This window comes from Arvicanthis niloticus, chromosome 26 (assembly GCF_011762505.2).
Source record: "Arvicanthis niloticus isolate mArvNil1 chromosome 26, mArvNil1.pat.X, whole genome shotgun sequence".
In the NCBI taxonomy this organism is placed as follows: domain Eukaryota; kingdom Metazoa; phylum Chordata; class Mammalia; order Rodentia; family Muridae; genus Arvicanthis; species Arvicanthis niloticus.
In genome coordinates, this window is record NC_133434.1 from 15,572,245 (window position 1) to 15,644,333 (window position 72,089).

Sequence of the window (72,089 nt, forward strand, 5' to 3'; positions counted from 1 at the left end):
CCTCAGCTAACATTAGTTCTAAAGCAAGCCTGGGCCTTGTTGACATGTTGTTCCTTTTCATTAATAAATAACTGCCCGAAACAATTACACTTCAGGAAACTAACCTTATTTTTCTCTTCCCTCTGAAAGGCACCAAAAATTAAAAGCAAAGATCCTTAAATCAACTGGACTCCTTCTGGGCAGATGTTCCAAAACCATCTGTCGAATGGAAAAAGAGCTTTGTGGAGAAGCAGTCGCCATACTTCAGGCTACAACCGGGAGAAAAGGCTCAACAGTGTAGTGAAGACCATGTGACATATGAAATCCTGACCCTCTACACCTCTCAGAACTCTGCCAGCCAATGGGCACTCATCCTTTGGAGCTACAGGTGCATGCCAGTCTCTCTGCGTGTATGTGCATTTGGGGGGGGGAGGGGTGTTTGCATGTGCCCGCGCGCACGCATGGGGCTGGGGGGTGTTGCACACACATGAGTGTCTTTTGATGCTGGGGATTCAAACCCAAGTACTTATACTTTAGAGTAAGCACTTTTCCCCACTGAGCCATCTCTCTAGACCCTCTGATCTTTTTTGAAGTCAAAACGTTGTTATTATAAATATCATGATACTTTAACATCAAGCAGTTCCAATTTTGAGTCTGGGTAGCAGACGACAATAAAACATGACCTTGTCAAACAGCATGCATGTTCCCTTGTATAGTTCCATTGCGTCATGGATTCAGAAGTGTCTTAGCTGGGTACTCTCAGGGTGTCACGGGTGGCAATCTAGGTGACAGCTCAAACTGCAGTCTCACTCAAGGCTCAACTGAGGTCTGTCATGGAGCCAGTGCCATCATTCAGGTCAGCCTAGGCTGCTGGCTGGATGCCTTCCTTGGTCTCTGGCCCATCTAGGCCTTTCTGCCAGGCAGCTCACGTCATGGCAGCAAGCTTCCATAAGCATGAAGCTGTAAAGAGACGCATGAAAAGGGTAGTCACTTTATCACCTAATCGTGGAAGTGACATCCCATGACTAGCCATATTCTGCACATTAGAAGCAAGTCACAGCACCCTGCCCACCCTCTAAAGAGGACACTCATACCGGGGCACAAACACTGAGAAGCAAGGATCACTGAAAATCTTTTTAGCCACTTGCCATGATTTCTAAACTTTACATTTATCATTCATATGTGAACACTACAGAAACAGCCTCAGGAATTAAGGAAAAACACTCATCAAGACCAAGCACAGAGCATGGTGTGGAGTAGGCGATGTACAGAAGCCGAGTGCTGGTCCTCCCCCTATACACAAATAAGCTGGGAGATTTGTATGCAAAGAAGGCTATGGAGCCATTCTTCACTTCCAAAAAAAAAAAAAAAAAAAGCAAGAAAGCAAGTCAGGGACCCAAAATGATGGCAGTGGAGAGCTTGGCTTTTCTGGCCATAAAGGTCACCACTGCCCTGGGACTATAGGTTAGGTGTGTCTGATTAAGAGGGATTGGGGACATGGCTCAGTAGATAAAGTGCTTGCTACACAACCATAAAGATCTCAGTTTAGATCCCTGAAACCATGTACAAAAGCTGGGTCAGCAAATGCCTGTAATCCCATTGTTTAGAAGCTAGAGCATCCCTGGAGTTCACAGTCTAGCCAGTCTAGCCAGAGCAGTGAGTCTCAGGTCCTGTGAGAAAGCCTGTCTCTAAAATCAAGGTGGAGAGCGATTGAGAAGGATGTCCGGTGTCATCTGGCCTTCACATGCACACTCACATAGAGGGACACATGCACAAACACACACGTCAAGAGTGGAGCCTCAACGCTAACCTGATGGCAAGCTAAGGCCAAGCAGCTTCATCTTGCTATAACCAGAAATCCTAGGCTCCCCTTTTCAGGCCACCTCACCATCCCCCTTCAGTAGCTTGAGATAGCCAGGAACATTTCCAGAGGGGTATTATAAGTCATAGCATCTCTTGTTCCCCCTCCCCCAAGGTCACTGGATGGTGGAGCCAGCACTGAGCACTGAGAACTTACTTTACCCCTCGAATTCTTACCAGTTCATTAAAGCTCGACCTTCTGAGATTCTATGACAACTGTGGATGTCCAGCCAGAGAAACCATTATATTTTAAAGGCTGTTAAACTGTCCAGTGATATTTTAGCTTCTTTTTTTTTAAATATTTGATAGCAAATCATCAATCACTTTTGTAAACTTCCATGTAAAAACGTGGGAGAGAAAGATGGAGAATTATACGAAATTACAGTGGAATGAAGCAGTTAAATTTTTCTCTATCAGCCCAGGCGAGGTGAGGCGAGGCGAGATGATGGTCAATTATCTTTTTCCACTCTCTGATAAATCGCCAGCACCATTGAGGCTGTCAGTGCCTGAATCGTGACAAGCAGAGAAGGGTGTCAACGTGACAGGAGAACTGGGAACCAGGGCCAACCCTGCAGATGGACCTGGGACTGTTCCAACCTAAGCTTTAACTCTTTGCCTGGGAGCATCATCATGGGTCTTGACCCTGTCCCGGGATTCCTTCTTTCTCTTCTGATCACTGCTCATGCAATGTCCTTCCACCATGTTAGGAGCTTCAGAAAACAGCTGCCTCCATCCCCAGCAAACATACCTTCTCCAGTGCATTTGAAACCGCCCATGTCTTAGCTAAGTTAACAGTACATTATTCTCCCAAGTCCTTTAACTAGAGATCTCATCATTAGAGCCCCAAATGCCTCCCCTTTCTTTACTGCCTTCAACAACCAATTTGCCTTTGAGTGTGTTCTGTTGTCTAACACAATCATTTGTTGCATCTGTTGCCACGTCTTCATTTCCTCTGCTGTTGCCTAGGTCCCAGCCTTGTCACTGTTCCTATAATTGCTTTGATAAGACCTCTTAACTATTGACCATTGTTTCAGTATACACACCAACACACACCTATACACATTTATTCACACTCACACATACACACACATGCACTTATATACACACACACACTCATTCTTTCTACCAAATACTTACTTACATAGTCACACTCACACATATACTATACACACATGCAGTTATAGATACACATTTATTCTTTCTTCACACACACCTACATACATCTACATATTCACACTCACACTCCCACCTACAGCTACACACTCATACCCACACATATACTTATATACACACTTATTAATCTCTCTGTCTCTATCTCTGTTTCTGACTCTCTGTCTCTCTCTGTCTCTCTCCCTGCCTCTCTCTCTCTCTCACACACACACACACACACACACACACACACACACACACAATTTTCTCTATACCTCTGCCAGTTTGGATATTAGGGAATATTCACAACAGCCTCTCTCTCCTCCTCAGACGACAGTACCCCCTCTTGCTTTAGGATGAAGTAGTGATACTTCATCTATGTCACCTGCTGCACAGTTCTCAGAGTCTCCCTACGCCAACCCCCTCCTCATCTCCACACAGAGGAGTTTGCTGTTCTCATTTCCATGGCTTTTCTCCCAGCGTGTTCCCATTTCTGCATTCTCCCTCCCTTCTTGTCTAAAGAGTCAGCTCCTACCCATCCTTCGAGCTTCGGATCAGAAGTTACCTCCTTCATAAAATTTCCTCTAAAGTGACCCAGTCCCATCCAGTGCTCTCCCGGAGCCAGACTAGTCCTCCACTGCACTCAGTTTTTGAAAAGTATTTTCCTCTCACTAGACTACAGGGCCCTTGAGTGAAGGTCGGGGCTTCTTCACTAGAAGTTACTTTCATCCTGGGTGCAAGAGCAGGGGACTGTTTGTTGAGTAATAATGTGGAGGACCTTGAAAAAGATACACCTAGAATGAAAGCATTGTTCTTCCATTGATTCTGTGCCCTCAGTGAGTGTTCTGTGTCTCTGTGCATCATGCCTCATCTATAAAATAATTGTTATTCTTATAAGCCTACAAGAACAGTTTGGCGATGGCCGTACTTAGGAAATGATGAGGCATTGGAAGAAGAGATATTAGAGATGAAAGTTTCTGGTAGTAACTGGAATAAATATGCTATAAACCAAGAGAGATATGTCAGCTGAAGCTCAAGGCAGAGGGAAACCCATTGTGTACGAAGGTATCAGCTTTCCCCCTCCTTATAGGAGCCTGGCAACTGGTGAATGTGGAGAATAGATGCTTAGGGATGCAGATGGGAGGTGAACATTCCTCTATTTCAGCCCAGTGTCCTGGAAGACCTAAAACAAACACACAAAGGGATCTAGCATCCCTCAGTGGCAGTTAACTAGCTCATCTGACATCACATGGAACATGCAGGCAAATACAGCTGGATATAGGTAGGAATGTGTGCCGTTGCAAGACATACACCTATAAGGCATGCGTGGACTCTGATTTGTCAGGAGGGATGGCTTTAACAGATGCCCTTCTTGGGAAGCAGGGAGACACCAGCTAATCTGGAATCCCCTGATCTCTAACTATAACACAGGTGGCCTTGTTCCCAGGTGCGAGGTGACCTCACAAGAGAGAGCAAGCAGCACAGAAATCAGAGTCTACAGGGAAGAGTTTTGTATGAGAGATGAATGGCCCAGTGAGCCATGGAAAGCAAACAGAAATGACAGAGGGGCATAACCCAGCAACCAGATCCTATGGACAAGAAGACCTGACAACCAGTGCAGACCCCAAATGCATTAAGAAGCATGTGGCAAAACAACTATACTATCCAAGTAGAGAAGTGACTTGGGTAGAAAGTCACTTGGGATGCCTCACTATTGTCCACACTGGCACCAACCTGCTAAATCTCCTACTGAGTGCCATTTCTACCTGGGAGGGCAGGTCCCATCCGTTGAAGACCTTACAATGAGTAGTTCATAGCTATTCCAACCATGAACAGGCAGCACAGCTGGCGTGTGAAGCAGTGAGGTTCGCTCATCCCTGGTTCCCCTTCCTGTCCATAGAAGATGCCATGGACTTCATCTGAACCCATTCCTCTTTTTTCAGAAAGAGCAGAATTTAAGTGTGGTTAAGTGTGATGCTCACACTAACATGATGAGTGTAACATGGCATAGACAGAACTTGGCTTTAATCTAATCTCAAGGGGAAAGTTCTCTCAACGAATGGATCCACCAGAGACTGGAATAGACTTTGTGAGGAAAACTATTGCTTTGCTTGAAAAAACAATAACCAGAGACACTTTTCTACTGCAAATCTAAGGCAAAACCCAGTAGGATTGTCGAAGACCTACCTGGAGTTTATGTACCCAAAAGTTGATCCTTCAATTGTTAAGTCTCTTTGTTTTTGTTTTTGTTTTTTTTTCTGTTTAATACTATTCATTCTGAATTGGTTTTCTTTTTTCGAAGTTTTTTCAGTTACGGGTTCCAGCTCATGGAGTTGGCCTTAAATGCGATTTTTTAAAAAGTGGTTTGTTACTCTCATACCTATTGTAACCGTGGATGTATCTAACAGGCAGGCCATTGCTGTGGATCAAAGCTCATGGAGCTGGATAAGCCGGGTGATGACTCTTCTTGTCCTCTGGCCACCACGGGTAAAGCTTTCACATGAGTGTCACTTGGATTCCTCCTATATTCTATGTCGCAGTGTGTAGTGTGATGTCTGTCCTGTATACGATGTATACTTTCACCATTAATCAACCTAGGCCAAGGACAATCAAGGAGCAAAAAGAAAACTGAGAAGAAAAGAAAATCCCTACTTTACCACTTAAGGGATCAGAATCAATTCATTTGCATTCAGAAGAGATGGGTGAAACATGAAAGCAGGTTACAGCTATGCAACAATCCAGCAGAGTAAGGAACCCTAGGGTCCTTTACCAGGCCAGCAGGGAGCCACACACTTCTCTTATGCTTAAGGCTTCAGTGAAAGCTTGTTTAAAGTCACAACCTGACCTCAGTTTGGCTGAAAGGTGATTAGGAAACACTAAGTTCATAGTTAAGGAAAGAACAATAGACCAACAGCCATCCTCCTCCCGGAAGTCAGTTTTAGGGTTATCAGAGGTAATTTTCAGGTAACATGCTTTGGCCTGATGACCTATTTCTCTGCAGGATCATTATCCATGGGGAAGGGACAGGAAGATTAGAGGAAAAAAGAGATGGGCAGTTTGATAGGGCCAACTTAGACAGAACTGGGCTGGTGGGAAAACACATCATACGTTAAAATATTTAAGTTATGGAAATGAGCAGTCAGTACTGGATAGCTTGTTATAGCCTGTCTTATAAAGTTGGACTGATGGCTACATGTCTCATGGAACCGAAGGGAGAACTGAAAAAATGAAAAGCCAGGAAAGTAAGGATTCTCGACCTTACACATGATGAAACCTCCCTCGGAGGTGCAGACACTAATGCGGCATGTCTCTGATTTCCAATCAACTCTCCCTTTCAAAAATCCAATCAGAAAAAGAAGTAATAGGAATGGCTTGAGGTCACCGTGGTAAGGAAAGAGAGGTCACCAGAGCCCTGTGCCTGTGTGTGAACAGGAGGATGACATCTCCTTTTCCTCAGTGTATTTAGATCACACAGACAGAAGCACTTCCTGTGTAGACACACCTGCCTTTCCACTGTCTACTGCTGTCCCCTTTCCCTGTCTCAGGAACACAGTTTTCATTGTCTATTCTTGAATACCAAAACATCAGAAGCTGAGCAACTGAAAAAAAATGAATTTGTTACCTGACAACTTTCTACAGGCTAAGAGTCAAGACAGGTAGGTTCTGGGTCCTCTGATTGTGTCTCATTCATAGCCGTGGCTAAGGCATTGACTGTAGTCATTCTCATCTGGGTGTTCATCAGAGATCTGTTTCCACACTCATCCAGTTGGTGGTGAAGTTCATGTCTTTAAGGCTGTATGAGGTCATGGGTCATGGTACTTGAAAGTGACTATACTGGCACATGGGCTACCTCAACTTGAGCCATCAAACTGCCAGGAGGACCTCTCTCAGGAAATGCTCCATCCCTCTTTTGGGAGGCCTTTACTAGATCAGACACTGCCAAGAATAATATCCCTCTTGATTATCTCCAAATCAACCACTTATTATCTCCGCCACATTCCTTCACCATTATCATAATCCGCTGACTAGAAGCATGTCACCGCCCTTCTCATAATTAAAGGGAATATGTTGTTTAAGAGGTTATGAGACTGAGGATGGGAGCCGTGAGGGTCCTTGGAAGGTCTGCCATAGGGACTTACAGCTGTCCATCAGGCCAAGAAGGTTTAGTATCCTCTGGATGCTCCTCTGGTCTTTCTCATCTACCACTGCCCAGGCCATGGTAGTCTTAGCACCTTCGTTTAGCAGGTTCACACAGGCAGGCCAGTCGTCAGCCCAGTACTCTGACATGAGTAAATGGGAGGTTTCAGCCCAGGAGGCAAGCAAAAAGGAGAAAGCCCACACTGGCAAGATGCTTGCTTTCCCCATCTACTGCATAGGTTCTGACTTCTATCCGACTCCTTGCTTCAGAATGATGAGGAGAGAGTTGTGATTAACCAAACTACGCCCCCTGTGGGCGTCTAAGTGTCTGAGGTACCCATAGGGTGAGGCCATTCTCAGTTGGTCACCACTGGAGGAATCGCCATGATCTAGAAATTTGCGCATTGAAGGAAATTGGAAGCTATTCCATGAGACCTAGCGTGAGTGTAGGAGGGGATTTGCATGACAGGGCAGGCCCCTTGAGGGCTAGGAGAGGCTTTCTCAGCCATGCCCTGGTCTTCAAGTGGGATCTTATCATCTGTGGCATGCCCTCTAACATAAGAAGCCTTCTTTCCACAGTCTGCCGCCAGAGACACCCCAGCTCTTCTTACAAAGGGGTAATCCTGGGGTACATGGGGTGTGTATGTGCTCTGTCACCTGTCAGCCTCCTCATTCTCTTCATTTTTGTCATCAGACTCTGTGCAGTGCCTTCTGGGCACTGAAATATCAGTTTACTACCCTTTTTCTAAAAAACTGAATCACAACAGATATTGCTCCACCATTGCACAGAGCATGACGTGACCAGAGAAGAGGCCAAATATATATATTTAAAAATATATATTTATATTTATAATAAATATATATAATATATATTTTAAATATATATAAATATATTTTAAATATATAATATATTTTATATATAAATATATATTAAATATATTATATATTCAATATATTTATATATATTTTATAAATTATATATATATATATATATATATATATATATATATATATATATATATATAAAATGAGAGACAGAGAGGTTAAGAAATCAGCTCAAGAACACACAGGAGTCAGAAGCCAGATGGACAACTAGACTCTACCCATGTCCCTGGATGTGCCGCTGCTTGTTATAGATCCAAGATGAATCTCTAAATCTCCTGGGACTTGGACTGTTATTGACACAGAGAGCCTACTGAGTCAGCTAGTGAAGCTCCCCAGATAATCTGGTTAATAACTACAGCAATATGATTTATTACATAGCATCTGAGGGGAGTAAGCTGCTACCTTGGATACCTCTGTCTCAGCCTGATTCCTTTCATTTGCAAGGGTGCTGATCAGTTACTAACAGTTCCTTGAAGTCAGACCAGGAAAGGGAAGAGACTCACCTTTCAGGAAGAATATCTAAGATTCTTACTCCAGAGCTAGGAAGGAGTTGGTATCCAGAAACCACATACACACACACCCCACACACATGAACACAGATATACCATACGCACACACACATACATACCACACACATGAACACACACCCACACCCATACATACACACAAACACAAAAACAGTCACATACAGACACAAAAACATACACACAAACACACACATACATCACACACACATCACACACACACCAGAAACCACCAGTCTTTTATAATAACACAGTACAACTATAACATACTGTCAACAAATTCCTGCAAGTGTTAGAAGTCGTGAATCTTTGATATAACGTGACCAACCAGCACATTGTTGGTGCGATCTCCCCCATTCCCACTCCGGCAAGAGTTTAATCAGGAGAAAGGCAGCCAACAAATCATCATGGAGGGTCTTACCACAGCGTATTTGACCCATGCACCTCAAAGCTGAAAAAGTCATCAAAGCAAGAACTGAAGAATCATCAGACTCTTAGGTCAGACAGATCTAAGGAGAGCTTGACTTTAACTGTGACTGTGATGTGGTTCTGCAGGGATCCTAGAACACAAGAAGGATTCTGGGAAAAATAAGGAAGCCTTCCCATTTAGCATTTTTATGGGATTCCTGAGTGAGCTAGTGGGCGGGTCTCTGGTTCTTGTGCCTTCTCTTGAGTTCTTTTCCTTCTCTTCATTTGTTTGGTCCAATTCTGCTGTGTCCATTTTATTTTACCTTATTCTATTTTGTTTGATTTCATTAGTATCCCTTAGAGGCCTGTTTGTTTTCTAATGAGAGACAGAAAAGGAGGGGATCCAAGTGGGAGGGAAAAGAAGGAGAAACTTGGAGAGGTAGAGGGAAGGGAAACCATGATGAGGATCCATTATGTGAGGGGGAAAAAAATCTATTTTTAATAAAAGAGAAAAAAATGGAAAAGGAAACCTAAATAAAGAAAGAATGGTCGTTGTAGTAACAATTAATCAATATTGGCTCATTAATTGTAACAAATGTAGCGTGCTAATATAAGATGTTAATAATAGAGGAAGCTTGGTGGCTTCCATATGGGGACTCTCGGAGTCGTCTTCTCAATTTTCCTGTAAATTCAACCCTGTTCCAAAAGAGTTTAACATTTCTTCAAAAATGAACGTCTCTTCTGTGACTGTGGCATGTTCCCATTGATACCATGCTATTCCACAAGCTGTCCGTGTGGGTGTTTGATGGGGTGAGAACATATCCCCTCATTATACCTGCTTCATACATGAAGTAACGAAGGTTCTAAAATGGTGATCAATCTAAGTCACTCCTGCCAAGAGTAGGAGTCAGAGGCTGCTTGTGTGTCACTAACAGTGTTAGACACACAAACAAGCCTGTGAGGAACCTGTCTAATAGCCAGGGCACTTGTAGGGATGAACTCTGAACGGGAATGGCTAAGATCTTGGTCAAGGTCAGTCATGTGACCTGAAGCCTTAGCATAAGATAATAAATGTTCCCCTTTCTCTTGGGGTGGGGGGTGCAAAACCTCCCCCACTTCCTAAACATGGGAAGCAGACACAGAATTCATTTGAAATATATTTGCCTGCCCAGAAAAACACAATGGGAGAAAGTCTTACTTTCTCTCTGTATCTGACCTTAAAATATGACCCCATGGAAAGTCAAACCTTCTCAAGCTGGAAGAAGGAGCTCCAGACCCACACACAGTGAGTCAGGGGGTGAAAATGGGAATATTTCTGAATCTACTTCTGCCTCTTGAGCATCCGTCAATCTCCTGGTCCTTTTAGATCCATCCAGTGTCGATGTGCACTTAGCAAAGTGCACTGGGCTAGCTGTTCCTTATTTTGACCCAGCTGCTGCTCCTGGGGCGAGTCATTTTAATCTTCCTGGAATGTCATTAAGTCCCCTTTTCTAGAAGAGGAGAGATTCAGACAACTTAATCCCTAAGCTTCCCTTCCCTCTGCACTTGGGTATGCCCGGATCTCCTTCATGACTGATGATAATGAAAAACTCAGTCTAGGGGTTCTTACTGAGTGGAAGAGAAACAAATGGAACAGAAGCTACAGGGCAATTCAGACACTACTGAATACTGGATACTGAAGCCATGCCTTGAGAAGTCCCTGACCACTTCCTCACAAGGACAGAGAGGATCCAACCAGCATGGAAATCACCAAGGGCAACCCAGCAGCTGCCCCCTGGATTTATCATGCTGTGTTACAGAGTAGCTTGGTGACGAAGGGGTATTGAGGGAAATCAAAAATGTGTAATCAGTTATTTTTGAACTTACAAGCTACCACCCCATTCTACACAATCTAGTCCAACAACTTAAAACATCTTGGCATAGGGGTGGGGGATTCTGTGTATCTTCACCTGATCCACTTAATGTCTCTATTTGTCTTATCCAAAAGATCTCCTAGATGATATGAGGCCTGGGGGAGGGGGCACCCCTGGGATGCTAAAAGGCCTACCCAGCATGGCAGTGAAATTTGAATCTCTGATGAGTCCTCTTCTAACCAGAGGAGGAGGAAGAAGAGAAGGAGGAGGAGGAGAAAGAGAAGGAAAAGAAGGAGAAGGAGGAGGAAGAGGAAGAAGAGGAGGAGGGGGAAGAGGAAGAAAAGGAGGAGGAGGAGGAAGAAGAGGAGGAAGAAGAGGAAGAAAAGGAGGAGGAGGAAGAAGAGGAGGAGGAGGAAGAAGAGGAGGAGGAAGAGAAGGAGGAGGAGGAAGAGGAAGAAAAGGAGGAAGAGGAAAAGGATGAGGAAGAGGAGGAGTCTGTGCTTCTGGGTCAGCCAGGGGATTCCTGCCCAAGCCTCTGCTTTTCTCAGTGCCTTCTCATAATTTATACCTTCCTCTCCTCTCTCCCTTCTGCCCACTACATGCACACACACTCAAACATGCATACACATGAGCATATGCATGTGTATGTGTGCCCACACGTGGACATGCGCATGCACGCACGCACGCGCACGCGCTCGCGCGCACACACAAACACACACACACACACACACACACACTGTACTGCCTTGCCCCAGCCCCAGCCTCTCCTAAAGGCAGCAAATGACTCCTATCATATTTTTAAAATGTAATCAACTGTACTTGATCTAGCAGGTCCTTTTGTCAGGACAGGTTTTTAAAAAAAAAAAAAACAGCTTGAAAAAGTGGATAAAATATAAATTAAAAAAGAAGAATGGGTCTGGTTACAATCAATAACCCCAGAATTATTGACTCCTCTGCCCATTACACCCTGATGCTGCTGTAATCTTGCTGGCAGATTCTATAAAGAACGCATCTGGGCAAGATGAGATGTCCATTGTCAAAAGTTATAATTCTCCTCGGCAGAGCTCCCAGAACAACAGCCAGACAGTTTCTGCAAGAGCAATCTGGTGTCTGAGAACCATATGACATCACTCTCAAAAACCCATTTTGTGCCTCTGCCCCAGGGCCATCTCTGTCCTTAGCTAGTTGGCAGAAAGGAAGCTGAACCAGAAGCCAGCGTTCAGGCATCACTGACTTTCCTTCACCCTCCCAAAGCCTCTGCTGCACCCAGAGCAAAGGGCCTAGTACCAACAAGTGGGTTGTTTCCTGGAGTTGTCCATTCTGTGTGCAAACTGTCCATCTGGGATGGCTATTCCCAGGATGTTTGGCTTGGCAGCAGAGTTTGAGTTGCTTTCTAGAGTTTCTTCCCCACGAAAGGTTAGGGCAGGTTATTTGTTTGCTTCGGCTTGGGAGAACGACTTGTCTAGACAGACTTTAGGAAGCAAGACCTGGTGCCCAAGAGAACCCAGACCTATGAAAAGTTCAGGAGCAGTGTCAGCTGGGAGCACCCAAACTTGAAGCCCAAAGCCAGTTCAGAGGCCTTCTGAACTCCTGGCTTGATTCCAAGGAGGCGTGAAGGGCATCAGCTTGGAGGCTCTGTAACCTTGACAAAGCTCTCTGGGCCTTGGGGCCGTCCTTTGCATTATGAGGTGGCAGGGATGGGTAAAGTGGAAGCCACTCTCAAATATACACGTGACTAGTTCTCTGTGGGACCGCAAAAGGATAGCTTGGTTCTCGGTTGGGCACAGGTCTTGAACCCCAGACCCTGATGGGACAACAGTAGGTGTTCAGCCCCGCCCCCAAAACCCAGGGTCCTGACACACAGTCTGAGACCTCCATTTGATCTGCACCATTCAGAGGGCATGATTACAGGCCTCAGGCCCTAGAGAGATTTCCATATTAGATACCTAAAGGCCAGAGGGTGTAGCTAATTACATATTCCTTTCCCAGACCATCCTTCCTCCTCCCTCCCTATTTAAGTCAGGTCTGCCCTGACCTAAGTGGGGGTACAGCTAGATCCATCTACTTTCCACCATGACATTAAAGCTTTAAGACCATAGACTTTTGGTTAAATTCTCACGCTTCTGCCACTCTGAGCCCGAGATAGACTTGTGGAGACCACAACACCGCCCAACAGAGATCCACGCCCACGCGCGAGCTATCATCCCCAAAGTTCTCTCCAGCCCTCGGTGGCAGGGTAGGATCTGTAACCCCCCACATTCAGGATTTTCAGGCCTGTCACCAACCCATAAAGACTCGAGGTCCCAAAAAGACCACCCCTGCCCCTCATTTTCTCAAGCCAAATCCTGCCATAGTAGGACCTCTAGAAAATCTGCATCAGGACCACTCAGGTCCAGAGCAGAAGCAAAACCTACTGTGTTTGACAATGGAGATTTGCAGCCAGGAGTGAGTTTCCTTGGCAATATTGTCTGCCACCTTTATGAGCAACAATTACATAGCATTTGGTACCTGGGAAGGCAACAGGCAAGAGCTGACATGTGGAGACGCTCTATCACTCCGAGGAGCACAATGCCTTTGGTAATAAATATTGACGTTCGTTAAGACAAAGCCAGAATTCAATCTATGCTGGGGAATTCTATGCTTCCGGCCTCCCAGAATGGCCCTTATTTACAGGATGTCCCTAAGGGAATGAGACAGGCTGGCTCACCTTGCTCCCCAAGATACATTTTATTCAACAAACTTGTCCTGGACAAGCGTGCGTCTGACAAGCCAATTTGAAAATGAATTTGGTACGTTTCTACTTTTTTTTTTTTTAGTTGATTATTTATTCTGAGAATGAATGCCTGTTCTGGTCAGGCTGACAGATCCAGAGATGAGGATGAGAGAGACTCGTGCTCACTGCTCCCCAAACCTCCTCCTCCCCTAATGCGAGGAAAGTGCCTTGGGGCTAGGTGAGCCTCTTAGACCTCTCTCACTCATGTCCCACCCAGCACAGATCATCTCACGGATACTAAAAATGTTTGGTGGGGGCTCCGTCTGCTCTACCCTTTCGTGGGGTTGGACTGATCCATTCAAGAGCTATCATGGGGTTCTAAGACAGGTGGGGGGACAGAGCCTTGGGAAGGTTGTGGGGTATGGAGAAGGCTTCCAATGTGACTTCCAATTTCTCTGTACCCCACTTTCCTGAGTCTTATTCTTAGTCCCACATTTTTCAGGTACAGAAGCCTATTGCATAGGAAGGTAACACAGAAGACAAAGTGCTCTGAGAGTAAACACTTTGTCCTCCTCTCCTTTTCCTGCCTATCTGGCAAAATCCTGGAAGGCTTTATGGAAGAGGAGGACTCAGTACAAATTTTGAAGGCCAGAAGAATTTTGGAAGGGCACAGGGAAAAAAGAATCATTTTCCTCACAGGAGTAACTCCATATGCTAAGAGATGGGGGTGCGGGACCATGACAGAGATCCAGAGTAGGTGACAACTAAAACCACTGGGAGTCTAGGTCTAATAGTCTAGGGCCATGAGAGACCAATTGTGATGATAAGAAAACTGGATCCTGTGGCTGCAGAGGTGGATGGCTCAGCAGCAAAGAGCATTCGCTGCTTCTGCAGAGAAGCGAAGTTTGGTTCTCAGAGCCTAGGCAGTGACTCCCAACTGTTAACTGCAGTGCAAGGGATCTGTCTCCCTCTTCTGGAGCCCATGGGAATTGCATGCATATGGTGACTATACATACATACATATGGTGCCAGCAAATAATAGATCATGATGAAGAGGTAGGCCGAAGAGGAGTGGGCGGAGTTGGAAGTGGAGGCTGGATACGCCACACTTATCCAGAGAATTAGATTGGTTTGTTGGGTGGTTTCAGCTCATCAAATGTAGCTCCCAATGTGCAAACCTCATTAATGATTAAGCCACTCTAACTGTATCCAGATGAAGAATCCCGAGTCTTATCCCCTTAACTGAGTTTCATGAGCTGTGGTTCTGGAGTGTAGCAGGTGTGGTGTGAAGCCTGCTGTGACCTTCCACTTGGCCCACCTGCCTTGCTGTCTCCCTGACATGCAGTCTGCCTGCTCTGCGTGCACACCACATGGTCACATGCCACACTTCATCTGGTAAGAAGAGGTTGTTGGAACACGGGTTATAAAAACCTGACACCTGGAGTGGCAGTGATGCTCAGTGGTTAGGGATCATTCTCCTCTCACAGAGGACCCAAGTTCAGTTCCCAGTACTCACATCAGGCAGCTCACAAATGCCTCTTACTCCAGCACCAGGGGATGTATATGATGCCTTCTTCTGGACTCTTCAGACATCTACACACACGCGCACACAGACGCACACGCACATGCACACGCACATGCACACACAGAGACACACACATGCACACGCGCACGTGCATATGAACACACACAGACACACGCATGCACACAAATGCACATGCACACATGCACGTGCATACACACACACGTTTAAAAATGCCAACTTTAAAACTTCTGTACTCCCCTAGAGCTCCTGGGGTATTATAAACCCCAACTTTAGAGTTCGTGTTTGTATCCTCTGGAAAACCACACAGCCTCTTGCAACTATTGGTGTGCAAAGGATACTTCATTTTCTAACTCAACTGGAAGAGCACCATAATTCTGTAGGTTAAAAAAAAAATCACAAAATTCTTAATCAAGATCTAGAGAGACCTGCTTTCTACCCAAAGGGCTTTGGGTTTCAGGCCATGGGCTCCTGAGACACCTAGAGGACTGGGAGCCACTTACATAGCACCAAGTTTCAAATTAGCTTCTCCCCTTAGAAGGCACAGCTTCGGCTAGCTCGGTCATGTCACTACCCTGACTTGCCAGATGAGAGTGAAGGGAAGAGGCCCTGAGCAATTAAGTGTGTAGCCTAGGGTCACAGAGCAAGCCAACACAGGCCTAAAGAAAGCACCAAGTCCACCTGCCACATGCAGGCAGCAAGTGGGCAAGCTGCCCTCAGGCTCCTGCCTCAGTGCACCTTCATCTCTCTCAGCTCAGCAGCCTGGCTGGCTCTTCCTCTCCTCCCACACACATTGCTGCCCTGATCTAAGCCTCTTCTGCCACCACAGCCTGAGGCCTCTGGAGATCAGGAGCTACCTGCACAAGGGGAATGATGGCTGTCACAAAGTGCAACCAGAGAGGAGGAGAGGAAAGCCTCAGAGCTCAGCTTCCACCTCATCTGCCAGCCCACTAATTCTGAGAGGAAGCTCTGAGTGACAGCTATGCATAATGTCTCCCTGGGCTCACAGAGATGGTTTGCCATGCCAAAGGAGTGTGGTTACATCTCTATGGTTCTGAATTGACCCCCACCAATACCACCTACACTGTCCTTCTTTTCTTTGAAGTATTGATTTTCTGTCCTGTCAGTCACATGATTCTAATGAGATGCTAGTCATCCCCAGTAACAGTCGAAGGCATGCGACGGCAGGTCCAGCCTGTCATTGCTTCTTGGGCCCCGGGCCATAGCAATAAGAACAAGGATGGTTATGGGAGCGTGTCTAACAATCAGAGCCTCTTTGCTGGGTTGTTTCTTGTCTTCAGGTGTTGAGGGAGACTATCAACATAACACTGCCATCTGGAGAAAGTCTGTACACAGACAGACCTGATGAAGCCCAGCAGAAATGTACAGACTGTGCTCTTGAGGACAACAGGTCCTGATGGTCACCTGAAGAAATGGATCAGAAGTTAAAGCACCCGATGCTCAAGCCAGACGACTAAGTCTGGGTTCTCATAACCCATGTGACAAGCTGGATGCAGTGGCAGAGGAATCCACAATACCAGTGCATCCACCAAAGAAGTGGGTAGTGGAGGCGAAGGCATCGTTCCACACTCACAGGCCACAGCCTGGATGCACCATAGGAACAGGGAGCTGTACATCAAAACAAGGTGGAAGGTGAAGACCCATACCTAGGGTTGTCCTCTGACCAGCGTGTACCTGGCACACATGGCAGGTACACGCTGTACACACAGAGACATGCACACATGTGTACACATATACACACACTCACACCTACATACTCACACTTACACTCCCTCTCAAACTCAATCACAAACTTGCACAAACTGACATGTTACATACTCACACAGTCATTCTCAAACACGTATGCACAATCACACTCACACACACACACAAATACCGTAAAAACCACATACACAAACATTCTCACACACTCGTACACAAACACATACACTCACAAGTAAACTTTCTCACCCACATATACATTATACATGCATTCACATACACTCACCTACACACACCCACATGCGCGCACTCGAGTTTTTAATGCAACAGAAGTGAGATTTCCCTGTAATATCTGCTGACATATGCTCTATTTTGCAAAGCAGAGCTCAAATTATCTTTCTGTTACTTGCTTCTAGATAGCCTGAGAAACGTCGAGGGATAGCTGCAGCAACAACCCTCAGACATAAAACGAACTGTTTAGACTGGCATTGGGCTCAGGGCACGGATATAAAGGGAATCAGGCCAGAAGGACAGCAGGCAGCTGCCCTAGAGGAAGCGAATTCTGGGCTGCATGCTTCCCTTACTTGGGTGATGGAATTTCATGGTCTTTGATGTTTAACCAAAAGCCAATTAGTCCCTAAATATCCTTTGCTGCCACATGGAAGAGAGAGAGGACACTGGCAGGTTTAGCCTGAAAGCCAGCAGTGGAGAGAACAGGTCAAGTTAAGACAAATAAAGAAGAACAAAGAAAGAAAAGGAACGAAAATGTGCAAATGGACTGTCCTGGTTTGTTGTGTGTCAAGTTGAGACAAACTAGGGATGAAGAGGAACCTCTCTTAAGAAAACGCCTCTGTAAGATTGCCCCATGGGTAATTGTGTGGGACATTTATTCGATCAATGAGTGGCACTGGAGGGCCCAGTCCACTGTGGGTGGACTGACCTGGACATGTGGTGGCTCTGCGTCATATAAGAAAGCAAGCCGAGCAAGCAAGAAGGATCAAGCACTTCTCCATTGTCTCTGCTTCAGTTCCTGCCTCCAGGTTTGATGTCCTGGCCTCCTTCAGTGATGGACTGGGAGACAGAAGTGTGAGCCAGATTAACCTTTCTTCCCTGAGTTGCTTCTGGCCATGATATTTATCACTGCAAGAGAAAGCCAACCCAGACATGAATTGAGGACTCCTCATCTAATGTGGAGCCTGATAAGAGGAACCAAAACAATATTCACAGTATTCATTGTGTTATTTCAGGTTTCCATTACTGTAACAAAATACCTGAGACAAGTGATTTATAAAAAGAAAAGGTTTATTTTGCCTTGAAATTTTGGGGGTTGTAGATCAATGTTGGGTGACTTCAGCTCATTGTTCTGAACCTCTGGCAAAACAGCACACAAAACAGCATGAGAACGTGGCAAAATTGCTCATCTCAAGAGCCAGGAAGTACAAACAAGACAGGAAGAGACAGGAGTCCCCAAATTCCCATCAAGAATATTCTTCCAATTACCTAGAACCCTTCCAATTGGTACGATGCCCGCCTTCTGGGATGACAACTGTGAGACCAAGCTTTAACATGTAAGCCCAGAGAGAACGTTTCTCCAAACTACAGCTCTCATCTTAAGGATTCTCTCCAGGGTTTAGAGAGATGGTTCAGTGAATCAAAGAACCTGCTTTGCAAGTATGAAGATCTGAGCTTCAGTTCCACCACCACATAAATTAGCCAGAAATGGCTAATAGACCTGTAACCAAAGTACTGTAGGAAGCAGAAATAGGAGGGTCACTGGGCTTTGCTGGTTGGCAACTAGTACCCAGGTCAATGAGAAACCTTGTCTCAAGAGGATAAGGCCATGGAGGATAGGTTAGGGGCTTCAAAAGCTTCCTGTAACCTCCATATGTGCACAGGCATGGGTATACACATGAACACACACACATATACACACACACACTAAATCACATACACACCACATATGCATATACCACATACAATACCCACAACACAGACACACACCACATACTCACACATGGCACAGACATTCTACCGTACACCCACCACACACACACACACACACACACCATATACAGTCTACACAATACAGACTCACACATACACACACACCCTATACAATACATACAACACAGACACATACTACACACTTGCATACACACACACAACACAAATACACACCGCATACATATATACCACATAAAATACACACAACATAGATACACCACACACACACATGCCACACATATATACACCCATGCAAATACATTATACCATACATACACCACTATGCCCACACAGGCCACACCACATACACACAAAGACACACACTATATCATACACACACCACACATAGTTACACACACACACTCCTTTCTAAATCAGTTGTGAGAAAAGAGAAAATAACCACAAGTTCTGAGCCCTGTGCTCTGCCTGTCTGCAATATTGAACACAATTCTCAGAACCCTCCTGTTCCAGCTTCTCCTTCCACTCCAGGCCCTATCCTAACTCAGTCTGTCCACTCCTCTGCTATTCTTGTCTTCTGCTATGGGTCTATGGGACACTCTTCTCCCAGCATTGAAGTGTAGACACTGCTGGAGATAATATGCAGCATATCCTATACCCCATTCCAGACTGCATTCCTGCAGAGGCTCTATGTTCCAAAACCTGGCCTACCAGCCCCAATTCCTCAGGAATCTCAGAAGAGTATTCCTGTCAATCAAGTAAGATCCTATGACCATCCTTGGGCCAATCGCTATGACCAGGGGCTAAAGCCTGCTTCTACGAGGGATGGTGGACAGGGAATTAGAATCACACAGTTGGTGTGACGTCTCTAAAGAGAGGAAGGGTGGGGTAGGTGACATGGTGGGGCTCAACTCAAAGCTAGCAGAGTCCAACCACACTCCAAGCACTTGGCAAACCACTTCATAAGTGTTGACCATGCCTTTGACCTCCTCTGACCCCCTTCTTATAGGAGAGGGCCCACAACTTCCCTGCTAGCTCAGGCTTCACTCAAGAGCAATCATTGCTTTTATCTGCACAGCAGGTCTTCCCACTGGCGTGTCTCCTCTGCTGGTCACAAGCATTTATCCCCTACCCTCCTCGTCACTGCCTTAAGACCTTTTCCCTCTTGTGAGGAGATGTTCACAATGGCCTCTCCTTTGCTCTGTTCAAACATTTTATTCAACGGGCATTTATAAGCTGTCCTTTATGTACTGAACTCTGGGCCGTCCTCCTATTCTCTAATCCATTCTACACACCACAACTAAATTAATCTTCCTCAAGCACCCCTTTGATCACATCATTCTGGGGTTCTAACGCCTTCAACGGCTCCCTACTGCCTACTGAATATAGCTCACTCTCATCAGTCTGGTATTCAAAGCCCTCCCTAATTTGTCCCCAACCTACCTTTCTGGCCTTACTCTCCTACTATTTCCTTGACACAGGGTACGCTCCAAACGATCTGATCTATTTGCTTTTTCTTAAACAAGCACTGCTTTTCCACAACTGAGTTTTACCTACTCTCTTTGCTCTGCATGAAAGTGCCCCTGGCCTTTCCTGAGTCCATTCCTACCCAGCTCAAACATTCCCACCACCTTTTCTTGATATACCTGCCAGATGGAATTGCTACGGCTTTAGACTCCTGTAATCCTTTGTTTGGGGCATTCATGAGACGTTCAGTAATGGTGCTTTGCCCTGCAGACTGATGGATGGCCCAGGCTAAGACTCCTATCACACTTCCTGTCTAAAATGCCTGCATCTGTTTTCTAAGGATGCTTTTGAAAAGACAGGGAGGGACATGGCACTTTCAGCCTGTGTGTATGTATTCTGGATGATGGCCTTTGGATTCCTTTGGATTCTGACCTGAGAGCAGCCACCTGTGAGAGGGGAAGTTCTGCAGTTTGGGGTTCTCATCTCGCACAGCTTCATAACCATGCCTAGAAAAGCAAGTCTGAGTAAACTGCAGGATCTCTACATTCAAGCTTGGACATTGTCTCACCATCTCCAAGAGGTTGGCATGTGCTCATGTCTTCTAATTCGATTAGAATTAGAATGTGTGGAGAGACCCATGAGGACTGAAGCTACACCCAAGGGTCATAGCAAAAGCTTGCCTTTATTTTTGACACTAAACATTGACATTTTCGTGAGAGATTTAGATTTATTTTTGTCTTCTGATGATTGGTCTTTGTAGTTGATCTCGTTTGACCATGGTATTGACTGTGAATGGCTCATAGTGACACCCGTGGCTACCACTAGCAGGGAGCTAGGTCTCCATGACACCCTGGTAGTTTTTAATCCACCCAGGATGACACCAATGCCCCTTAGCTCTGATGGTCTATTGCTTCTACTTTTTTTTTTGTTGTTGTTTGTTTGTTTTCATATATTTTTGTTCGACTCTCTTCTGCTAATATGATTTACATCTTTGCAAATGGTTTAAAATCTTTGTCTTTTAGGGCAGAACATTATCAATAAATAAGATAAATAAATTTGCCACCCAATAAATGAGAAGGCATTTCATTTTATCCTGATAAGATCAAGATCAGTGAGGAAAATAAGTTCTTGGATCAGCAGTTCTGAGGCAGGGCCAGGAAGAGCAGATGGAGCAGGCGATGCTCTGAGGTCAGCATTGTAAGGAAAATTAGGACTTGTGGAGAAAACAGAGACTTGGGAAAGAAAGATGATGAAGTTTTAGAACTTGTAGAGGTTTGACAAGGCAGGAAGCTTGAAAGACAAGTTCCAACAGTGCTATATTCAGGAAGCTAACGCTGCCGTCTTCCCACCCAGGGAACAGAGGGTCTCATTGTAGCTCTGAAGCCTCTGTGCAAAGGACCCAGGTGGTTGTATGGAGAAATCCACTTGGGGAGCAGAGAGAAAGAGGCCTGTCTTCCTTTGGTGAAGGAAAGGGAAGCAAAGTCAAGGCCAACTTAGAGTTGAAAGCAAGAGCGGCTGAGATGGGGCTCCCTAAACCAGCAGAGACATCCACGCCAAATGAGTTGAGTGGTATGAGCCTGCAGCCCTGGGTCTTACCTAAGTGCACATCATGGTTACATCAAGGTCTTCTCTGTAGAAATAACTGCAATGTAAGTATTGGAGGAGTGACGGAGATGGGCAGAGAAGTGATGGAAGGGGAAGTCTTGGCTTCTGAGAGGGAGGCAGCAGTGGATACTCACCAAAGTGGCATAGGAAAATGGCTGGGCCAATGGGCTGAGTTCCCACTGACCCCTGTAAGTGCTTAACACGTTCAGGACGACATGACTGTAGACGGCAGGGCGTCAGAGGGCACAGCAGCGGAGAGGAGTGAACTTTCACAACAGGGTCCAGGGTCCTACGATCTCATCGAATGTAAGCAACTAGAAAGGTGTTTACATTCATTCATTCACTCGCTCATCCAACACTTACTGAATATTTAATGATTTCTGAGCACTGGGCTGGGGGATGGAGACAAAAAGAATATGAACACACACTTACCGTCCTTAAGGAGATCCAAGGCCAGGGAGGAAATCAATATGTGAGTGAAGCATTAGAATAGGAGGCGTGAGTAATGCTACAGCTAAGGCCAGTGGTAAAAAAAAAAAAAAAAAAAAAAAAAAAAGCAGTCAAAACAGGTTTGCGGGATGCAACAATGAACTTCAAATAATGGACCAGGACTTAGAAGGATGAGTAGGAGTTCCCGGGGCAGAACAGCCCAGGCCTTAAATAATAGGATATACCTCTGCAACCCTGAGAAGTTTGGGGGTGGTTAAAAGAAAAGGCATGGGGCCCAAGAGATACAGCCAAATGTTTGGGGCAAGGCTGGGAAGGCTCCCAATATGGCATCGTTGGCCCTTGAAGCAGGGCTATAAACTTCTAAAAAGTTAAAGAAAAGTAATGCTGCAGCTGATGACATGGCTCAAAAGATAAGAGCACTTGCTATGCAAACATGAGGACCTGAGTTCAAATCCTGGCACCCATATTAAAAAAAAAAAATCAGTTGTGACTGTATTCACAGGTAATCCAAGAAGAAGACAGACACAGGAAAATGGCTGGGCCTTGCTCCAGGTCAGTGAAAGACCTTGTCACAAGGTAATAAAATAGAGAGTGACAGAACAGAACACCTGATGTCCTCATGTGACCTGGACACACACACACACACACAGAGAGAGAGAGAGAGAGAGAGAGAGAGAGAGAGAGAGAGAGAGAGAGAGAAGCCTTTGGACTTCACAACAATTAATAAAAACCACTGGGAAATTTCTAAGGATCCTGATGTCAAATGGGGCTCCATCTTCAAATTACTTCATCAGGGAGACCAGCTTCTATTTCTTCATTTTTCAGGAAAGAGGTAAGGCTTGGGCAGTGTAGGACAGCTGAAAGTTTACCACAGGGCACAGGAGAGACTCTGGAGTAAGCGGGCCTCGATCTCATCCTGCGTTTCTGAAGACCCGGCGTGGGCCCTCCATTCTTTACACTACAGCAAGAGTGGATTTGCATGCCAGGAAAAACTGAAAGGCCATACTTCTTCCTCCGAATCAAGTTGTTATTGTTCAAATACATTATTAACGATCGAGGCCGCAGTCGTTTACAACATGGTCATCACAAAAGCAGCTGTTACCCGTTTACACATGACTCTCTGTGCGTTCGTTATTAAGGTAATATTTTACCATGCATGCGACTTGCTCAGGGGCTGCATGCCTAATGTGTGGCTTGAACAGACCCCGCTCCCTTCATAAAGGAAATCACTCCTCTTCCTTTACAGGGATGCCAGATGCCGGAGAGAGGAAAAGTGGGAACAGGAGATGGAAACACAGAGTTATGAAAAATGGAAGCAGGAACAGAGCTATATTTTCCTCCCATCCTTTTTTGTCCTTTGCCACCCCCCACCCTACCGTCGTCTCAGCCACTGAATGAAAAATAAAAATGCTGAAAATCTCAGGAGCCTCGTAACTTTCCAATCTTTATTTAAAAATAAACCTGCTGCCGTGGTTGTCACCGCTTCCAGTCAGGGGACACACGCTCCGATCCCACTGCCCAATATTTATGTACGAGAAGGTAAGTGCTCTAAAGAGAAAAAATAAATCAGGTTAGACCTTACAGAAGGTGCAGGGGATTCACTATAAAAGACAATTCGGCCGCCAGTGTTGTCCTTGGAGGAACTCACGAGCTAGCATATGCAGGGTGGGGAGATAGGACATAAGGCACATATGTGGCCTGATGTTCTGATGGCTTCTGGGCTTCACATCTGCCTAATGGGGAGGCAAGGGGAAGAGACACCAAAGCTTTCCCTGCATTATGGACTCTCCATGGCAATTTAGAGAATGCAGGCAAGGCAAAATAATACCCCAGCAGCAGGGATCAGACCTCTCTTTTCCTTCTCCACACTAGGCCAACCATCTGAGCTTCTCCTCTCCAATCAGAAGAGCCTGAAAATCTGCATTGAGTGCTTCAGGAACACTTGCAGAGACCATCTGTAACATACTAATAGAATGAAGAAAGGACCCAAGGTAGCATAGAAAAGATACAGGGATGCCTGGCACAGGGACAACAAAAAGGCGTTCTAAATACCTGCAGAAAGTCAACGGTGTGTCCCAGGAGACTTATCCCATCTGAGTGTTCAATGGATGTAAAGCAAGGCAACTTGCATGCTGGAGGATGAACTGAAGGTTAACCTGTCGAAGGGGACATGAAGAGCGTATTACAGAAACACAAATGCGTGCAAATGTCCTGAGGCGACTGGGAGTGTGGCTTAATGAACCAAGGGAGAGCCATATGCTGGAGTTCAGCAAACTAGGAGAGGAGAATGTAGGATGAGGCCAAAGACAGCCAGGTGTGGTGGCATGTGCTCGTAATCCCAGCACTCAGATGGCTGGGATAGGAGGACAGTGAGCCTGAACCTAGCCTGAACCATATAAAGACTACAAGGCCAGCCTGGGCCTCGAATAGTACATATACACATACACATACACATACACATACACATACACATACACATACACATACACATACATAGGTCAAGGAAATGGCAGATGATGAAGAGCCTAGTTACTTAGGAGCCATTGAAAACCAATGCACTTTCAGAAAGACATTGTGACCCAGTGTGGGTTGCACACACATACAAAAGTCCTCTTCAGTGTGAACAACTGCAGGGACTCCCATGTGCTTAGTAAGCTGGGGATATGTCATCAGAAATCCATGACACTTTAGCTATGATGGTGACAAAGACTAAAGGCTAAGGAAGAGAGAAAGCCAAGAATTCACCGGGAAGCAAAATGAACAGAGACTTGATCAGTTAGAATAAGGGGAACAGAGAGAAGGACAATTCTGGGTCTCTAGCTTGGACAAATGGAAGTGTAGCCTTTCTGTACTTGGAGAAAAGAAACAGAGGAAGAGGGCCAAGACTGTGTGTGAGAACAGCAGATTTCAGTTTGTAACAAACATGCTGGCCAGCGGTGGTGGCGCACGCCTTTAATCCCAGCACTTGGGAGGCAGAGGCAGGCAGATTTCTGAGTTCCAGGCCAGCCTGGTCTACAGAGTGAGCTCCAGGACAGCCAGGACTACACAGAGAAACTGTGTCTCGAAAAACAAACAAACAAACAAACAAACAAACAAACAAAAGAAAAAAAGAAAAGAAACAATGTAAAAAAAAGAAAAGAAACAATGTAAAAAAAAGAAAAGAAACAATGTAAAAAAAAAAAAAAAAACAAACATGCTGGAGGCAGTGTACAGACATCAAAGCAGAGGTGTCATGTGCATGGCTCTGACTGTGGCCCTGGACTCCAAAGACATACATATCTGGAGGAGGCAAATGAAAATGCCATTGGTGTATGGATGTTACTTCAGGGTCAGTCACATGGGAGAGAGCACCCTTGGAGGAACAATAGAATAACAAAAAGATGGGTGATGAGTCTTGGGGAAACCCCACAAATACAGATGTTTAACAGGAGAGGAAGAACCCACAAAGAACCCTGGGAAGATGTCTCCAGGCAGAAAGAAGGAAAGGAAAGAGCGTTGCGGCAGACAGATGGAAGATATTTCAATAGAGATGATCAGTGAAGTGAAATATTACTGAGAAGTCAGGAGAGACAAGAATGTAAGACGTTCATTAGAAACATCAACACCTAGGTCATCACTGACCCAAGCCACTGTGCATGAAAAGCAAGACCCCGAGACAGACTGGCACATAGTCCCTCTGAGCAAATGTTGACAAGCGTTAAGTTCTTCCTTAAAGTCTGTCAGGTGGGTGCGTGTAAACCTAGAAGAAAGCAGAGGCAGGGAGATCAGGAATTCGAAGTCATGATTGGCTTCGTGGTCAGTTGGAAGCCAGCCAAGGTTATGTAATCCCTTGTCTCAAAAAGAAGAAAGACAAAAAGAACTTAAACATTCAGTAAGAGTTATAGTCTCCTATCCTACTGAAAGGAAAAGGAGATGAGTGTTAATGGTTTTCATTTTCTTTATTTTTTGTTAGTTTGTTTGTTTCTTTTTTTCTTTTTTTTTTTTTTTTAAGAGTTACTCTGCATAGCCTTGGCTGTCCTGGAACTCACTCTGTAGACCAGGCTGGCCTCAAACTCACAGAGATCCGACTGCCTCTACCTTCTAAGTGCTGGGATTACAGTACTTTAACAAGAGAGATTAAGATTAAATCCAGAGAATTTTCCAGAAAGAAGCCTGCAGAATGTCCCTGAGAGCTGACAAAGATGAGAGAAAGCCAGAGACACAAGGAGGATCAGGACAGATCCCTATGTCTCAGGGACGGGTTTGCTGCTGCCCTTCCTGGGGGTAAAGTACCACCCCAATTATCAGAGAAGAGCATTTCTGCCCAGGGTGGCCTTGTCCTGCCTGCCCTGCCTCAACGATAGAATGTCCCCTCTTCTCAATAAGCCAGGCAGCCTAGGTTAACATAAACCTAGCTGTCTAGCACAAAGCACCCAAAGGACAAGCACAGAAATATATGCTCGAAGGGCCAGCCGAGTGGCCAGGATGACAATGTAATGCCCGGCCTTGGGTCAGTAATGGGGAGGTATTAGTCATCTCTTCAGACCTCAGCTCCATTATTTTTGCCGGAAATGTGAGAACAGCTCTCACTAATAACGTGTGGAATCACTTCCAACTATTTGCCTTTCAAGTCAGCCTCCTCAGGTCGGGTGACATATCTCGTTTAACAGGGGTGCCATTAGAGGGAAGATTTAACGTAGGGCTAAAAGCATTTGTAGCGGGAGCTGTGGGTGGGTTCCTTTTTAAGCTTTCTGTGGCTGGTAACGTGTATCTCTTCCCTCCATGCTATTGGGTTTTGTTATTGAAGCCTTTTTCATTTCTGGAGGAGGTTGGTCATTAACTCTCCCATGCCCGGAGCATCCTTGGGCATGAATAGGACAAGTCTGGAGCTGAACCAAAAATCTCTTTGTCAACCAAAGACTGCATAAGCATCAGCAGCAACATCTGTTGACTCAAAGCATCTCACTATCTCATGCATTGTCCCTTGCACTGCTGGGGGACCTGCTCTCTTCTTACCCCCAATGACTTACATAAATAACTAATGTAATAGTTTTAATAAGATGTACCCCCTGGCCTCAGGCATTTGAACACTTGGTCCCCAGTTGGTGGTGGTGTTTGGGGAGGCTTAGGAGATGTGGCCTTGATGGAGGAAGAATGATGGTTTGGATAAAGGATGATTTGGAGAGATTGTGCCATTTCAAGTTCACTCTCTTTACTTCCTCCTTTCAGTTAAGATGGGAGCTCTTTGCTTGCTACTCCTGTCACCAGGCCTACTGCTTGCCATGCTTCCCCACCATGATAGACTTCTGATCCTTGGGAACCACAAGGCCAACTGAATTGTTTCTTCTGTAAGTTGCTTTGGTCATGGTGTTTTAGAAAAGAGATACAAAAGTAACTCATATACCAGAAGCATAAACACAAATTAACTAGCCCATGAATTTACACATCTGCTAACAATAAAATTGTGGGGAGCCGACAGAAGGTGCCTATCATCCTTGCAGCCATCTTGAGCCATATACCCTGACAAGAGACTTGATTACAATAGCCTACAACAGCTGAGCACACTCTGATAACATCTTGTTTTAGATACGCAGGATTTTCCCTTGGGTGTGTGAGATTAAAGGTGTGTGACTTAAGGGCGTGACTTAGAGATCAGATTTAGAGACAAGGCCTAAGGGCATGACTTAAAGGCATGACTTAGAGGCATGGCTTAGAAGTGAGACATATAAAAGGCGAGAGGCAGACAAAAGAGTTCAGTACAACTTGGAGTTAGTTTATTATTAGGTAGTAGGCACTTAGCACTTGGAGAAAGAACTTGGAGGCACTAGGGACTAGGAGCTAGAGACTAGGAACTCAAGACTAAGAAGAGAGACTAAAGAATAAACGGGATTGAATCACACTCTGTCTGGTCTCCATTCTTCGAGTCCATCCTTACTCTCTCTCTTGCTGAACCCCAACCCTCAGACCTCAGCAGCTTGGGGGCAGTGCAGGCTCTAACAGTTTAGCACCCAAGGCTTTTGGCAGTTTGGATTCCAACATTGACAGAGCAGTCTGAGACATTTTGGCCCCCAAGTGTGGGGCAGCTCAGGCCGAAACATAAAATCATGCTTTTCTCCTTGTTTTGAGAAGGCCAACAGCTACACCAGTAGGAGTGGAAAGAAGAGGGCTAACATCCCAGAAACGGAGTTTAGCATTTTATTAAAACTTGTTAATTTGATTGACACTTTAATTTTTTGTTCCCCTTGAAGGCTTGGGCCCTATAAGACCCTGCTTGAACTCCTTAGATTTTCATCCCAAGGTCAGCATCCTGTAGTCTCAACATCTCTACCTGTCAAAGTAAGAGGCTTTAGTTGCATCTGTAGAATCCAGAGCTTTGCCTATGGGAAGGGTGCTGTAAGTACAGATCAGTCAGACCTTTCTGGGTCACAAGTAATTTCAACCAAAGAGCAAAAAGACATGGAATCTCCTAGGTTGTGTGATCTGCAAATTTCAAAGTAGGCTTGACTATAGATGCCTGGAAGTGGCACATAAAACTGTCCTCAGACCTGAATTCTTCTCTCATTGTTTCCTGGTTGGGTTTAAGTCCTGACTCCATAGGCACAAGTTTCTGAAGCTGTATCAGAATGATTCCCTCCATCACAGCTATCTGGACTCCAATAGAGAAAAGACATCTCATTCCCGCCCCATCATCCAGGTCCTAAACTAGACATTGATTGGGTAAATTGGGTTATATACTCAATCCTGAACCAATCTCCATGTCTGGAGTCTGGAATGTGATACTGGTTTACTTAAAGTCCATCTAGAGAAAACTGAATATTGCAGGAAAGAAGTTTCTCCAAAAGAAATATTTGGCATTTATACCCAAGGGTGGGGTTGGGGGGGGTTGTCAACAGGAAGGATAGATACTCAAGTACAGAAATAGCCATTGGCAAATAATAATTTCCTATCCTAGCCCATATGCAACACAAATGCAAAGATATGTAACCATAGAAAGCTCCATGATGTTTTCCATGAAACTCTTCAGCCAAGTACACCTCCCCCTATTTAATAATACAACTGGACCACACTGTAGTACATTCGTCCATCCAACTCTTATTAGAGTTATTACTTTTTAACTTTGCCAGTTCCATGGGCTACAGGCTAGGTGTTATTCATGTCCATACTGCACAAAGCCGCCCACATATCATGAGGACCTAGAGCTTTCCCAGTCCACACACTCTTCTGGTGCCCACCTCCATTCTGTTCTTCCCATGTTATCTCCTGACAGTTTCACCTGCTTAGAGTAAGACTGAGATACCACTGGACTTGAGAAAAATCAAAACATGGTGCCCCCAGAGGTTACTCTTCTGCTGCCTCCATTACAGATGTCTGTATTGTATCTCGTTACTGGCTTTCCACCTTGAGGACAATCTCTAGGAGCCATCTTTATTCTTCCTGATGCCTACAGCAGAACCCGGGTCAAGGGAAGCTCCTGGTTAAGTGGAGAGTCTGCCCTAGATCCCACTCTCATCATTTTCAGATTTCTAAAGAAGAGCCCCATCCGTGGGAGATAGAGAAAAGGAAGGCCCCAGCCTACGTAAGGGGTTTGAAATTCAGAGGGCTGTGTGCACAACTCTGAGATGGAACTGGACAATGACGATTGCTGTTCTTCTTTCTCTGCAAGTTAGCACATACATAGAGATGATACAGCAATAGGAAGATTGACAGGTGGGCTACAGAAGATGGACAGGTGAGCTAGCAGATGGGGGTAAGCTTGGTCCAGGCTGTAGTCAATATTCATCCCAGCAATGTTAGTGGAAGTAGTCGGCAGAGACCCTCAAAGGCCAACTGACAGTATGGGCAAACCTCTGGACAATAATCCACAGCAGAACATGGCCTCTATAGCTTCAGCAAACTAAGAGAGCAGGCGCAGGAATCTAGAATGGGGGAGGGAAGGATCAGGGAAGATCCCAGCATGTCAATCAGTTTTGGAACTGAGGAGTTAATAAGGGATACAAGACAGAGGGCCCAGCAGTGTGAATGAGACCAAGACCAGTCCAGGACAGATTAAAGAAAGGGATGGCCTGCCGTCTGGTCTCTGAGTCTGTAGACAGACAGACACTCGAGTGCTGCATCCTCCCAACATGGAGGGGTACATGGTGCCTTCAATGTCCAGTTAAGGCAGGCTCTGTAACCACACAGGGCTGGCTGGGGAAGGGAGGACTGACAGGCTGGGCCACGTGAGCATTGTTTCCTGGCAGATTTCCAGGCTCGGTATGTGTATCCAAGGCCAGAGGCTGAGCCACTGCCAGCCACATATGACCTCATGGGTCTCCCTTGCCAACCAGCAGCAGAAACAAGAGACTCTAGAGGCTCCCTCAGCTTCAGAGAGAATTCTGCAAACAAGACTCAGATTTTAGGGGTTAATCCATAGCCCCACGAGGAAGCTGTGAGTCTCCTCTGAAGGGCAGTTCCAGCAAGTCGGCTAAGACCAAAGGAAATGCACAAGGCTGCCGGCCTGAGATTTGTTTGGCAGCAGCTCCAAAGCACGGCCCCTCAATAGGCTCGGTTGTCTGGGTTCTCAAAAGCAGTGGCTGCCTCCCACCAGCCCAGCTAATAGGGCTGAGCTGCTGGGACCATGGCCTCTGTGTACAAGGCCGATGGTCTGTTGCTCTGGGTCTCACTTCTGCAGGAAGCAGGGACCAATGACAAGCCCTAGTCAGGAGCATGTTTATTTAATACCTGCTAGGTGAATGCTATCCCTCGCCCCTCATCTCCCACCCCTACCAACATGCTCAGTTGGTCCTTCACTGGTTAAGGACTGGAATGTAGTATTTATGCATTGTTGGGGATAAGGAGCAGGTAGCCAGCACATGACTGACAAGAAGCGGGAAAAGAGAAAGAGAGGGGTCATAATCTGGCCTTCTAAATCCCCAGGACCTGAGATCCTGCCCAAGAGAAAGGTTAACATAGGATTTGAGTCTGGCCTCCACTTGTCAGATCCTCTCCCCTCTCCCTCAGCCCCTCTCCAACTCCCAGGGAGGAAACTGAGGATAAACTGTTCCTTTTGCTAAAGTGGATGGTTAGGCCCTGGTTTCTTTGGACTCTGAATTCCTAGGAAGAGAAGTGGCAACATTTCTCTCTCTTCTCATTTGGACCTCTCCAGCCCTATCCTTCGTTCTTCTCCAGGGCCCCCAAGGAGGACTCAGGTAAATTGTTAGGCTATCTCAGCCCAGAAAGGGTGGTACAGATATGGTGCAGCTGATGAGGTGACCGGCGTGGGTGTAAAAATGAAATTGGAGGACCCTGTACCCAAGGACTCATTGAGGGATAGAATCACTGTACATGTAGGAACCAGGGAGAAGGCAGTGAGTGGCCTGTTCCTCTATACCCATGGCATAATGGGTAGGGCTGTTCATCATTGGTGCCCTTGACAGCCTGCTCTTTCCTGGCACATGTCGGCCTGATGACCCTTGGACTGGGGTATCCAGCCCCAGCTGTAATGAGAGCTCCCTGGAACAGCCACCATTTTTTTTTCTGGAGTCTGACTGGAGAAAGGAAGGCCAGGGAAAGACTGCCTTACCTTGTCCTAGCTGCTCTTTTCCTTAGGTGTACATCCCAGCCAGCATCTCTTTCTTCTTCATCTAACTGCTGACTTTCCACTGGCCTGGGATGACCTCGGACTTGTGTGCAGAATCTGTACCACTCTCCTACTCCAAACCCACTTAGGCAAGGCAAGAGGCCAGGAAGGGTCTGCAACTAATACAAAAGCTGGCCGGCAGGTGGGAGGCACTGGCAGAAAGAGTGAGACCCAGACCATACTTATCCCATAGGAGCTAAATAAACCCTGGCTTGAAAACAGTTGTCCCAACATCAATAACCTCAAAATGGAAGGCCCTGCTCCCCTTCCCCTGCCCATCAAGAACCCCTGCCCAGATGAACCCCAAGCCACAGGTATCTCTGCCCTATCTCTGCTCCCCTTCACTTGGGTACCCTTACTGCTTTATTGGAAGGGCTGGATTCCTCTGTGCTCAGAGCCCCCGTGGACACAGGTAGATGACACTGGGCCAGGGGTGATTTAGCTACAGGTCTTGGACAAGCATTGCTCCAAGTTGGCATAGGATATAACTTCTGAGCCATTGATTTATCCTCATTGTTCAGAGCTCTCCAGAGGACAGAAAGGTTGTGGCAGTGACCATAGGCAGGTCTTCCCTGTTCTTCTAGATGATCCCTGGGCACCCCACCCTTAATTCTCCTGACTTATGTTTAAAATCAGTGTACCCCACCCAAGCAATCTACCCCCCCCCAACTCATCCCTCTGGAGTTTCCTGATCACTGTATTCCACACCGACTCTCCTCTCTATGGAAACTGTACACTTAAAAATTCACGGCCCCAAATCCCGTATTTGCTGGAACCAGCAGTTGTTTCAAATGTGTACATCTGATTTTCTCCACGAGGATAAGGTCATGGCAAGCAGTAAGTACTGCTTTGCTTGTTTTGATTCCCACTGAGCCGAGCATAGATTGATGCAGGGTAAGTGCTCAATAAATGCTCATGGACTTGGTTAATGGATGGACAGCCTTGCAGGGGCTCTGTCTCATCAGGAAGGGAAGGTAACCTTAGTCTCCTTCAACTCACCTGGAGGGACCCAAGGTGCTATGTCCTAGGGATAGTATCCAGCTGGCTAGTCCTGGCTCTTTCCCATCAGCCCCCTTGGCCTTCTGCATCCCTATGGGTTTGAAGAGGCTGATGCTTGTGGCTCTTACAAACATCAATTTGCAGTCACCAGGATGTAACTTCACCCTATGCTGCGTTTATAAATTAATCTCCCGGGATTAGATTCTGTGTTTTAGTAACACTCCTGAGGCATTGTATTTACACATTAATAATAAAAGGGAAAAAAAGTGAGACAAGTTCTGACAACTTTCAATAACATTCAGAAATAAAGTGTGAGGCACAGAAGTGTCCAAAGTTAATTAAGACCATTTGGTGCTGACGAGGGTGGGGGGCACTGCCTGCCGTTCTCCGACAGGTGCTATTTCTGAAACCCAATTTTCTTGTCTGTAATGTACCTGATGCCTACAGAAAAGGAGGTGCTGAAATAAAATGGACTAGCCGCACGCGCGGCACTGAACTTCTGTTTTGTATTAAAGAAGTACGGACACTGTCAGTGGTGAGTGTGCACACCTGCTCCTCACAAGTGGCGTCTTGGGAGAATTTGGAAGGTGTTGTGTTCCCTGGAGCTCTCTGCTAGCAGCTACAGTGGACTGTCAGACATTTACCTGATGAGCTCTATGTGCTAGAACACCAGATCCAACATGGAGAGATCCCAAGAGCAGACCTGGAATAAACCTAGGTATCCCTGTCCTGTAATTAGTATCATTTATTGCACAAAGACCTGTCGTTTAAGTCTGCAGAAGCACTGCACCTTGGCACTTTCTTCATTTCCATTTTAACTTTCTTCAGTTGGAGAATAGTTATTTTAACGAGGCAAAAGCCTTCCTCTAGGGAAGGAGAAGCAGAAGAAGAAAGGATTCTCTCTGTTTCTTTCTGGAGACGTCCTGGACTGATAAGCGGCAGACATGACAGGACTAAAGGGAGACCTTAGAGGAAATGCTTTGGGTGCTACAGGTACGGCCCCTGGTGAGGATATCATCTCAACAGAACACTCATTTCCACATTGCCCAGAGTGCTTCCTGCTTTGTTTATTTATAGGACAGATGAATCCCAGCCCAGCCATGGGATTCCGCATGGTTGTCCCCTTCCCACTCCCTCAGCCTCTGGAGTTAAGAGAGCCAGCAGTACCACACACCCTAGCCACATCCCGAATTGTATCCGATCTCAGCACACCTCTTCCAACCTTTGCTTGAGTCTGTCCATCCAAAGAGAAACCGACACAGGGTAAAATGAAAACGAATTTGACTTTGGAAGGAGAACAGCCATCCATGTTCCCTGTATAACTGGGTGTTCCTGGCCTAAGATACTCATCCTGGGTCCTGCTTTCCAGCCTAGTACTCCTATCCTTGCTTCCTAGGTAGCTAGGCAGATTTTATCTCTCTTTTGAATGCATCTCATTAGGTGGGTACAGTCAGAAGTATTAATTTCTTTTTTGAGCCAACACAATATTTTGAATTTGAAGCAAATTTGGCAATGGATTTGGCCCCACAACATATGGACTGATAGGAAGTGATCTCTCTCTTTCTCTCTCTCTCTCTCTCTCTCTCTCTCTCTCTCTCTCTCTCTCTCTCTCTCTCTCTCTCTCTCCCATTTCTGTGCTTGTCACAACTGCAGGACTGTTTGTTCTAGATCAAAGAAATAAAATTAGAGGTTTTCAGCCAAAGACAAGACTTAGAGATGGTACTGTCCATGGAGAGCCTGGGAGAGAAAAGATGAGTGCAGAAAATGCCAGTCTGGGGTGCATGGGAAGAAACATCACCTCGGCAATTGCAGCAGCCTGTATGCCCAACAGGCTAACAAGGGAGAATACCTGACCAAAAAAAAAAAAAAAAAAAAAAAAAAATCTCAGTTTCTTTCCAGAACTTAGTTAAATAGCATAGTTATCTCATTTGCCTGATGGATCTGAGAAGACAGAGCTGGGTGTTAATCGAGAAGCAATCCGATGTTGTACCTACATTCTAGAACTCTAAACCAATGGGTAGTTGACATTACGCCAAGTCGTTCACTCATTCTCTCAACAACTCCTAGTTAGAAGTCTGAGTCCACTACTGAAAGAGATTTCTGGAAAGAACAGAGGCAGAGCATCAGGTCCAACATTATCACTGAAATGTAAAGCAAAGCAAGCACTCCATCTTTTGTCTCTTGAGTGATGAATTCAGATGTCACAACCACATCTGCTTGGGGGTGGGTTGGAAAGCTCACAGTGAGAAAGCTGTCTTAAAAGCTATCATATGCTCCACACTTACTGTGAGATGTGGCCTGAAGGATTCTACAATGAGCAGGCCACTCTCCTCTATGTGGCCAGGCTCCAGACCCTTGGAGGCTCACTTCTTGAATATCAGAACAAAGATCTCTGCCACACTTTGCAGCTTCTGCTATCCTTTCCAGGGCCTGAAAGTTTTCCTAGTAAGAAAAAAGATAGAGTTCATTCTTCTGAATTCCAGGATCTGGGGTCTGAATAAATGAATTTTTGAGAACTCATAGGTTCCTCACTGGATTTTTTAGTAAGACAGGACATTCAGCATGAGTGTCTAGGGTAGACTGGATTTGACTCTTATTTGCTTAGGTAAGTTACCTTACCTCTTCGCTGTGTGCCAGTTTCTTTCCTGCAAATTGTGGTTAATAACAACAGACTCCCAGAGGTACTGCGATTTTATGGTGATGATTAAATTCTCTGACCCATTTTCAAATGTGTAGGGGAGGATCCAACAGTATTATCAATAGTAACAAGCTTGGTTTACGCTCATCTACCTGAGGAGAAGTTGGACCAACTGCATTAAGCCTCTACTTCTTGGCGTTTTCTACTCAATATTAGATGACCCTTCAGTTTTCTTTACTGTGGTAAAATGTATCTTAGCTTGGTCAAAGAGAGAGAAAGAGAAGGGAAGGGGAAGGGAAAGGGGAAGGGAGGGAATGAAAATGATGAAAAAGTGGAAGGAAGGAAGGAAGAAAGGAAGGAAGGAAGGAAGGGAGGAGGAAGGAAGGGAGGGAGGAAGGAAGGAATCTCTCCTTTTCTCCTTCATACTAAAGCAGTGATTCTCAGCCTTGCTATTGTTGTAAGCCTTTAACACGGTTCCTCATGCAGTGACTCCCAACCATAGAATTATTTTTGTTGCTATTTCATTACTGACATTTTGCTACTATTATGAATTGTAATGCAAATATCTATGTTTTCCAGTGGTCTTAGGTGGCCCCTGTGAAAGGGTCATTCGACCCTCAGAGGAGTCATGACCCAAAGGTTGAAAACCTACTCGATCAATGTTCACTTGCCTTCCAGTGGTTATGGTGACACTCTGCCAGTCTTAGACTTGTCCTCAAGTCCTTTTCTTCATTATCACTCTATCTAAAACACCAGATCATTTTAGAACCTCCCAACGTGTCTAGTCTTTCCCACATAGACTGAACACTATAGTAATATTCATGTCTTCCTTGTCCTGGCTAGGATCATTGCTAAATGTCAAAACTCTACAACCACCTGCGACAGGAGAAGCAATATGTCACCACAACCTTCTGTGACAGTGGCCTTCACAAGCATCTCCCTAGGCTGAGCTAAATTAGCTAAATTGGCCACAGGACACTATCGCTTGAGAGCCAAACTTGGTACCAGAGTGGACCCCATTTATGTCTTTCTATTTTCCTATTTACCCATTGATGAAATCACTATATACCCTGGAGCCAATGCCTGCAGATTACAGCTAAACATCAAACTACAGGGCTGGGGAGAGATGACTCAGTCAGTAAAGTACTTGCTGTGTGAGCAAGAAGGTCTGAGTCTGGATCCCAAGCACCCATATAAAAAGTCAGACATAGCAGTGTGAGCCTGTAATCCCAGCCACTGGGGAGGCAGAAACAGGAGGATCCCTGGGGCACACTGAGCAGCTAGTCTAGCCAAATCAGTGAGCTTTAAGTTCAGTGACAGACCCTACCTTAGAAAATAAGGTGTTGCCGGGTGGTGGTGGCGCATGCCTTTAATCCCAGCACTTGGGAGGCAGAGGCAGGTGGATTTCTGAGTTCGAGGCCAGCCTGGTCTACAGAGTGAGTTCCAGGACAGCCAGGGCTACACAGAAAAACCCTGTCTCAAAAAAAAACAAAAAACAAACAAAAAAAGAAAAAGAAAGAAAGAAAAAAGGTGTTACGTGATTGAGGAAGACACCCAGTGTCTTTCTCTGGCCTATACATTCACAGGCATATATGTGCACATACATCCACATACATATGGACACACACATAAACATGTGCACATACATGTAAAGTCACCTTTTATACACCAGCTTATCTGAGCCTACTTGACATTGTATTATGAAAGACACATCAGACTCTAGCCCAAAACCCAAACACAATCTCTACCCCCAAACTGCTTCTGCTTTTACCCTAATGCCCCCCCAAAATCAATTTTCCACACTGCAACCAGGGTGATCTTTCTCAGAAGGTAAATCTGTTCATGGTACAGGAAAACACTGAGAGCTCTTCATCAGCGTCTCATTCTTCTTGGGATAAAGGCCTGAGCCATTAGCACTGGCTCCCAGTCCTGAGTGGCTGGCCCTGGAAACTTCTCAGCCAGGCCAGCCTTCACCTACCTCCTGTCTTGGCATCCTCGAGGCCCAGTGTCACATGAGCACTTAGGGAACTCTAAAGGGACTTGATAGAGCTGTCCTGCCTTCTGGACAGCCCAACTGGGAAAAGGTGGGCTTTCCTTGCTTTTCTTTGTTTTGATGCAGTGTCTCATGGACCCTGGCTGGATGAGGGAAACAGTGCTGGATCTCCATTCCCACTCAATGCTGCCCCAGCCCAACCTTAGCAGGATCTGCACTGTCACCAGGCAAGTCCCCTGTCTTCTTCAAAGTCGTCCGCATGCACAGGACTTCCTCCTACCTTTTATTTCGTTTTGGTTTACATGGAATACTCAGCCTGGGCCCCTGTAGACCTCTTCTCTCCAGCAATTTCCTACATAGCTCTTAGATCCAAATGCAATCACGGCATCCTCAGGGATACCCATCCTCCTTTCTCTTCCTAGGTTTCCACCCTGCATAAGTTCGTTTGTCATCCACTCGCATCAGCAATGCTCCCATGTCTCCTGATCTCCCCGGGAAGCCACACTCATTTCCGTAACAAATGTCTACCTCCCTTATTGTGTTATCAGCTCCATTAGAGCAAAGCTTTCCTCCTCTCCTTTCCTCTACCCCTCCCCCTTTCACCTCACCAAAACAGAACATAACACAGGGTCAGGAATGTAGCCATTACTCATCGGACATCTACAAGGCACCTACTGGGTGCTGCACAGTGGAGGGTGGGTCTGAACTTCTTCATCCAAACAACTGTAGCCTCCCAGAGGCATGATTAAGCACGTCAACGAGGAGAAATATTCTGTTCCACTTAATTATGCATTTTTATTTAAAAATAGAAGTCTTTATTAAAACAACAAAGCATAAATATTAAAGAATGTATTTAAATAACTTGTGTAATTTACTGCAAGCTTTAAAGGTGCATAAATGCTGCAATGTGATACTGGGCCTTTTACTTTGTTCTCCCCTCATTATCTCTACGGTATCTACTGTGTGGTCTCTTAACCCACATGGAAGAAGTAATTCACTCTAACTTTCTGAGTTTTGTCTCCAAACCTGCTGCGGCTTGTCCCACAGTACCCTTCTGTGCTTCTGACAGCCCAGACCTCAGATCAGGTTGTAGCCAACGCCTTTGTGTATACTTTTGCATCGTGGCTGCACCAAGTGGGAGCTCCCACCGCATTAAAGAAAGGGCCCTTCTCAGAGACTGTATGTTCTGAGTGTCTATCGCCCTTGCCCGCTGTCCCTTGCCCTGGCACGGTGTGAGGAGACATGCCTGTGTTGTCCCAGATCTCAGCATCTATCCATGGCCACCCAGCCAGCTTACTTCTCTGTCATCAGGTCTCATGATCAACAGCTCAGTCTAGACACCAGTTAGGCACTTTGCTAACAACTAGGGTTCCTCAGGACCCACTATTGCAAACAATCAACTGAGCTTTCTCAGGTTAAAAAGAGCTTATGGGGCAGGGGGTCCTGTTCAAGGCATGACCCCCAGTCCATTGCTGGTAAATGGCGGGACTCACCTAGGTGGATATGCTTAGCTTCAACACCCCTGCAATCTTTTCACATGGCTGTGTGTTTACAGTTGCACCAAGAGGGAGCCTCCATGGTGGCAAGCGCTGGAAAATAAGGAGCCCATCCTTCACTGAGTGGCAAAAAGGCCATTAATGCTAAGCTGCGGCAGCAGAACACAGAAAACGGCATTAAAGGATTTACTTTTCATGACCATAATTCACAGTTAATGTACATTTGATGTTTAATGTATGAACCAGGGGTGACTTCAAACTTGTGGGCCTTTTCTAAATAGTGTTTTAATCTAAGTTTGAGAAAGGAAAAAAAAAAAAAAAGGAAAAGAGGTTCATACACTGGGTCTGTCAGACAAGAGGGAGGAGAAAAAGGCAAAGCTAGGTGTGGAATCCAATGGGGGAGCAGGCTTTTGTTCAGTCCTTTATTGAGGTTTTACCTCTAATCTCTCCCTTTTTGATGCAATTTAAGATTAAGGAAATGAAAGGCAAGGCTGACTGTGAAGGGCTTTACAAACAGGACAGCCAAGGGGCCCTCAGAAGACAGTTTTGTAAGAGGCTTTGGCTTCAGTCCCCAGACAGGAGGGAAGTTCAAAGTTGGGCGCTGCCTGTGTGCACAGGTGTGGGGTGCCGGGGAAGGCTGATCTGTCCGGCCAGAAGGTTGGTCATGGGGCCCAGAGGGGGTCACCTCAGTTCACCAACAGCCAGATTAGTGGGGCGAGGGGGTGTGGGGGGCAAAGATCCCAGTGTTGGGAGTACAGCATTGTACTCTTGAGGGGAAAGGGCCACCATTTAGACACCCTGGAGTCTACTCGATCTTTTAGAGACTTTTCACTGCTGAGTCTCCTCTACTAGATAATGACATTCTGGGGACAAACCAATGATCCCCAATCCTTCTGCAACCTCAAGCACTTTGAGAGACATGATGAAGTATGAGCCTCAAAAAAAAAAAAAAAAAAATGCCCTAGCCCCTCAGGACCACTCTCCAGGAACAGTTCCACCTAAGGGATCTAGGTGCACAGGGATGTCCTCACCGAAGACTAATGATGCCTAAGGTCCACTCCAAGCCTAGAAGGGAAGATGGGCAGATAAATCTCCTGAATGAAATTATCAAGGAGCCAATTAAAATGGGCAACAGAAATATGGATTCCCATGGGGTACATAGCACTCAAGCCAGGGGTGTGGTACAAGTCTCAGGGGGGCAGGTGGAGTTCAAGATCCGTCTGGGCTACGGAGGAACACTCCGATTTGAAAAAGGAAAGAGTGGGTAAGGGAGGGGAAGAAAGAAATGGAGGGAGGAAGGGAGGAAGGCAGGCAGGCAGGCCCATCTGTGGAGACCAGTGTAGGATGGACCCTGAGCTGTGATTTCTCTGCTTTAAGAGGAGATTATTTTGTCCACCTACCTAAGCTTTTCCAGATGGAGACAGTAGAGATATTGGGGGGGGGGAGGAAACTGAGGGGGTGTTGCATCGAAATTGCTTTGTAGACCTGGGATGATGGAAAGGAACAAAGGGGGGGGAGGGACTCAGTGGAGTAGAGAAGAAGAAAATCTTTTCTCTCAGAAAACTGAGGCTGATTTCTCAAGTGTCTTCCATCCTAATCACATTCCTCCTCCTCCTCCTCCTCCTCCTCTTCCTCCTCCTCCTCCTCTTCTTCTTCTTCTTCCTCCTCTTCCTCCTCCTCTTCTTCTTCTTCTTCCTCCTCTTCCTCCTCCTCTTCTTCCTCCTCCTCTCTTCCTCCTCCTCCTCTTCTTCTTCTTCTTCCTCCTCTTCCTCTCCTCCTCCTCCTCTTCATCTTCTTCCTCCTCCTCCTCTCTTCCTCCTCCTCCTCCTCCTCTTCTTCCTCCTCCTCCTCCTCTTCCTCCTCTTCCTCCTCTTCCTCCTCTTCCTCCTCTTCCTCCTCCTCCTCCTCTTCCTCCTCTTCCTCTTCCTCCTCCTCCTCTTCCTCCTCCTCCTCCTCCTCCTCCTCCTCCTCCTCCTCCTCCTCCTCCTCTTCTTCTTCTTCTTCTTCTTCTTCTTCTTCTTCTTCTTCCTCGCTCTCTCTCTCTCTCTCTCTCTCTCTCTCTCTCTCTCTCTCACACATTTGGCTGGATAAAGGAAAGCTTGAGATAGTCGTTGAAAAGCAAGTTACAGCTAAACAGTTCTGTAACAAAAGCTTCCAGAGAGACTGATGGTGACACCTGTCAACAGAAGCCCAGAGCAGCAGTGCTGGGGCATTGTGGATTTGTCTTCTCCCAGCACAGTTTCATTGAGTCCCTACACAGTGCTAGGCATTATGGTTTCAAGATAATTCCACAGAGAAGGAGCAGCACCCTTGTGACCTCCTAAGAAAGTCAGGTGAGAAACTGGTTACACACATGATTCATGTTATACAAGCATACATAACGAACTTTCTGGGACCATAACCCAGAGACACTTTGTATAATGGACAGGACCTTCTCTCCCTGACATCCACCATGGCTCTGAGGTCAACAAGTTGACTTTCAAAGGACTGTGCCAACTCATGTGTCCTCTAACTGGAGCAGCTCAGCTCCCTCAGTTCTGATTTCTCAGCTCATCCTAGAATGAAAGGCTCCAAGGAGTGGGGTTAGCCCTGCCAGGAGAGCCTCCCCAGCCATGAGGGATACATCTTCTTTTATATCTCTCCTGTCAGACATCTGGTCTCTTGCCAATTACATACTCTTCAAAACTAAATAAATAACAAGAATAATAATTTCCTTACTGAGGTTGCACTGGTGAAACAATACAGACTGACAGTCTCCCCAAAAAAGAAGTTGGAGCAGACCAAGTCTTCAGTCATCAAGCCAGTCTTGATTATTATTGGGTAAAATTCTCTCTTCAGGATCAGGAAACAAAACTTATTCAAAAGAGAAGACTGAGGGGAGAAGACAAAGAATCTGGGTAGACAGTCTTCAAAATACACATAAACAATCAGAATATTCCACCAGAAGACCCAGAACGGCTGTGACAACTCTATTCCAGATTCTGAAAACTGTTCCAAGACAGAGGACAGATACAAATCCAAGAACAGGACAGCAAAGGACAACCAGGAGACAAAAGTTAAAGGACCTTATGCATGTTAATCAGTTGACTGATATATATAACTAACATATAGTAATTAATACACTAGTCAATTTGTTTAACCATATCTATTCATTGTAGTAGTACATAAGTAGTTATAGTACCCTGTTATATAAGAACACCTTCATACAAGTATATATTGCATTTTGAATATATTCCCCCACCCTTTCCCGTCTTCAGCTTTCTCCCCACCCCCCTTCTGTCACATCACTGTCCCCTGAAGTATAAGCAGAGGCACAATGGCCACAGATCAGGGGTGTTTTTAAAAGTACACAGAAACAGGTTAAAGAGTTAGCTTGGGGTTTTTAAGAAGTTGCCTGCCCCTGACAGTGCAGTGTTTTCTGTGTAACTCAAATCAAGCTGCCTTCCCTTCCGTGCCTTGAGTCTTACTATTCCTCTCTCTCAGACCCTCAAGACCAAGGAGTAGCAGGGCCTCCCCAGGAAATAGTCAAGAACTTCTCTGAGTCCTAATTTGCACTGCCCCCTCCACCTCTGAGCCTCACACTCTACATGGTGAGGGCTGCAGTGTCTTCTCTGGAGACCTAGGTCCTATATTCTTCTATTTTGTTGTACTCTAAAATGGGAGGGGAGGGAGGGAGGGAGGGAGAGAGGGGGGAGGAGGGAGGGAAGGAGGGGCAGAGGAAAGGGGAGAGGGAGAGGCAAAGAGAAAGGAAAGAAAAAGAAAGCCAGTTGAACTCCTCTCTATTTCCTTTATGTAATCTACATGGAATTCCCCAATTTTCCCTCTAAATTGGGGGAGGATCTGGGAATATTTGGATGAGGGGAAAGAACAAAAAATGTGATCAAAATATATTGAATGAAATATTAATATAATATAATAATAAAGATGTTCTGCCCTCCACGGGCTATGATGACACATGCCTGTATCCCAGCACACTGAGTTTCAAGCAGAAGAATTGGAGGTTGCAGGCCAACCTGGGGTACACAGTAGGGTACACACATATATACATATGTATATATGTGTATGTGTGTATATGTATGTGTATATGTACATATATACATACATATGTATATATGTGTGTGTGTGTATATGTATGTGTATATGTACATATATACATACATATGTATATATGTGTGTGTGTGTATATATGTACACACATACACATATTATATATTAAATTGAGTAAGTAAATACATGAAACATCTGGAGAGTGACTAGTTTTGGGCTAGCTTGGTCTATCTACTGAGATCCTGTCTCAAAAAGCAAAAGTTGGGTCTCCAGCCACTACCAACCTCCCTTGCTAACATCATCTATGGGCCCTGGAAGCTGATTATATACTTCAGACTAAGAGAAAGGTGTATTTCCGACCTTCTGACCTGGTTTCCACTAGTGTTCCTTCCACTGTAGCAACCTCTCAAGGCGAACGCAGCAATGCCTTCAAACAGAAAGACTCAAAGTCAAGACAAAACAACAAAGACAGAAAACAAAATGGATTCCATCCAGAATTAACCCTGGAATCTTCTGCATGGGAATGAGGATAAACAGATGCCTCTCATCGAGACAATGAAAGGTCCCCCTCAGACAGCACACTGTAATTATTAAATAACTTCCTCCATTTGTTCAGGATCAGTTGCGACCTCATTACCTGGATCCGAAGATAATATCTCTAAGTCCTGGGCATAAATCCAAAAAGGTCATTATTAACAGAAGAGTCCCCAAATCTGCAGGAAAAGGAAGCGCAGCAATAATTGAGGAGGCCAAGTGTTCCACCCAGACCTTTGCTTCCAGTCGCTGTGGCAGCAGCAATCTGCTTTCTTAGCTCTCCTGGCTGGTGAACACACAGCCACTAATACTGTGGGTTGTCTCAAGCCTTGTGAGTCTCGGGACTTCACAGGCAGGTTCTAAGATGACTTGAAGGTGATTTCCTTCTTGTCACTTCTTGTGACATCAGGTCAGAGACAAAGGGTCAGATTACTGGTCCCTTGCACTGATAACCCGTTAGGCTTTAGGAAGAACCAGGGCGAGGAGCCCAGGTACCCTTCAACTCTCTGATCTTGATTTTCTGAGAGCCCCCTGGATCTGGATCATAAACCAGCTCATCCTGAGGTTTGGGATTAAGAGGGTGGTCCCTCTCCTTAAGTCACCTTGAATTCATCCATCCATCAATCAATCAATCAACAGGCAGCTTCAAACTGCTCCTTTCCAGCTGAGTCCAGCTGACTAGGAGCCGGTCCACACTTAGAGAAAGACTAGACTTGTGCTAACTGTCAGAGGAGAACCAAAGTCTTAGCAACCTCATTTCCTGGCCTTCTGTCTTGCTTTATCCCTGAAGCCATGAAGTACAATAGCAGAGAAGTTAAGGTTAGGCTTGGGAGCCAAGCCAAGTAGAACCTGCCACTCATCCACGGGAGGGCTTAGGCAAAGTTCCAAGCCTCCATCCCTCTTCTGTGAAACGTGTCGTCATCTTTGCCCTGCTGTCCCAAGAGTGCCAAAGGATGAGCCGTGGCCAAGATGAATGGGCTGTGTGGGACTCGTCCATAATTTGACCCTACCCCATCTTCTATCATGATATTTAATCGTCTTCACCCCAAACCCAGTGCGATGGCAGTCTGTGAGCTCCTGGGGCTCTGGAGATAGCTACCTAACATCAACCATGCCATACATGCAAAGCTATTTAAGATCATGAAACATCCTAGAGAAATATTCTATCACAGCAAGTCCAGAGGATCATGACAGGGCTCCTCTCAGTTACTTCCATGAATGCATCGGAGGGATCTAATTAATCTCTGACCATCGCATTACCGCTATGCCCCAAGCACCAGGGGCACCAGCCTAGACCCAGGGTGGCCCCCAAATGTATCTGATAATTAAAGCAATCTCTGCCCTGCCTGATCCCACACACACACCATCAATCTCTCCCATTACTGGAGAGGCAAACAATAAATAATTTAATAACTTGGGTCGAGTAGAATCTGGTTCCAAAACAAAGCGTTTTAATTCTCCAGTGTGCTGGCTTTCAGCATTACTGTAATTCCATTTCCCTTCACTTGACTGGGCCTTTTGCTGCTTTTTAGGCCTCTCGTATTTCTCCCCAAGTTTTCCCCATGGGGCCCTGACAGCTGCATTATAGCAGGGCCTGGCAGTCAGCATGACATCACTTGCCGTTCAAATCAGCAACGCTGGACTCATTAGCCTAGCAAGCTGCCCTCTTGTCTTGAAGGCCGTGGAGACCTATCCGTGAAGCTGCAGGCAGGAGGGCTGTACTGGACATCAGGGCCCTCTCCCTTTCCCATCATCCTCTCCTGCCTAGTCCGGAGACCTTCCTGTCTCTGGTAGCCCCAGTTATAAGGAAAGACCTGGAAAGGGAGACAAAGGAAGGAGGTATGACAGGTGACTTGCCCTTACATCCTTGCCTTTCAGAGTCCTTTCTAATTTTCATCATGCTCCTTCATGGCTCTGAGGCTTGGATCTTCCTGAGGATAAGAGACACTGTCAAACTCTAAAGAGGGATTTGCCTTTGCTGCCTTGTAAAGGATAGCCAGGACTATGTCAAACACATACCAAGGAAAGTCTCCCTGCCTGCTCCTCCCAGCCCCGCCCCCACCCACCACCCTCCATCTTCTTTCCCAGCAGCCAGAATGGAATATGCTGATTCCAGAGTCTGGTGCCCTTGCCTGAAGCCAGGGGTCCAAGGAGCAGCAGCAGCAGGGGAGGAGCAGGAGTAAAAGGAACAGCACCAATGGAGCCTTCGTTTAAATAAAGAGCAGGGAGCACTGTGCTCCATTGATTACATTTTTTTTTTCTGAATGTTGTGACATTTGCAGGAAGGCTAATTTATTCAAGCATGGAAATCTTTAAAAACTTAATTAAGTTATTTCTGTGATTTTCCATGCCTTATTGTTTCGAGTTCACATTTACTTTCATCCTTGTTAATAAAAAATAATAATAATAAAAAAAATGGGGAGGGAGTAGAGAGGAAGGAAAGAGAAGAAATGATCCCTCCGGTCCCTCTCTCGGATTGTGTTTGATGCTCTGTTTTCCATCATGAGGCCTCAGAGCAGCAGGGGCTTATGGAGTAGGAATGTCTCCTTCTGAGTCAGGCTCCAGGCCCCAGCCCCTCGGAGATGGATGTTGGACTAGTGGAGAACCCAGCTTCATCCCAAGGGCATTGGCATAAACCTAGGTAAGTATGAACCATGGTGAGTCTCGCAAGGACAATGCTGGCATTCTGCCATTTGATGGCTGTTCTACAAAGCGAACTTGGTGCTGCTGCATGCTGGAGGGTGTCCTGGGATGGAATGACTCGAGTAGCATGACAAACGGCAAGGGCAGAATCCAGGAAGCAGGGCCCCATCCTCCAAGAGCCAAACATCACTCATACAGGAGTAACCATAAAGAATTGCTTTTCTCTCTGGCCCGAAAGTCCCTAGGTCCTTTGTCCATTCCTGTCTCCAGCAGGTTATGCCAGGGGTAGCCACGGACCCTCACTTAGTGATGGATTCAATGTAGATCCTACCTGAGTCACTAGGGCAGTAGGGATCTCAGATGCTGAGGTAGGTATGGGACAGAGCCAAAAGAGAGACTTAAAGAAAAAATAGTCAGAATACCTACCAGGAAAATAAAGTCTATGCTGTCAAAGAGGATAGGTAGGTCTACCTATCCTCAACTTCCATTTCCACAAATGCACACATGACAGGATTCTGGAGTCACAGTGGCCCCACACTGGAAGAAGTGTGGCAGTGGGTTAGCTGGAGGCTGAGTTGGAAAGAAGGCCACGCTAGTTTAATGCTGGGAAAGGATCTGGTTAGAACAGGTTAAGAGGAGGCAATTACTCTCAGCCGCCAATACAGAAAGACAAAGGAGAAGTATTTAAGCACTGGGCAATGGGGAGATTTCAGGCTGGGCTCACTACCGTCATCCCTGGGTTTGCCTAGAGAAAACTTTCATGAAAGTGACTAACCCAGAGCAGACAACATCAATATTCTCTGTTGGGGGGAGGTTCTTGATGTTCTTTATCTCACCCTCCCTCACGTCTCTGGAGTTCCCACTCTTTGAGAAAACATAAAAATACTCCTGTTATCCACATGAGGCTATGCCTTCGGCCCGGGTTGGCTCCTACATGCATGCATTTTCTGCTCTAAGTCATGAGTTTGACTTCCTCTGCTGGGACCAGAACACAGGTCATCTGTATGCCGATGGCATTTGCATGTATTATTTTTAAGTCATTAGTCTCTGCCTGATATTCTGAGTCAAGGAGTTTAATAGGAGAAATTTATGGCTTGTCTCCTCCAATCAACACAATAATTCATGGTTGTGTTGCGTGTGCTGCACTAATGGAGATTGCTTTCAACTGGGTGTAGGGTGTTTTAATCCCCCCTCAATTCATTAGGCAGCCCCTCCTGAAGCATAGAGAAGAACATCAGCTATTTCCCTCTACCCAGGCTGGCTGCTAACACAGTGGGTCTCCAAGTGGGGTCCCCTAAGAGGCCTGCAGGTGGTCTGCGTGCTAAGCCAAATGGAAAGTTAGACAAAGTGCTTTTTCTTCAGGCAGATCCCCAGAGCAGATTTGAATCTACATTAAAAAGGCCCAAATTGAACATTTTCAAAACTATAAGCACCTTAATGGTTATTTTTACATTTGCAGAAGTTTCCCCGAGATGATTTTAAGGTGTTTTGTACGAACAAGAGATAGGTGTGTGATACCTGGAGCCCAGGCCTTCTAAAGCTGAGAATGGCTGACAATAGGGTGTTCAGAGTCTGCCTGTGTTAGGTTGTCTAGGCATTTATTAGCCCCTTAAGAAAGGCAGCCAGTGTGCCAGGTTTCAGCTGTCAGTCCCTCCATCTCTTTCCAGGCTCAGCAGTAAATAAAGCACCTTACCTCCAGCAGACTCTCTGTCTACTTTCATGGGTAGCAGTGTAGATCTGTGTTTATGGTGTATCATGCACAAATGTATCTCCTAAGACTTGACAAGCAGGAGAGAGAGACAGACAGACAGACACATACACATACAGAGAGAGAGAGAGAGAGAGAGAGAGAGAGAGAGAGAGAGAGAGAGACTCTCAAGCCTCCATAGGTGAGGGAAGGGAAAAGAGCGACAACCAAACAGAAGACACTCTTGGCATGTTAGCCTCGGTTGAATTTACTCAGTGAGAAAGAGAACGGGAGAAGGGACCTATCTCCAAGCCCACTCTCTGCCACACCCAGCACTCCAGTTTCATCAACACCATACATAAGCCCTTTAACTAGACGTTTCATTCCTGGGCTGGCTCACTGGCTCTCAGGTAAACTGTTCTTGCTTCCTGTATGCCCTGCCTTGTCCCATCCAGGATTTTTGGCAGCTCCTCACACCACCTGGTAGACCTCCAGCCTCTCTGTATGTTATGCCTTCTTCACATTAGAACAAAGTCTGAGTCCTTTGTCTTTTTATCTCCTCAGCACTGTGAGCTAGACGCTAGAACTCGCCACCGTCTTGATTCCTCTGTACTGGTGATTCTTAAACCATGGCATGCACTCGAACTGTCAAAGGGTTTGTAGCAGCAAAACATTGGCTTAAGGCTAGAGCTGTTGACTCAGTGGGTCTTGGGGAGGACCTAAGACTGGGCTTTCTGTCTTGGGGAGGACCTAAGACTGGGCTTTCCTAACGAATTCCCAAGTATTTGAGGGAACTCACTGCCTGGCATGAGTCATGTCTACTCCAGGCAGCTTTTGAGCATGCTTGCAAGCATCCTTCTGTGTTATGCACCCAGGGCTACTCAGGTGGTGATGATCTCCTTACCCCCAGTGATAGACTGAGACAGAGGGATCCCCCATTCCCACTGAATGCCATGCCAGGCTTGGCCACTCCCAAGCTTCTCTTCCCTCCGTGCCTGTGACTTTTTGTCTCATCTGTTCTCCTGCTCTCTGTGTCCTTCTCATCCATCTCTGCCTGCCAGATTCTCACATCCAGGCTTCCTCTGGCATCTCTCCATCATCCTCATCCATCTAACTGTGTGGATATTTACATTTCTAAAGCCCCATGTGTTTTCATGGTTCTTTCTCCTTCAGCTAAACAAGGATTTTCCTCTCAAATCTACTTACAGGCTAATGGTGGGTGGGGTGGGGTGCTGTCCCCACTCTGAGGAACCTCCCTTGAGTCTGTTTTTTTTTTTTTTTTAAGAACAAAGAGGGACTATATCAGAGACTGTAGCAGGCAAGCCCATGCCGTACCTTGGACCACAGATCTCTCTCTGGCCTGCTTCTTCCTACTCAGGGACAGGCTAGAAAATAAACAGGCCATTTGGTTTGGTCCTATTGATCCTTTGTAATCATACAAAGCTGACTTGGAAACACTCCCAGAGGCCCTGTCATCAGCATTTATTTGTGATTCTTAATGAAAGGGTATATATTATCATATATATTCATATATCATATATATATATATATATATATATATATATATATATATATATATATTCCTCCCTGGAGCATACAGCTTTTAAATTTTCATTTTATTAGTTGAGCTAGTGTAAGCTACCCAAAATTCAATATATAGAAAAGGATGAATGACCTTGTATGTCCCTAAACCACCCATCCCCACTTCCTGAGTGCTACATCCCAGCCAGCATATGCCTTTGATCCACAAGAAGTGTGATGATGGACAGTAGAGGTGGAGAACATGGACCCTGGTCTGGATTGAGCCCCTAGCTCTAACCATCACTTGTGAAATGTGTGGTCACATATATGTACCACATCTCATTAAGTTCCAGTGTCCCCATCTGCAAAATGGGTATGGTACTCCAATGTCCAGAGAACTAAGTGGATGGTCACCCAGCACTTAATCCCACTCTTGCCTCCCATATAAATGGACTCAATAAAAGCTACATCATTGCCCTCCCTGCATGCTATGCCCTTAGAGCCTCAGAGTCTGGGGACAGATTGAGACAAATCACTTTCTAGTCCCCAGACTAGAGAAGTTGAGTTTCTTAGGTAGACAACAGTCCTTCTCCATTTTGCTCAGTACAGTCAATCCTCAGCACTTAAAGTTAAAAGCTTTGTGCCTCCAGTTTTTGTCTTGTTTTGTTTTTTAAATAGAAAAAAAAAATCCTATTCTTGTCTGTCCAGTGTTTTTCCAGCAAAACAGCAAGTCAGCAGTATGATTCTCCTTGGTCAGCAAAATGCCTGTTTCAGTGGGAGAAAGTTAGGGACTTGAGGAGACTCTAACAAGAAGGGAAGTGAGGGTTTGCCTGGGTGCTGCCAACTTTCTAGGTTGCCCAGAGATTTTGGATAAATTTCTTCCCTTCTGTGTTCCTTCTTCTTCCCCCACCACCCAATCCCTGTCACCTCCTTAAAGGCAAGCCAAACATCTTGGGGGGGGGATAAAAAATGGACACACGTGTAGGAAGGGGGCTAATGAAATCCATTACTGTGTATGCTAAACTGAAAATTAAACCAAAACATTCAGAAATGGAAAAAGCAGGACAGGAAGCTAGCTCCATCAGTAATACTCTTATTATGCTAGGACAAGGACCCCAGTTCAGGCCCTAGTCTGAAGTCAAAACAGCTGGGGATGGTGGCCTGAACTATGACCCTAGCACTGGAAGGGTGGACTCTGCTTAAGACACTCTGGCCTGCCAGCCTGACCTAGTCAGTGAACCCCAGTGAACCCCAGAGCTTTATGAGAGATCAAACCAAAAATAACAAAAACAAAAAAAAACAAACAAAAATAGAGTGGATGCATCCTGAGGAATCATAGCCACCTCAGCTGAGGCTTCCAGGCACATACACACAGAAAGGAAGGAAGGAAGGAAGGAAGGAAGAAAAAAGAAAGAAAAGAAAGAAGGTGAAAAGAAAGAGAGAGAGAGAGAGAGAGAGAGAGAGAGAGAGAGAGAGAGAGAGGAAAGAAGGGGAGAAAGAAAGAAAGGAAGGAAGGAAGAAAGAAAAAAGAAAGAAAAGAAAGAAGGTGAAAAGAAAGAAAGAAAGAAAGAAAGAAAGAAAGAGAGAGAGAGAAAGGAAAGAAGGGGAGAAAGAAAGGAAGGAAGGAAGGAAGGAAGGAAGGAAGAAAAGAAAGAAGGTGAAAGAAAAGAAAGAGAGAGAAAGTGAAAGAAAAGAAAGATGAAAGAAAGAAAGGAAGGAAGGGGGAGGGAGGAGGTGGGAAGGAAGAGAGAGAAGGAGGGAAAAAGGAAGGAAGGAAGGAAGGAAGGAAGGAAGGAAGGAAGGGTGATCATTTCTTCCAGCCATAACCAGGAGTCCCAGGGACACTGTGATAGAAGCTGAGCTGTGTCTTTGAGAAGTTACCTCCCAGGGCCTCGTGATTTGGCCTCCACGGCAGAGAAGATAAGGGTTACATCACCATCCACTCATGACCAACATGATTTCTGGGAATGTCCTATCCAAAAAGATTAAGATCACCAGCCACAAGGAGAAGCATACCAAGTCCTGGTGGCCATTTTTTTACTCTGAGCCAGCCTCACTTGCATGCTGGCTTTGTCAATGAGACCATGGAAGCGTACAGTGAACAGTGTAAGAAGTCTATCACCGTCTATCAGTCAGGGTACCAACTTCGGCATGACTGCTGGGCCTAGTGACTCAGGCCCTAGGATTTTAAGTATTCCTCATCTCTTTCTCAGCCTCCAAATTATCGGGACATCAGGTCCCACACAGATATTGGTGTGGAGAAAATGCAGGTCCTGGATTATTATTAATACATGTCCTGGACCAGACAGGACTGATGTAACATCTGGATCTCCCACTCTGAACAAGCAAGTACTTTCTTACATCTCACAACACACCCATTATCTCATCTAGGAGACGAATGACATCACGGCGCTTACTTCATTGCACTTCATTGCACGGTTAGTAGACATCCCACCCCTAGAGACCTTTGCCCAGTGCAGTATGGCTCTTACGATATTGTTAAGTGGCTGTGGTGTGGGTAATCCCACCTCATTTTGAATTGCAAGCAAGGTCATACTCAATGCCTAGAGCACCTTCAGTCAAAACTAGCACCAAGATGTGGCAAGCCAGCCCCAAGTGTCTGATAGCATGTGTCTGTTCCTTCTGGATAATTCCCAACTATATTTGCATTCTTCTGTTGTCGGCAAGCCGGTGCATATGGAATACATTTTCTTTGGGTGTCTCGCCATTAAAGTTTTCATTTCTGCTTAGCGTCAGGGACTTTGCACATGGCTGGCCTTCCATCGCGTTAAGCCTGCCTTTGTGTGGTCTCACTTTGTTCTCTCATTTCCTGATCAGCCAGGACACATTCCTGAGCAAGAGCTCTGGGAGGAGGGGTTTTGCCTGGCAGCTTGCTGTGCTGAGTTTTGGAAAATGATGAAGTGCCGTACCTTCTACCACATAGGTCTCTCTCTCCCTGCCTGGTATCTATGGCTGCCTGATCAAATTCAGTCTTCTTTGTCCAGGCTCTGGCTCTCCCTATGGGTGAATCTACTAAGCTCTTTCAATATACACAAATAAATTAGCCTCAGTGTTTGAAGCTTATGTTGTCAGAAAGCTAAGCCTAAATCTGGTAAGGCAGTCTTTTCCCCTTGAAAGAATATATAACACAGCACTGGCAAAAGTGTAGGACGGGTGAAGTCGCTGATTAACAGAGGTGTACGTTAGCCTAGCATTCTGGCAGCAGGGCAAAGGAAGTGCAGAAAAAAGGGGGCAGTTGACCAGTGCATAGCAAGAACCCGTGGAACATTGATTTCATATCTAAGAAAGTTCCTTAAAAAGTCAAGGGTGGTGATGCATTCGTAGAGTCTCAGCACTCAGAGGCTGAGACAAGAAGAATTGTGGATTCTGAGACAGCCTAGAATACCCAGTGTGGTGATTGAAATAGGAATGGCCCTATAGCCTTATGTGTGTGAATGCTTGACCTATAGGGAGTAGTATTAGAAGATGTGGCCTGGTTGGAGAAAGTGTGTCACTGGGGTGGGCTTTGAGGTCTCCTGTACTCAAGATTACTATGGCACACAGTCTCCATCTGCTGCCTGAGAATCAAGACGTAGAACCCTCAGCTCCTCCAGCTCCACATCTGCCTGCACACTGCCATGCTTCTCAGCATGATGATAACGGACTAAGCCTCTGAAACTATAAGTCAGCCCCAATTAAATATTTTCCTTTATAAGAGTTGTCGTGGTCACGGTGTCTCTTCACCGTGAAAGAAACTCTAACTAAGACACTTGGCAACACCCTTTTCTCAAAAATAAAGAAGAGGAAAGAGAAATAGAAGAAAAGAAATAAAGAGAAAGCAAAAGCATATTAAAAAATAATTACTACTGTTTTTAGAGATTATTGTTAAACAAAGAGAGCTGATACAATGACTGCTTCAATGGTCAAAATTTGCAACTGATTAAAATATGCAATAGAGAATCAGTTTGATGTGCACAGGCACCAACAAAACCAAAGAGTACGAGACCCCTGTTTAAAGATGCTGTAGAAATACATTGAAGGGTAGACGTAGGACTCATACTATACTTAGATGAAACAAGACCATCACATGTAAGTGTTTTCGAATGTACACACATAGAAGAAATAGGCTGGTGGAACTGCCTGGTCTACCTGCGGTGGTTCCCTTCAGTAGCATAACTACGAATGAGACCTTACAGTCTCTCACGTATTTTACCACAAACACAACCTAAGAAGGACAACCTGAGCAAACAAACATGCTTCCTTCCTCTCCAGGGCCTTAGACCACAGTTAGAAGAAGCAGGCTCGCTCCCCCAGACAGCTTCAACCTTAACCTCACAGGGCCTTAGTGCTGCAGGGTAAGGGCTGCCCCTGCCAGGTCACCTGTTACTGGGCGCTCCTTGACAGCACCTGCTCATTCCTGACTGAGTCTGGCTGTGCAAATAGGCAAGGCTTCCTGGTCACGATCCCCTGCAGCCCTGCAAGTATGTGAGCCTTTTGTAGGTCTCTATCAGCAGGCTGTCCTCCTGTCTCATAGGTCAGCACAGATTGATTAATCTCACTTCACTCTGTTTACAATTTGATCTTCTTGACCTTCGTTGTCCCCCCTGGTGCCAGAGCCATGACCCTGTAATACCAACAAACCAATGGCAGCAAGCAGGACACCAGCCCCAGTTCTTGTATCTTCCTGGCCTCCCCAACAGGCTGTTCATCCTCCGTCTTCCTTTCTGGCCTCATCAGCATCCCAAGAGACAACGCTGCTTCTTTAAGGAGCTCTGTGTTCTGCCCAAGACAGATGGGTATAGGGAGGGAATATCTGGTTCTTGGCCATTGTGATTTCAACTCTGTGCAGCAAAAGTCATAATCTCTTGTCTGGCTACTAAGAGGGTCCTGCAAGGTCTACTGGGTTCAAGAGTCTATTTTGTCTTTCAATGTTAGAGGAAACTCCGAGTTCTTGCCCCAGATCACCACATTGGGTGAATACCAGTGGCTAGATGCTTAGGAAGTGATGTCAAGTGGAGAGTTGGAAGATTAACCCTTTGAAAACCCTTTATAGTATGTGTCTGTGTGTCTATGTGCACACCTGTGCATGTCACAGGTCAAGGGTAGAGGTCGAGGACAACTTTTCAGAACAAGTTTCCTCTTTCTACCACGTGGGTCCCAAGAGTGAACACAGGCTATCAGGTTTGGCAGCAGGTTCCCTTATCAGATGAGCCATCTTGTCAAGCCCAAGTAAATCCTTCCTTTTAATAATCTCAGCCGATACCCAGGCATTAGCACAGCAGCATCTTATACACCCCTTTATTGCCAATGTAAACCCCCAAATTTTATCCACTCAACCTCCAGGCCTTTTGCCCAGTTGGTCCTACAACATTCTCTATCATCTTCTCTCCAACCTAGAGCCTTACCCACGAAACCAGCTCTGTCTGGTTTTTCCTCCGACATTTTTTTTTCAGTTGCCTCTTTCTAGTCCCGATGATATAAGCATAAAAGCAACTGAACACACCGAGAGAAAAAATGATTAACCACCACCATCCCAGTCCCAAATTCCCGACCTGAGAAGAACTCAGGGGTTGCACCAAATGTGGAAATACTTCTGAGTTGTCCCATTCTGCAACATTTCTCAGAAGCATTCCAGAAGCATCCTTCTCGAGAGGATCCGCTCACAGGTTTGAGAACCACAACTACTTTGTAGCTGAGTCCACCCAAGCTGCTTCTAAATTTCTGCATCAATTGCTCCAGGCTGGTGCCAGATCGTTTGTTTGTTTGTTTGTTTGTTTGTTTGTTTGTTTGTTTGTTTTGTCCCAAGCAGATGCAAAATGCCTTTGAAATGATGGTTGTTTCTTCCCGCACCTTCCCACACCATGTTCCAAATACAGGAAACAGGAAGGAGAGGTCTTTAGCTCTCTGACGAATGCTACCCCTTGGGCAGACTGGAAAAGGGACTCATTTAAATTTGGTTTCCCTGCCAGAATTGTCAGGCCTCAGTGGCCTTGGGAAATCACCAAGGAGGAAAGTTGCCATTTATTCTAAAACCTCGGCAATCTGCAAGACCTGCCATGGTCTTCAAACTTCTGTCTGGCCCTCTAATAGAGGCAGAAACTCTATAATATTTTTCTCAGGGTTATGATATGTACAGAGAAGAGTAGATCTCTCATCTGAGGTGAGCCATCTGGGGATAAAATCCAGAGCCCGGTATCCCTACCACCGACAAGCTGGAGAAGAGATGACCTGGAAGTTGGCCATACTTGTGAGCTACATGACATTCTGAGGGGGAGGGGTAATTCTTTCCTGTGTGAGCCTGAAGAATCCACTTGACACCTCTAAGCATCAGAATACATTTCTCTCGGAGAAAGCTAGAAATCTTTATCTTGCAGCATTACTACGATACACGTGTAGCTTGAATACGCAGCGTCTTCCATAAGGCTCGTGTATTGAAGGTTCTGTCCCCTATCCAAGCCGTGCTCCAAGGCAGGGCTTTGAGGAAGCCTTCAGGAGAGACTAAGCCATTCATGAATTCAAAACTTCACGGGAACTCATGGAAATGTTGGGAGATGCGACCTCGCTGGAGGAATTAGGTTTTCCGGGAACGCCTTTGAAGGACAGATCTTATCTCCTGTCCCTTCCTCTGTGGTTTCTCTGCTTCCAGGTTGTCCTGAAGTAACTCCACCCTTCTTCTTGCTATGCTCTACCACAGGCCCACAGCAATGGAGCAAGACAACTCTATTTAAAACTTCTTAAACCATGAGCAGAAGCACATAGTTCATCCCTGCCAGTTATTCTCACAGAGATTCTTCACAGTCATGAAAATACAATAGACACAGAGAGAAACAAGAAGGTGAGCCTACTTTTGTGTGTTTTAAACTTAACTTCTCTTTACATATTGTTTTATAACTATTCAGAAATATCTGATCCCCACCCCTTATTACCCTGTTCTTCACTCCCACAAAACCTTGTTTTATCACAAGCCACTGTTAAGAGAATTATGCAGATGAGGGAGAAACTGTGGTCTTAATACACAGTTAACATAATGTATGTTCTCACCTGACTAATGTCATAGGTAGCCCTTGCATGTCGGATTAAAGTGATGGTATTCATTCATCTAGTTACATGTACATTGAATAGACTTGAGCTCCCAGGGAAACTCCCACCCACATCAATGCTTCTGCAACGTAGAAAACATTCCCCATTCATAAAAGTAACTTATGAGCAAATGTTTGGAACACTGCCCATCACTAAGTAGGATCCTACCTGTGTTAAATCACCTTTGGAAGCAGATGTTCGGTGCCGACCTGGTGGGCTAATGACATATTTGCAGATCTCAGCATGCCTAGGATATCACAAACACAGGTGTGGTCTCCTGCCTCTTCCCTCACTGAGGGGGGAAAGTGAGAAGGGAAGAAAAGGAGCAGCTTCCTGGGCCCTGGCTTCCAGCACTCTGTGTGAGCTCTGCACCAGGCCTCAGGGCTGGCTCCTTTCTTGTAAAACAATGTCTGCAAAAGATACATGCATGGGAGCAATCTCAGGTGAGAGAAATTTCTAGAATAGACACCTACTCCCAGACTCTAAACACAGAAGCAAAGTCTGAATCCTAAAGGAAGCTAGAGGTGGCAGGAGGAAGCGTCCAGAGACTTCAAGGCCAGCAATGCATTACCTGGGGGCTCCAGATCAAGTCATAAGTCTTTGGAGAGGGACCTGCAGAGCTCAGAGGACAGAGTTCTCTCAGCAAGCTCCTTTCCAGGCCACCTGCTCAATAACCATGCAAACCTTCCTCCTTCCCTCTCCAGGAACTAAGACCAAAGTGATACTTACCCAGCTATTTGTTTACCAGCCAAGTCACACCCAAACTCTACACACACACACACACACACACACACACACACACACTAAATTCAATTCAAATGTTGGAGTTCCAATTCTCAGTACCTTAGAATGTGACTGCATTTGGAGAAAGAGCCTTTACAGGGGGTAATTCAGGTAAAATAAGGTCATGATGGTGGCCCCTAATCTAGCTAGACTGGCATTGTTACAGGGGATTAAGCCACAGGTCAAAACAGACTCTAGGAAGACCAAGAATGAGGAGGTAGCCATCTTCAAGCCACAGACAGAGGCCTCAGAAGACAGGTACCTTGACCTTAACCTAGAACAAAAAGACAGTTAATTTCTACTGCAGAAGCCAGACAGTCAGTGAATTGTGATGTCAGGATTAGAAAACCAACCCACTGCAGAATACCCCTGCTAAATCAGGAAGAAAGTGAACTGGGCATGCTGTGTCTGAACCAGTCAACAGACCAGCTAGATATGAGTGGAGATGGTCAAACATGTCTAGCTCAGAAACACCAACTGGACTGCAGTGTTAGGCCTCAGCTTCACCCTCCCACGAAGTCCTGAGGCTCTACTTTCTCTTCATCTCCAGCTAGTCTGCTCTGTCCTCATCTTCTTGGGGTACAGGGTGTACTATCTACCTTTCTCACTGTTCTGTGGACCTACTCTCTGCTCACAGAGAGGGCAGTGTACAAATCAGAGGAGTAGGGGAGAAGACAGAAGGTAAGGTAGTATAAAGTGAATCCGTGTGTGTGTGTGTGTGTGTGTGTGTGTGTGCACATGTGAGAGTGTGTATTCATGTTTATGTGGGTATGCATGTGTGATGGCATAGACATAGGTATGCAGGTCAGAGGATAACCTCAGATATTGGACCTTGTTTGAGATGGGATCTCTCACTACAGTTTATGTGACCTTCTAGTTACTGAATTCTCAACCTCTGACTCCCATCTTTCTGTAGAAATACAGAGATTGCAGATGCATGTCCTACTGTGTCTGGCCTTGGCCTTTTGGGTTCTGAGAAGCTGAATCCAGGTTCACACAATCAAATATTTTATCCACTGCACCATCTCTCCTCCCCCATTCAATGATTCATTCCTACCCAGCATGGCCACACCATGCTTGGTGATTCAGGTTCCTGAGCCATCACTCCAACCTCCAGCTCTGAATCTTAAGGGCCATGAAGTTGAACTGACAAGGGTGAGTATTTGTTTCCAATTCAGCTTCCATTCAGTGGTTGAAGAGCATCAGCCCTTTTCCTTCCCTTCACTGTCTCCTGCTCCCCATTCTACGCACAGCTTTGGTGAACTTCCCACCAGAAGCCATTTCTCACCAGTTGCAATGCTCATTCTCAGACAATCGCCCTGGGTCATAGGTGTGCATATGAATAAGTTCTATTTTTGAATGCACAGTACTGTGCTAGTTGCTTGGCTCATATCATTTGTAAGGCTCAGAATCACCCATGTCATTGTAACCATTTCCACTTAAAGATGAAAGAGCTGCAGCTCAGCTGGAAGTGACCCATCTCCATCAGGCCACCAGGACAAGGCGGAGTCAGGATGGAGCACTTCCTCCATCTGACATACTGGCCTTGCCCTTTCCACTCTGATGAGAAAATACAGCTGTGCGTGTTCACATATGCCGTGACACGCTATGGAAGAACATCACCTTTTCCCCAATTCTTATTACTAATAACTAGAAGGCATGAAAAAAAGAATGGTATAACCCGTTGACAAATATAAAAATCCCTTGACTTCTGAAGCTGAGTCTGAGCTCCAACTTGGAAATTTTTATCTTCATTATGCCTGAGGAGAAGTCAAGACACCTTAGGAGTCTGGGGCCTCTCTCCAGTGTGTGCTTCACTAGCCCTTTCTGCTTCTGCTTCATAGTACCTGCCAACTTGAACTTACACTATCCATGCATGCTTGATGAGTGGTCTTTTTCTGTGGCTACTGCATGAGTCCATAGACGCCCTCCCCCCCATCTTCCCCTAGCCAGGCCTTTCATGTTCTTCAATGTCTTTTAAAGGCCTCTTGTTGTCTCGTCCCAGCATATCTTTTAGGCTTAGCTGTAGCAGGATACTTATTCTGCAACATTTTATTTGCAGTGGAGCTCCGTGATTAGGCAGTAGAAGAGGAGGTGGAGCTGGGAAAAGAAGAGAGGAAGGGGAGGGGAGAAAAAGAGGAAGGGGCGGAGAGAAAAAGAAGAAGGGGAGAGACAACTGGAGAGGAGAGGGGAGAGAGACACCCGGAAGAGAAGGACGTGGCCTGGAAAAACCGCAAGTTATAAGGGCTCTCATAAATGGGGAATAAAATAGGGTAATGGTAAATCTGCCCAATCTAGGTGTGCAGTTTGTATTCATAATTATTGAGTTATGTTTTCTTTGATTGGTCCTATTTGAGTTGGAGATTTACCCCAACAATTAGCCTGTTGGATCTCCCCACAGACCCATTCTAGACATATACAAGGGTCTCTATTTATCCTTGAACAGTCAAACTGAACCCACCATCTCTGTCCACCGTTTTCTTCTCTCACCCCCACCTATCTAATCCTCCCACCTTTAACAGAGTCCTTCGCTTACTACCTCTCCCCAATAACCTCCCTCTTGTGTGTACCTGTGTAATAACACAACCCCACTACATCGCCATCCATCGTACACAGATCTTGGGTGTGACTATGCTGAAAATGTGTTCAAGTTGGATCCACCCCGTCTAGTGTCATATACATGGTAAGTATGAGATAAGTGCTTGCTGAAAGAATATAAAGAGGTTGGAAGCCCCCGTGGTCATCAACAGTCAAGTATTAGGAAGGAATAAGCTTTGAACTCTAAAGTGATGCGATCTGTGTGGACTAGGAATGGATATTTCCCACTAGGCTTGTGATAAACACATGGTCAACCATTGTTCTCACTATTATGAGTTATTCACATTATCAGTCGTTTATTTTGATGTGTCCTTTCACTGTGCTTCCTCAGTCTTTGGCAACATCAATGCCAATTCTCTACTATTTATTCAGCCTCGGTTCCCACCAGTATTTTCTTCTATTCGACCCAACTGTCTCCCCTGCCTTCTGTCTGCCTGAATGTATTCAGGAAGTCCTTCCTTGACAGATAAATCATCCTGGTGTGTCTCACCACATCCTTTGAGGTGCCTCTGATACTCCAACTGCTGCGGGAGACTTCTTGGTTCCTCCGCCTACCCCTTGGCCAGGCCGTGGATAGTCTTTAAAGACCTTTCACATAGTATCTGTGCTAATATTTACATCTCTGCTTAACTAGACTGGCCTCAGCTGCCCTGGGCATTTCTTCCACTCAAGCAGGAGGGAGCTGCAATCTTTCCAAGCTACTCAGTTGCTATGTCACCAAAGCGTGCTAAGAACTGGAAGTTGCTTATTGCACAGTCTGCCTGAGGGTTGGGATGCATCCAGTGAAAGATGTGCTGGGTGTAGTGTACTTGGATGGAATGGAGATGTATAAACTGCAGGGGTCAGCACCCTATGTAGAATCATGGGGAGGGTCTGATAAAATTGGGGGTTGTGAAAATTTTGGCAGCATCAGAAAAAATGTCAGAATGTGCAATAGCTAAAACTGTATTTGGAATTCAGACCCATGATGGATCCAAGGTGTTTCTGGCTAAGTTCACCCATATAGCATCAAGTGACTTCACCGCAGCCGGGATTCTGAACAGATAATGTGTGCAGTCTGCACCATGCATGCCGCCACACCTCACAATGCCAAAGGATGTTACCTGAAACCCCATGGATCAGATGCAAGACTACCGTATGCCGTGCTACCAGTTTGCCTTTTCTGCACTTATAGAAACATAAGGTTTAATTACAGAAAACAAAGACTTTTAATGTTTTCCCTACCATCATTCTTTGCATGCATCAAATTAGCATATCCTTGGATCGGAATGCATTAGACAAACAAGCCTATCTGTCTCGTTAGTATGCAAATCTGTCTTCGTTATTAATAAGTGGTAAAAGTATATGTATGCCAAAGAATAGCTTTAAAATAATCTTTGTTATGATTTACCATCAGTAAATGCTTGACTTGTGTGCCTATATACTGAAGGCTGTTTAAAGTTTTCTGAGGTAAAACAGGTCGTAAAATAGAAAAGTTTGAGATGCACCTGGTACAGACAGGCCATGGGCTTTGGGGCAATCCCTTCATAGTTAGCAGTGCTCAGCCACTGGTTGGCTGTATGGCCGGGACATGATTAATTCTCTCTAGAGACTTGGTTTCCACACATACAAAAAGCAGATGAATGGGATGGAGAGATGTCTGAGTGAATGAGAACACTGGCTGCTTTTCCTGGGAACTGGGGGTGGGGCGTGGGGTCAATTCTCTACACCTGCACGATTATCTCACAACCATCTGAAAGTCCAGCTCAGGGGTCGAGCATCCTCAGCAGGCATGTATGTAGTTCATAGGCACATGCAGCCATAGGACCCAAATTTATTAATTTTTTAAAAAGGAGGGATAAATATTTCATAGGATTGTATGAAGACTAATAATGTGCATACAAAGAAGGGCACATGATAAATACTCAGTGGTATCAACTACAAAAATTATTAAACACTATCATACACCTACTATACACAAGCTGTGCACAGTGCTAACTTCCAGAATTAGAGCAAAGCACATCAAAGGAGAAAGAAGATAAACCTCTATCCTCTTCAAGTTCAAAATCAAAACTCAGAGCAAACTATGAAGAGAGCAGTAGAAGAGATGTTGATGACGCAACGGTGGGAAGGGGGGGGGGGTGTGATTCTAGGAGGGACAGACTCAAGCTCAGAGCCGGGCCTGGAGTTTGAGAAGGACCTTGGTTGTTGGCTTTGATGAGGGCAAGCTTTGAGAACACAGTCATTCCTGCAGAATGTCAGAGGGACTGTCCTACTTCATCCTCTCGACACCGGCCAGACTAGAATTCTCATTCTGTGACACTGACGATCCAAGAGAAGACATGATTTGCTCAGAATTGTCCAGCAAACAAGTTTTGAGTTCAGTTTTCTCCATCTGCAAAGCCAGGACTCTTAATCCCATTATTTTGGGTGCCAGGTAGACATGAGTATGGTTCTAGGAAAAGAACAGTGGGGTTGGTTTTATAAGCGGCACACATAGAAGTGTGCACGCGTGTGTGTGCGCGTGTGCTTGTGCATGTGCGTGTGTGTGTGTGTGTGTGTGTGTGATTTCACATGAGTTTCCACATGTTCAATACAGGGGCATGTAGCTCAGGGGAAATTAGAGAAGGCTTGTGGAAACCTGATGAAGAGAAGTCTAAAGTCTGTTAACTCTTCTGGGGGGGGCAGTTCTCCTCACTTCAGACTAACCTCATCAGGCCCCAAGGGTTATTAATAGTTGCAAAGCTCACACTAATAATGATCACAGGAAAGCTGGGCCGGATGTGCAGTGTGCTTCCTTCTATGGGGAGGACAGAGCTTCTCTGCATCCCACTTGGTTTTGCAGGCTTCGGAGCTAGACCTGGGCTTCCAAATTGACCTGACTTCACAAGAGAACCCAGCAAATGCCACAAAAGCAAAATACCTGGAGGAATATCTCTCCCTCTCTGGAGTTTTGGCAAACTTATTATCCCAATCAATATCTTAGTAATTACAATCCCTTGTGAGCAAAGGGGGTGTGTTTTTCCTTTCTCTGGCCTCTTTACAGGCCTCTCTTATCTGGCAAAAGATTTCTTAATCTACTTTCCCTAAATGCCCTGCAGGTCTGGGCACCACTGCAGCTCCAGAACTCCCTGATTGCCTGCGTTCCCTTACTCGTGCTGCCTGACCCAGCTCACTGGCAGCCCTTAAAGGGATAAGTTTTTAGCTCATGGCACCCCACTGAGTCTCCAAGTGAAAGAGCCAGGAAAGGGGCCTGCGGCTATGAAGAACCCGGAGGAGGAACCGGAGGAACCGAGGAAGTTCCACTTCCCTTCTCATGAGAGCAAGCAGGAAGGTTTGGAGGGTGGAGTGAGCATGCTGCCCAGTCTTCTATTATTTCTCTTGTGTACCTCATGCACCCCACCAGTCTTTGCACCTCTCTCAAGTCCCCAGAACTGACAGAAGGTGAGGGAAGGGGCAAGTGGAGAAGCAAACAAAGGGAAGGAATTACAAGAAGGAAATTTATGCCCCGTCATTGCAGGATTCTCAGATTCTCAACCCACTGCCCCAGCTATTTGTGAGTTGCTTGTTTCTTCCTCCTCCTCTTCCTCCTCTTCCTCCTCTTCCTCCTCTTTCTTCTCCTCCTTCTCTTTCCTCCATCTTCTTTTTCCTCTTCCTCTTCTTTCTAATTTTATTCTTCAAAAGACAATGTCATATATCCCAGGCTGGCTTCAAATTCCTTATGTAGCCAAGGATGACCTTGAACTTCTGATCCTCCTTCCTCTACCTTCACAGTGCTGGGATTACACTGATGATGATGATGATGATGATGATGATGATGATGATGATAATAATAATAATAATAATAATAATAATAATATAATCAGTCTACTAACTGATCCATCCACACACCTGGTAAGTAAGTGTATTTGTGGGGTCAGGGTGGGTCTCCATGGAATCTGCGATATCCTATGGAAGTGTGAAGAAGGGGTTGCCCTTTGCTGACAACCTCCAACTAAGGGATAGGCAGAACAGTGGAGCAAGCATAGGGGCTCAGCCCAGCTGATGTATGATTTAGAGACCTGGTCCTTTCTGATGCTCAGATTTAAGAGTTATCCACACTCCAGAAACCTAATTACTCCAAAGATTTCTGTTTGGTCTTCTCTGCTTTGCTTTTAAGAGGCCCTTCCAAGAACACCACAAGATTGGAGTCATTACTTTGTCGACCGCTTGCAGGGCTGTTTATTGTATTTTTATGAGAAGAACACTGTGTTGCTGAATACATTTCCCAGGACAGCCTCTATAAGGGGCTCCTGGTGTTCCAGCTTCTGCTGGGGAAGAGAAAAATCAATGCTGAGACATGTCCCCATATGTGTCTACACGAGTATGTCAGCACATGACAGTGGCTTACAGGTGGCTTACAGGTCAGACAGAGGGGTAAGCAGGCTCTACACAGGCCACCTGGTACATCCCAAAGAGCATTCTAGACCATCCTGTGGAGGCTCCTGCCTCCAGGCAGGTGAGTTCCAATTTACCGTAGCCAGCATGGGTCTCTGCATCGTCACAACAGGCAATTTTACCATCCTACTGGAAGGCCTTTCTAGTGTGTAACAGCCCTTCTAACATAGAGCACTTTTTCTCAGATTAGTGATATTGAGCTTGAAGGAAACTTGGAAATTCCATAGACAAACCCCTCATACTTCACGAATGATGCGGTCTACGGGTCTCTGCTGGATACAAAGGAACAGCCACTCTGTCTATATAAGACAGACACTTGTGGGCTGGCAGGAACCAAATACCCTGCAAAGTCCTTCAGCTCTACTGAGCTAAAGTGATGGGGACGCTCCTGATCCAGCCCAGTCCCTGTGAGGTCTGCCAGTATTCATAGAAAAATGACAGCCCTACCTCAGGGTGGACAGATCTCAACAGAGCGTGTTTGTAAGACATATGGGTCTGTATTTAATTGGCAACCCAAGGATGTCACCTCAGGTATTTGGCAGGGAATGTGGCCCAGAAGTCTGTGCCACACAGTGTCCATCAAAAACCCAGCGGAGAAAAACAAAACAGATGAAAGACTGCCCAAAGGGCACGTGGTCCATCCATCCCTCTACAAAGATTAACACCCATTCTGGGACTCAGCCAGGTCATCAGAGAGCTGTCCACTGGACCACGTCCCTGTGGTCCCCAGTACAGCCGTTCTTCTGAAATGAAGTTGGAAGGTCTGAAGCTATAGGGAACAGCAGCATCCACCACAAGTTGCTATCTTTAGGAAGTTCTCAGGAAAGAATCTTCCTAGCTGAGGAACAGAGAAAGCTGAACAGTACCTCAACAGCCCCAGGACTCTCCTTTCATGTCCTCTTCCTTCTCTTCTTCCTTATTTCTTCTCTCCCTCTCTTAGTTGCCTCTTTTTTTTCTTCTCTCCTTATATCTACTGTGAACTTTGAAACTAACTGAGTCATGTTTTCAAGCTTGGCTACCAGAATTTTAAATTCTAAATGGTGGGCCTGCTTTAAGTCCTATGTAGCAGGCTCAGCCTTATTTCATATTTTCTATGGAGTTCCTGTGGCTCTTCTGATTTCTTTTCCCACTTGTTTATAATATACGCATGTCACTGCTCAGGATAATACATTTCTGGGTAAGCTACCACAGTGGTGGTTTGGCACGAGTCACATAGAAGTTAAGTGCATTAATGATTTAATTGCCGCTACGTACACCGTGCTGCTCAGAGAGAGTACATTTACAAAAGAGGGTATCTACCAAGCTAAAGCCGGAAGGCCCCCAAGACAACATGCTCCTTGCACTAAGAATTATGAATATGGAGAAACTGAAAGGAGATCTGGAGTTCTGCAGAATTCTGTCCCTTGCACTGGAATCATCTTACCTTCTCATTCTCTCCACATCTGTGACACCTGTCACAGGTAGCTTTACCCCTCCCAAAATCTCTTCGTGAATTTGAAGACACAGAGTGAGAAAATCTGAATCATAACACTGTAGAAGACACACACCTAGATCGACCTGAGAAATCGTTCCATCAGATCCTCTATTTTAATAGTTGAAAAAAAAAAAGTGAAGACCCAGAACAAAGGTAATCTCAATTCTGGACCACTTAAGAAAATCCCTGGGTGGAGAACCCAATGCCTCTAGTTCCTTGCAAGTCTGGGCTGATTGCTGTGTTCCACGAAGGTAAACAGTGGCAATTGCCTGTACTCTAGGCTGACATTTGCATCCATGTCCGTAAGCAAAACAGAGGGAAGGTGTCATAAGTGGTAGCTCACATCAATCACCACAACCCTCACTAGAGAGGCTGAGGTAAGAGGACGGTAGCTCAAGACCATCATGGGCTACATAGTGAGTTCCAGGCCATTCCTAGCTAGAGTAAAACTTTATCTCACAATTAATGAATTAATTGACACAAACAGACGAGGGGGGAGGTGGGACTTCCTTTTGTGTTAGTTATTCTTTTCAGGAAGTTGTTCATGGTTAGGCAAGAGTGGGTGCAATCCTTAAATTTATTGAGTCTTCACCTGGAAAATAGAGATGCTAAGAACGTGTCATGGGTATTAAATGAGAAAATGTGTGTGAAGACAAGGCAAGCATTAAATGCTCACCACGCCATTGGTGATAATGGGTGCTATGGCTCCCATTCATAGATGAGAAACAGTAACCCAAAGAAACATAAAAATATGGCCAGGAAAGTGCAGTACGGTCTAATCTGTGGGCTGTGAAATCTGAACCCTCAGCACCTAAAATCACTGGAGAGCTAAATTTCTTGGATCCCAGGTTCCCAGTCTTTAGCCTCCTGTTCCTGCCCTGGACCTGCTTCTGACCACCAACTACCTACCACTTCACTTCATAGATAGCATAGGCACCAGTACTTCAACCAATGCCAAATGAGACCTGAATACGTGACTTAATAACCAGGAAAAGCTGAGCCATCTCTTCTGGGCTCTTCTCCCTGCGTGTCTCACACAAGATCCTTATCACAGGCAAAAAGATGAATCCGGTTTCTTGGCCAAGCTTAACTCCTGCAAGTCCATGGAGCTACATGATTCCAATCCCCAATAGAAAACTTCCACACAATTGTTCAGGCTAGTTCCTCTGTGCCCCGGCATAGGCACCTAGATTTTGCTCTGATGCAGTGTTAAGCTCATTCCTCACTATCTTGGGGCTTTTCCTTACACACCAGCATAAATCCCCTTTCTTTATATCCTTCCCCCCAGTTCCCTAGCCCTGGACACTGGTACTTAGGGGACACCATGTCAGGTTGGTGGAGAAAACAGTGAGGCCACTGACGTCTTCCAGGTTCTGTAAGAACAGTGTTGGTCTTTAGAGTCAGGAAAGGGAAAAGTGAAAACAGGCTATGACCAGGACCCCTTGGGTTTGCTTCTACTAACATCCACTTTTGCCCATTCTACCCCTGTCATCTCTCAGAAGATGAGATCACCAGCCCTCTTCTAATGGATACACCCATGGCCAGGAAAGCTCCATCCTGCCCCCAAGCCAGTACCAATACATTCTCGAAACTTCAGCCATACGTCTTTACCAACAAGGCTAACCCCACATTATCTTTCACTGGACATGTCCCAGTCAAGGCCCGGACATGATTCTCATGAAGTAACTTCCAGCTCTCAACATGCTTTGCTTTGGCACTCAGACTGGGAATGGAATGGCCTGAAAGACTGAGACTCCATCCTGTTTGAGTTGAAGAAATGCCCAAGGCAACAGAGGCCAGACTAGCTAACTAGGGACGTAAATATTAGCACAGACATTATGTGAAAGGTCTTCGATGGACATAAACGGCTGGCATGGAGTGAGGTAGGAGACACAGAAGCTCAGCATACCAATGCCATCAGGAGCCTCTACCTTGCCCCATACCACATACACGAACCTAAACATGTCCCAAGATGCTAATACTGTAGGAGAAATATAAACAAACTTGTGATCCCAGATTAGGCATCACAACAAAACCATAACCTCTAAAAGCAAAAAAATAAATAAATAAATAACAAAATACATTTTATCAACACCTATAAAAGCCTCTTAACAAACCCTGATTAGAAGAATTTGCAGACAACTTCGAGAGTGGGAGGAAGTAATTCCTAAACTGGCATCTAACAAAGAACTCAAATTCACAACACAAGAATACTCCCTAAAGCTTAGAACTCACCATGCAATCAGGCTTCTAAAAACTGTAAACACTTTACCAAAGCAGCCACACACATAGCAAACACGGAAGCTACTCAGCCCTGCCAGCAGTTGAACAAATGTGAATTCAGATTACAATGAGAGATGGTGCCTAAGTGTTAATGCAGCTAAAACTAAAAAATAGGGGCCAGAGAAATGGCTCAGTGATTACGTGCACTTGCTCTGCTTGAGGAAGACCTGCAGTTCAGTTCCCAGCACTCACATTGATGGCTCATACCTGCCTGTCACTCCGGCTCTGAGGGATCTGATGCCCTCTTCTGACTTCTGCGGGCTTTCGCAGTCATGAGCATATACTCACACACAGACACACATAACTAAAAATAAATCTTTAAAATAAATGAATAAATAAATACCAAGTAATAGTCAACTACAACAAGCACTGGGTCACCTATGGAGCAACTGGAAACATTTTTGCATGTCAGAAAGAGTGCAAAATGATGTGCCATTTGGGGATGTAGCTTGGAAGATCCTTGCAATGTTAAATTCATATGTGTTATATGACCTAACAGTGTGTGCCTAAGTGCCACATGAAATGAACTTCTGTTCATGTAAAACCTGCATGTCTATAGAAACATGCTCAGAACATGGAATAATTCTGAACATGAGAGGCAGCAACTCCAGTGTGCTGTCCAAACTCACAAACTCAGGGGTACTAGCCTGATTCCCATCACAGTTCTGCTTCTCGCTAACCACTGACCAGTCAGCAGGTCTTCATTCTCTATTTCTCCGACCATAAAATATGGATAGTTCATATATTCATAATCACCTGAAAACAACTAGGTTAGGTAAAATATGTACAGTATAAAGTACGATCCAACCCAGAAATAAAAGAAATCCTGACATACTCAACAGCATGAATAAATCTCAAACTGATCACATTAAAAGAGCCAGACTTGATAGACTACATGTATACTACGTTTATAAGACATTCTGTGAAAGGCAAACTATAGACTCAGCAAACAGATGCATGGTTACCAGGGTCTGCAGAGGGGAAAGTTGTTTTAAAAAAAAAAAGTATCAAGGTAGCAGATTGATGTAAAGACCCTAAATCTTCATTATCAACATGGTCACCTGACTCAGAGCAGCGGGACTCTTAAAACTGTGGAACTAGAGTCAATTTTACTGATTATAAACGTTATCTCCATTGTCAAAACTGAAAATGTTCTTAGGTCTTAGAAGAATAACCTGCCGGGCGGTGGTGGCGCACGCCTTTAATCCCAGCACTTGGGAGGCAGAGGCAGGTGGATCTCTGAGTTCGAGGCCAGCCTGGTCTAGAGAGTGAGTTCCAGGACAGCCAAGGCTATACAGAGAAACCCTGTCTAAAAAAAAAAAAAAAAAAAAAAAAAAAAAAAAAAAAAAAAAAAAAAAAAAAAAAAAAAAAAAAAAAAAAGAACCTATATTCTATATAATATAATTTATATTTTGTGTGATAGGATATGTTCTAAAAGTACTATCCATATTTTATGGACGGAGGAGTAGAGAACAAACAAGACCTGGGGATTAGTCAACGGTCAGTGAGAAAAAAGCTCTAACAGGACTCAGCCAAGTACCCCACAGTTTGTGATTTTTGATACCACACTAAACTCACTGCCTCCCATGTTCAGGATGGTTCTATATTCTGAACATATTTTAGAGCATCCATTGGATCTAAACCAAACCGAAGGTCTAGTCCAAATCACAAGCACCAATTTTGTGTTTCAGATGCATCAGTGATACTGAAACATAATGTGTCTTTATAGTCATTCAATCAAGAGGGGAGAGCAAAAGTCGCTTCTCTCCTGCTCCCACAGAGTGTGTGTGTGTGTGCGTGTGCGTGTGCGTGTGCGTGTGCGTGTGCGTGTGCGTGTGCGTGTGCGTGTGTTGCTAAGGATGAAACCCAACCTGACACATGCGAAGCAAGAACTTTACCACTAAACTACATCCCTATGCCCCAAGGTAATCTTGCTGACACTTGTTAGTTCATGTCCACTGTCTTTGCCCTGCAGGTATGTAGTTACATAGGCACATGACTTGCCTTTACAATGACCAGTTTAGTGGCTAAGGTTCTGGTCATCAAAAGTACTTCATGTGGAACCCAAAGTCATAGGTTACCCCTACTTTATCATAGACTGCATGACCCAAAGGAAGTGAAGTCACCATTATGTGCCATTTTTTTAAATTTCAGAATATAAATAATGATGCCTTTTTTTTTTTAACAAAGACAGACCCCCAAACATATAATAATGCTAGTCTAAAGGTGAGTTGCTGTAGGTGGCAGCCTAGATTGTGACCACTAAGCCTGCTTCCCATTTAGTCAACCCCATTTCACTGAAGGTAAGTCAAACTCAGATCTATCTGAATACAGAAAAGCCCCCTCTCCCCAAGAAAAAATTAACAATGACACAATCCTAGCAAGTGATTTGGATCCTATGCCACTCAAAGCATGACTATAGGAATTGAAAGGACAATGCTTAGCCTGGAGAAGCAAAGGCTCTTCAGGGATGTGAGCATTGGTTTCAAATATTTGAAGAGCTGTCATGGGGAAAGGAAGGTAGATTTGTTCTCAGTTGCTTCAGGGCAGAGTTGGAATTAAGCTGGATGCAGATTTTGTTATTATGGAATAAATTTGTCCCACAACTTCTATTAGCCAGAAAAGCAAGAGTTGCCCATGAGGCAGTTGGTTTCCACCTCTTCCCAGTAATCAAACTCGAACTCCACAGTCATTTGTCAAGAAGACGTAAGACAAACCTCAGCAAGCAGGTTTCGGGGGTCCTATATTTCTCAGTAGATAGGCACACATGTTCAGAATGTATGTAAGTGTGGAAGAAGGTTGAAAGAAGCCAGTGTATCTCACACATCCTTCATCCTCCTCATAGCTGAAAGGTTAAGAGGCGATCACAGGGGTGAGCAGAGTCAGATGAACCTGAGAAACCAAAGCAATATTTACTAGATAGTCTTATCCACTGGTTCTGAATTTAGGAAGAGGAGAAAAGGAGAGAATGTCCTGCCCTCCAAAAATGCAGACCTATTTGGATCCTCTCTGAGGTCCCTTGGCAGCTGACACACATGCCCATCTGCCACGCTGGCACAGTGCCCCAGAAAGGGGAGCTCTCTTCCTGCTGGTGGGCATAGGTGCCAGGTGGTTGCATATGTCTGCAGCGGGGGCTTCTGTCCTGAGCATCAGAGGGCACTCATAGTTCCCATGCCCATCCCTTGCCATGTTCATCAACCCCACTCCCACCAGAGAGCGTGGAGGTGCCCTGGAGCTGGAGAGAATGGAGTCAGAGAAAGCAGGCACTAGAGAACTGGCATCGCCAGATGAACAGGCCCTGCCACATTGAGCCTGTGATAGAGCCAAGACCACCCAAGGCACGGCCAAATGGACTCTTGGAAGGAAAGTCTGGGGCACAAAAAAATATCAACTCAAAGGGCATTGCAAGGGGTCTGGGCCCTCGACAGTGCAATGGAAACGCTCACCATGTCTTTTCCCTGTCAGTCTCTAACAATGAGGAGGAGTGGTTCAGAGGGAAAGACCCTCGCCTCTGTCTGTGTCCGGCCTTGGTGAAGCACTGCTCTTGTCTATGAATCTGTGGCCCTCTCTGCTGAATGGCGTGGAAGGGTCTCCTCTCCAGCCTGTGAACGAGCATGTCTGTGTGTCCGTGTGCATGCCCAGGTCCGAGGCAGGGCTGCAGCAACTGCACATTGCTGATACTGCAAAAGCGCATCGAGGCCGCCCAGCTAATTCAATCATTCATGCTTCCCTCGTTCCCACTCTTGGATCTGATAGATAAAAACACCCAGGCAAATGACCAGTTTCATGGACTGTTTCCTCTTTTGTCAATACAAGGAATTGTGAGCTGTCATCTTGTCCCTCCTCTCCAGAGACAGAACTCAAATATTTATGACCGGCTTTTACAACGGTAATTGTATTTCTAATTGTTTTTCTCTTTCAGCCCTGTTGCTTTGCTCACCCCAGCTAAGATGGGCAGTTCTGGGGTTTATAAAGAGTAGTTTGTCACTAATGAAATCCAGGAGAGGCTTTGCACCAGCCAGCCACGTTTTCTGCTTATCAG